This window comes from Aethina tumida, chromosome 5 (genome assembly GCF_024364675.1).
Source record: "Aethina tumida isolate Nest 87 chromosome 5, icAetTumi1.1, whole genome shotgun sequence".
In the NCBI taxonomy this organism is placed as follows: domain Eukaryota; kingdom Metazoa; phylum Arthropoda; class Insecta; order Coleoptera; family Nitidulidae; genus Aethina; species Aethina tumida.
In genome coordinates, this window is record NC_065439.1 from 4712923 (window position 1) to 4785011 (window position 72089).

Here is a 72089-nt window from a genome sequence, read left to right on the forward strand (position 1 = left end):
TCTTTTGATAAAATACATATCATTGCTTCGTACAACTCGAGTCTCCTGTGGGCATTATGTATCGTATGCTCCGTTCTTGGGGAGGTGGGTTACCGAATGGAGTCCGGGGTTGTCCACCATCTGAGAGAGTGGCTTGGCCAATTGCCGGTGTAGTGGCATCTCTGAGCGTAAACAACGATTTTGAATGTAGAATGACCCTCTCATATGGTCGTAGCATTTCTGGGGGCATTTTGTTTCCAATATGAATTAGATAATGGGATTTGTAAACTAAGTTAGCAGAAACTGTTGTTGAATGGCCCGTTCTGTAATGTAGTGTGTTCGGGAAAAACTTAGGCAAAAAACCCGTTGAAGTATTTTGAGGGAGATTTCGTGTTGTTCGGATAGTGGTTTGTGATTTAGTGGGTGTTTTTACGTTTTAAGTAAAAAGTTTTGAGTGTGCGGCAGACATTATGGTGGGAGTTTATGAAAAACTGGGAGTTAATAGCACCGTTTCCTGTGGGACTCCTGCCGAAATGTTTTGTGTTTCGGATAATTCCCCGCTGATTTTCACCTTCACCTGAGTAGTATCCTTTTGCTACACCTGTACCTAGGTTTGCGTCATTGCTTCTGCCGCGTCCGGCAATTGTTTGATTTATTTTGGGCGGCACAAAAAACAAACAACAAAAACACTGAGTGTTCACAGGAGATGGGTCAAGTTTCTCACATCATTAGAACTAAAACTAATTTTAACGGCACACACTAAACTAAAGTAACAATTAACTGAGTCTATTTCTCTATATGTACGCTAAATCTCATTTGGTAGGATTCGAACGGTTTTATGCACTTAAAAATTGGTAATTTACACTTGAGTTATCGGATACACGTCCTGCGTGGCAGGCTGCAAGGTTTAAGTGTGTTTTAAAGTATTTGGAAGTGTGTGTTTAAGTGTTTGGAAGGCCGTGACGCTCTCCCTAAGCGCATCCACATATTTAGTACATTCAGTTAGGGCTCTTGCATGGACATGTGAATTACAAGGTTCTAGGCGGTAAACACTTGGTAAAAATACACATAGGTTGAGTTTATTATGAGTACTACATTACAAACTATGAACTATTTTAAAAACAAACTAGACTGCATTAAGCAGCGTTACAAGTCTACGCTTTACTGGTAGGTTCGTGCTAATTCAATATAGAAGTGCAACACATACATAAAAGACAAGGAGGGTATTGTTTATTGATTCGGTAATTCCTCCCTCCTTAAAACGATGTTCAAGGAATGAAAAGCGTGGGCATCTGGATTTTTCTTCCCTCGGTGTGGTATATCGTTGACACATGAAAACTCAGGTACATAACACTTTACAAAGTTTACACAACCTATAATGGCACACTGCAACCACGTAACAATCGTCCAAATCTTGATGGGTCGGTAGAAATCTAATGTTTCTATGTAATCGAATTTTTCAGATAATGCAGGTAGTTCTTTGGTTTTTGTTTTAAAATAATCAGCATGACACCTTCATGGGGAGTACTTTCGACCTATTTATTTGAAGTTGCAACAATTCATGGTTCCTAGTAAATAATTTTCTTCGATTGGGACAACTTCATTTGGCGTGGAAATATAACAGTTCTTTAGTAACGTCATTAAGTAAGTTTCTTAGACCAGTTGGGTAGATTTTTGTTGGTTACATTGTAGTTTTATTGACGATTCTTGGGGAAACACTCCTATCCATTTATCGATCGTTTGTATTTGGTAAATAATGTTTTCCGAAATTTTATGATTAATTAATTTGCAATATTGGTTCGTGGATCTCATGGTTCGTATCCAGATTTCACAATTATTTTCTAGTTCAGGGAACTGTTTTATGTGGGCGTTTTTGCAGAAGTATCTTTCTTTTAAAATTTCACGTTGAGGATCGTATGGGAAGTACAAATTTGAAAACAGAATTTTATTGGAAGTTGGTAGAATTGTGGAGAACATTAGCGAACTGGAATTAATTTTACGAACGGGTATTGTTTAGTAAAATATAATTTCAATCACGTGAGCGACTGGTATGAAAAGAATAAAAGTAATGCGATTATTGTAAATGTAGGATAACTTTCTCTAATTGATAAATATTATCCAAACTTAGCGAAATAGGTAATTGTTGTGAAGTCAAATCGAATTTAGATATTTCTGTAAGTATTTTTGGGTGATAATGCTGAAATTTAATTTTTGGATTTTCGAAAAAGTTATGAACTCTTCTATTTCGTGAAATTTTTGAAATATCGTTATGTAGATATTAATTAGTTGCAAAATAACATATCTAATTATGATGTAACCGTATTCTTCGTTTTGTATTTCAATACATTTACGTATAATCAATAATTTTAATTCTAGTTTATTCTGATGATGAGTAATTTGATTTATGTTATTATTGAAATTGTTTATGAGAGTTTTCGAGATACTATGAGATTTTAGGATTTCATTTTGAAGTTTAATTTGGTTATCGTTTACTTGTTTAATCATATTTTCAAAATGTTCTCCATCGCTAGCAACTAAATTACCGGAAATGGCTTTGAAAACAGAACCTGGGGCATTGACTAATCCTCGTTTTGATCTATTATTGTAAATATTGTCTAACTGCATGTAAACTGTAACTGTAACTGTAAACTGTAACTGTAAACTGTAACTGTAAACTGTAACTGTAAACTGTAACTGTAAACTGTAACTGTAAACTGTAACTGTAAACTGTAACTGTAAACTGTAACTGTAAACTGTAACTGTAAACTGTAACTGTAAACTGTAAACTGTAACTGTAACTGTAAACTGTAACTGTAAACTGTAAACTGTAACTGTAAACTGTAACTGCAAATTGTAACTGTAATTGGAAACTGTAACAGTAAACGGTAACGGTATACTGTAACTGTAAACTGTGACTGCAAACGGTAACTGTAAAGTGTAACTGTAAACTATAACTTCAATTTATAACAACACAAACTGTAACTGCAAACTGTAATTGCAAACTGTAACTGTAAACTGTAACTGTAAACTGTAACTGTAAACTGTAACTGTAAACTGTAACTGTAAACTGTAACTGCAAACTGTAACTGTAAATTGTAACTCAAAACTGTAACTTAAACTGTAATTGTAAACTTTAACTGTCGACGGCAACTGCAAATTGTAACAGTAAGCTGTAAACTGTAATTGTAACTGTAACTGCATACTGTAAATGTAAATTGTAACTGCAATATTTCAAATAATTACTGTTTAATAGAGATGGGAATACCGGTTCCACAAAAATCGCCCGCTCCAAGCGACCGCTCCACAAAAATACCGCGACAAAATAACGTTATTCTGTGGAGCGTTATTTTTATAACTATACCATCTCCGAGTTCGACAGCATGTCGCGAATCGCGATGCGTTGTCGCGACAATGCGATCCGCGACGTTAAACGTTGTTCCGTTCCTTGGTATCTCAACGATACCGAATGATTTGTTTCATAATTTTTTATATAAAATATATTAAACCAAAGATCTAATCTAAAACTGCGTTTAGATAAGGGCATGTACAGATTTTAAAAAAATCCCTTCTCGAGACGTAATTAATGAATGGTCTCTAAGAGGGTGAGATTTATTTGTATAATATAAACCACACTTGAAAAGATTTTGGGTCTAGGTATTTTTAAGACGTAATTTTTAATTTAGTTGACTTGACTTCGATCATCTTACCACTGTGTTTAAGAAACAACTAGTGCCCCAAATTATTCACAGTGTTTTACGTTTTTTATTTTGCAAACCAACTTTAAAAAAAATCGAAGAAAATCAATTTAAGGTAAGTAAATTTAATTTTTGTTTCTTTTTTGAATTTATCTTTATAATATATTTTATTTTTATCTTTTCTATTTTGTTTTTGTGTTTGTTGTGTTTTTATATGCATATATTAAAAATATTTTCTTTATATTTAAAATAGATTTTAGTAGTTAGTTAGTAGTTATTAAGTTAAATGTATAATTTTAAAAGATTTTTGAACGACAACAAAATAAAAATAATTGATTCAATATTTCAAATATTTACTTTTTAATATAGAAGTATAGTTATTTAAATTTATTATTTTTATATAAAACAATCAGTATTTTTCAATAAGAAGATATTTTTATGTGTAATTTTGTTCTTGAAATATAAAATTAAACATAGAATATGTAATTCATTAAATTAAAATAAAAACAATTGATTTGAATTGGAAAAAAATATTTTCTTAATTTAGTTTGTGAAAGATTTATTAGTGTTTTTTTTTAAATAATACTATTATATTAATTTAATAAAATACCTATATATGTATTATACATAAATTTACGTTTTTGTTTTAGATGCAATGTCTCGTAAAGAATCTGTTAAATACTCAATGATTTGGAACTTTTTTGAAGTAAAACTCAACTCGGATAAAATTGCCATATGCAATATTTGTAAAACGAATTTGAGTTATAAGTCAACATCAAACAACTTAAAAAAACATATGGATAGGAAACATCCGTTAGTAAAATTACATGCGTCTGTAGTGACAAAATCATCCAAAACATCAAGTCAGGAAAGTGAATCCATTGACATTGACCAAAATACTGACAATGTTCCACTGCCAATAGTTGATTGTCTGCCATCTAATTCGGAAATGACTAAAAGTGCGAGTGAATCAAATACTGTAATGGCCAAAACAAAACAAGCATCAGTTAATACATTTTTAATAAAAAAAGTTGGAGTAAATGTACAAAAGAAAATTGATGATAAGCTCATGCTACTTTTTACCCGTGATTTTCAGCCATTTTCGGTGGTAGAAGATTATGGATTTCAATTGTTTGTACAGGCACTTAATCCATCATACCGATTACCTACTAGAAAAACAATAAGGAATAGTTTACTTCCGGCTAAATATGAAGAAGTGTACAATAAAACGAAAGAAGCAATGTGTAATGTAAATAAAGTTACTCTTACTACTGATTGTTGGACATCATCTACAACAGATAATTTTTTGGGAGTCACTGCACATTTTTTAAACGATAACTTAGAAATTAAACATGCAGTACTAGGATGCCAAAATGCCAAAATTATTAAAAATATTATTGAAGAATGGCATTTAAATAATAAAATTTTAATTATTATTTCAGATAATGCTCCAAATATTAAGAGAGCAATAAAAGAAGAACTTCAATTAAAGCATTTTGGTTGTCATGCTCACACCTTGAACCTTATTGCTCAGAATTCTTTAAAATGTGCTTCCAAAGTTTTGGAAAAAATTAAGGGGATTGTAGCGTTTTTTAAAAGAAGTTCGTCTGCCACAACAATATTTTTTAAACAACAAAAACAACTAAATATTGAACCAGCGAAAAAACTCATTCAAGACGTAAATACCAGATGGAATTCAACATATTATATGATAGAAAGATTTGTAGAACTTGAAAATCCTATTCGTACCACTGTAGCTCTTATAAAACAAGATCTACCTATCGTGTCTGGAAACGAGTGGGAATTCTTACAAGAATTAGTAGTAATTCTTAAACCACTAGAGGATGTTACTAGAACCATGAGTGGTGAAAATTATCTAACTCGATCATCTGTGATAATTTTTACTAATGGATTATTAGATGTTTATCTAGAATTACGTAGTAGAAATTATTGTAGTATGTCAAAATCTGTGATAGTCTCTATTTTGGACGGGATAAAATCTAGATTAGGTGACGTAGAAAATCAGAAATCGTTGTTAATAACTACATTTTTGGATCCAAGGTTTAAAAATATAGCATTTTCGTCAGATAATGTTGGAGAGAGAGCAAAAAATGCTGTTATGTCACTAATAACAGACAATATTAAGGAAACAGTTACTGTTTTAGAAGAAAAAAGTAGAATAGCTTTGCAAACTAACACAGACAGACTCCAAACTGAAACATCAATTTGGAGTCTGTCTTCCGTCCCTTGTGAGAGATTATTTTCAAAATCAGGACTAATATTATCGGATCGGCGAACTAGACTTAGTAATAACAAAGTAAAATCAATATTGTTCCTAAATTATAATCAAAACTTATAAATTCACATTAGTTTTTGTTATGTATTTTATTATTTTTTTAAATAAATTTATTTGTTAAGTCATTGAGTTTTTTTATATCGGCAAATAAAATAATTTACAAAAAATGTTCTTTTTTTCATAACATGAACCATGATTATTATTCAATAATTTTTATTAGAATTTATTACTTTATGAATGTATTTTTATATCGCGAAGTATGAAACGGAACGGTTTGGAACGCGAATCGCGATACTGTAACGATAACGAACTAAAACTGTCGCGATTTGACTACGCTCGTTCGCGACAGCGATTTAGGCAGTCGCCTCGTTCCTCAGTAACTAGTTATTTCGTCGCTAGGAGCGCGACTAAACCGTTCCACAAAAATACCGCTCCAAAATCGCGGTATTAAAATACCGACACATCTCTACTGTTTAATATATGAAGTATAGTTATTTAGATTTAATATTTTTTATATAAAACAATCAGTATATTTCAATTAGAAAATATTTTTATGTGTAATTTTGTTCTTGAAAATATATAAAATTAAACACAGAATATGTAATTCTTTAAATTAAAATAAAAACAATTGATTTGAATTGGAAAAAAATATTTTCTCAATTTAGTTTGTGAAAGATTTATTAGTTTTTTTATTAAATAATACGATTATATTAATTTAATAAAGTACATATATGTATAATACATAAATTTACGTTTTTTTAGATACAATGTGTCGTAAAGAATTCGTTAAATACTCAAAAATTTGGAGCTTTAAACTGTAATTGTGAACTGAAACTGTAACTGTGAACTGAAACTGTAACTGTAACTGTAAACTGTAACTGTAACTATAAACTGTAAACTGTAAACTGTAGCTGTAAACTGTAAACTGTAACTGTAACTATAAACTGTAAACTGTAACTGTAAACTGTAGCTGTAAACTGTAACTGCGCTTTAAGAGGTACCCGAGAACTAGACCTAAAGAATAAAAGTTACAATGAATGAACAAGCTAAACAGTAAGCTGTCTGCTAAACTGTAAACTGTAACTGTAACTGTAAACTGTAACTATAAACTGTAACTGTAAACTGTAACTGTAAACGTAACTATAAACTGTATACTGTAACTGTAAACTGTAACTGTAAACTGTAGTTGTAAACTGTAACTGTAAACTGTAACTGTAAACTGTAACTGTAAACTGAAACTGTAAACTGTAACTGCGCTTTAAGAGGTAGCCGAAAACTAGACCTAAAGAATAAAAGTTACAATGAATGAACAAGCTAAACAGTAAGCTGTCTGCTAAACTGTAAACTGTAACTGTAAACTGTAACTGTAAACTGTAACTGTAAACTGTAACTGTAAACTGTAACTGTAAACTGTAACTGTAAACTGTAACTGTAAACTGTAACTGTAAACTGTAACTGTAAACTGTAACTGTAAACTGTAACTGTAAACTGTAACTGTAAACTGTAAACTGTAACTGTAAACTGTAAACTGTAACTGTAAACTGTAGTTGTAAACTGTAACTGTAAACTGTAACTGCGCTTTAAGAGGTACCCGAAAACTAGACCTAAAGAATAAAAGTTACAATGAATGAACAAGCTAAACAGTAAGCTGTCTGCTAAACTAGAGATACCATCAGTAAACCCTGGTACACCTCACAAAGCTCATTTGCCCAAATACGAAGATGATCTGAGAAGTTTTCGACATAACAATGAAACAACAATTTATTTCTTAAGTTTTTTATTTATTTTTTATTTCTCTAACCCATTCAAATAGTAATCGGCGATTTTTTCTGCAAAATAATTGTTCACAAAGGTAATCACCTCCTCATTTGACGAAATTCTCTGTCCTGCGAGCGCAGTTTTTGGGGGAACAAAAATAAGTCGCTTGAGGCTAGATCTGTTGAGTAAGGTGGATGGTCAAGCAGTTAAAACCGTAATTCGTGGATTACTGCGTGATGATTTTCTTTTTCTGCAAATGTGGCCGTTTTTCCGCAATTTCTGCCTTCAGCTTGTTAATTAATAATACGTAGTATGCTCCTATCCTCATTTTTGAAGATGAATTAAGATAACTCCATGACTATCACAAAAAACAGTGACCATCACTTTTCCATCCGAAAAAACAGTTTTTGCTTTTTTTAGAGCCGGTTCCCCCTTTTCAGTGCACTGTTTTGACTTTGACTTTTTGTATTGTTGTTTCGGGTGTATAATGGTGTATCCAAGTTTCATCTACAGTAATTAATCTGTACCAAAACTCGGATTTAACTACGCCAACAGAGCGTTGAAAATGCTTACTCGAACAAGTTTTTGCTCTAACGTAAGCAAACACAGCACCCAATGCACGGGCGGCTTAAATCTTAATTTAATATGTGACTAACACGTTCTTTGGACATTTTCATTACCTCTGCTATCTCTCTCACTTTAATTCGGCGGTCGTTTAACACTATTTGATAAATTTTGACTGAAACTTTGGTGAGTAACTGTCAAAAGATGCACAACTACGTCACTAGCCTTTATTGTTGAGTGCCGCCTCCTTGAGGTCGGAAACTTTTCAGACCACCCTAGCAAAAAGCTAAAAACTGAATACACTATTTATTAATATTAATATTGTTTTATATATTAATGTGATATAATTAATTTTATATGACAAAATTTTAATTAATATAATATCAATATAATATAATAATGTATCAAGAAAACGTTTACATGGAACTGGATTTTATAGCTACAGCACATTACCAGCTGTTTCATTTTGCATCCATTTCTCGTCAAAAGTGTGATTCTTCTCTTATGCAACGTATCGACTTTTCGAGCCAATTTCGGCAGTGACAAATATGGTACGCGTGCAGCAACTGAACAACCTCGAACCAGAATGAGCAGGATTACACAAAACTGCGTTGGTAGACTTTTTCTGTGATGAAACAAACCGACATTGGCTAACTTAATATTTATTCAAAATAAATAAAATAAATTTTATCAGTAGGTTTAGATGGAGATCGTGGTTATTCAGGAAATTCCAAACGGTGTTATGTTTACAGGGTTTCAACTAAATATTAAAATTTATAAAATCCTAAATGAGAATATGCCAATGATTAATTACATATTATTAAAAAGGCATGTGAACATGTAGATGTGTTATGTTCTCATACAAATAATAATGATAATTAATAATAATAAAATTAATAGTTATAATACTAATAGTAAAAATAAAAATAATATACTCATCGATCGATATAAGTAATCATACATTTTTTAAAGTGCATCTGTTACTACGTACGCAGAAATCCTAATACTGATGATTGAGCAATCTTCTTGAAGCCCCCACAAAATGGCGGTTGCACAGTATAGGTTGTTATTTGCACAGTTACTTGTTTACTTTTAGGTTTTTTTAGTGGTTTTGATAAACCGCCCATGAACCGAAATAATTCTTATAAAAACGGTTATCATAAATAAAGAATTTCCACACAATTGGTTGATAAAAATGTAACCCAATATTCAGTTTATTGGTTTATATTTTGTAACATTTCAAAATTCAAGGCTTTTGTTGAATTAATTAAAAATCAATGTAATCGGGTTGTCAAAGTACTTCGTTCGGATAATGGAACTGAGTACGTGAACAAAATGTTTAACAATTATTTAACAGAAAAAGGTATCATACATTAACGAACGGCGCCTTTTACTCCGGAACGGAATGGGCGAGCCGAAAGAAACCATCGAACCATCTCGGAACTAGCTGCTTCTATGTTGCACGCTCGCAACTTGTCAAAAAGTTTGTGGGCAGAGGCAGTCAATATGGCCGTCTATGTAGTGAATCGAACTGCTACCAGTCAAGCACCGAAATCAACACCGTATGAGTTGTGGACTGGCAAAAAGATAGATCTCATGCACATGAGAGTGTTTGGATCAGTAGCTTACGAACATATTCCAGTTCAAAAACGCGTGAAGTTTGATGCAAAAGCCAAAAAGCGAGTGTTTGTTAGATTTGAAGGAGATAGTAAAAATTACTGATTGTTTGATGTTCAGACCAGAAAAATAACAGTTTCGGCAAATCTTATCTTTGATGAAGCTGTAAACTTCGACAAGGAAAAGAAACCCAATTGGCCAGCCATAATTTACAAGAACCATGAAAATGAAGAGAATCCGATTGAAGCTAAGCATGATGAACAATCCGAAGATAAAGGAGAACCTCAAGTGGAGCCAATACGATCTAACTACAATCTACGAGGTCGGTTAAATATACGCTTACCAAATCGTTAAGAGTTAGCGGCAAACATGGTCGATGTATTTGAAATGCATGAACCAATAACTTTTGAAGAAGCTATGAGTGCATCTGATGCTGATAAATGGAAGATAGCTATAAAAGAAGAGCTAGCGTCACTTCAAAAAAATGATACTTGGCAGGTGGTAAAACCTGTAAGTGGCCAAAAACTAATTAAAAGTAAATGGGCTTTCAAATACAAACTCAACCCTGAAGGAAAAGTTCAAAGACATAAGGCACGCTTAGCAGCAAAAGGCTATTCGCAAAAGCCAGGCATTGATTACAACGAGACGTATGCTCCAGTGGTTCGATACGAATCAGTACGAACAATGTTAGCTGTAGCTGCAGCCAAAGACTTCGAGATTGTTCAGTTTGATGTAAAAACTGCCTTTCTGTATGGTCAACTCAACGAGGAATTGTTTATGGAACTGCCAGAAGGTGTGTCGGAAACTGATCGAATAGTAAAGCTAAACAAATCTCTATACGGTCTAAAGCAGTCTCCACGTCAGTGGAATAAACGATTTAATGATTTTCTGAAAAAGTATTCGTTTAAACCTGGTTTAGCCGACAGATGTATTTACCATGGTGAAATTCTCGAAAAGGAAGTTTTGTTAGCTCTATACGTAGATGATGGGTTGCTAATGTCTCAGTCGAAGGAAGCAATTAATGATGTAATCAATTGTATGAAGAATCACAATTGCTGATAATAGTTGCTTTGTTGGAATGGAAATTCGACGCAATCGCAAGAATCATGAAATATTTATTTCACAAGCTATTTGAAGCGTTTGGCTATGAAGTTTGGTTTAGTTGATTCAAAACCTATTGGTATGCCTTTAGAACCAAATACTTATTTAGATAAATCAATGAAACCCTTGACTACAATTGAAAAGGAAGTAATGATGAATGTGCCATATATCGTGAAGCGGTTTTTGAGACCAGATATGGCGTACTCAGTAAACTTAGTAAGTCGATCTCTTGTAAATCCAGGAATTCAACATTGGAAAGCCGTAAAACGAATAATAAGATATGTGAACAATGCAGCTAGCTACGGAATATTATATGGTAGTAATAATGCATCACTAAATTTAATGGGTTACAGCGATTCTGATTATGCTGGTGATAAAGATACTCGTCGATCAACAAGTGGTTTCTTGTTTAAGATTTATAATGGACCAGTGTCTTGGATGAGCCAACGTCAATCTGTTATGGCGTTAAGTACAACTGAAGCAGAATATATTGCTGCAAGCAACGCTACCAAAGAAGCTGTATGGCTCAATCGCTTATTGGTAAGCATTGGTGTAAATAATAGTTGTCCTGTAGTGTTAAAAATGGACAATCAGGGTTCAATTAAACTCGTGAAGAACCCAGAATGTCATAAGCGAACGAAGCATATTGACGTTCGCTACCATTATGTTCGTGATTGCTATGAGGATGGAAAAATTGAAATAGAATATGTACCTTCAAATAAACAACTAGCTGATTTATTAACCAAAGGACTACCAAAAGAGCAATTTACCCGATTGCGTTTGGAAATTGGAGTGAGCGCCATGTATACAGATCGCTCAACTGGTGGGTGGAAGTGTTGAATAACTTAATTATTTTTTTTTTTTGAGTTTCGCGCTCTGCGTTGGTGTTTTTGTTTTTGTTAAGTTGTAACTATAAAAATGGCATGTAAAGATAGAACTGTCAGTTTTTTTAAGTTTGAAGTATTGTAACGGGTACGTAGGTAAATTTTACTCGAATGATAGTACCTGAAGTCTTTTTGAAAGACTCGTTACATCAGGTTAAAGGGAGCGATTTTATCCTATATTTATTTTGCACATGTCTGACTATACATTTTTATAATAGTTTTAATTATAGTGTCACTAACCTTTGTTATTGTTGTACTTCTTGGTGAGCTGGGAACTGTGTAAAATGATATACACACACAAACTCGCGTTCGCGTACCGAGCCCGGATAATGCAAATATACTTACTTGTCTTACTGTTTATGTACTTATAGAAAATAGCAATAAAACTCGAATTAACAAAAATAAACTATCTATTTATAAACAACAAATATAACAAGGAAAATAAAGAGAAAGGAAAGAACAAATAAAAGTTTAATTGTAAATGAATAAATTTCGTAAATCGAAATTTGGCAAAAAGGCTGTTTGATTTGAATTTAAACCTTAACACGAGAAATAAACAGTAGGACTTACGTAAGTATGCACCACACAAAGAAAAACACAAAACAATCACAAGTAATTACTGTGCGTGAACGGACAGAAAATACTGTAATGAAAGTTTCGAATAAAATCTACTGAAACTACTGAAACTTAAGGTTTTATAATTTCAGAATTAAGTGGGGTGAGAAAAGGGTGGTACCGAAGTACTGAAATCTCCCCCACAGAGATTTTATTCCAACCAATAGGGTTGTTTGTTAAAAACATACTTTTCAGTCCTAAACAACATTGTTGCCAAATTGATCGACATGTTTCCCTGTCATGTCCCTATTCTAACTTTCATGTACTTGATCTAAAAATCCTTATGCAATTCATAATTCAATACAATACATTATTTCAATATAACTACAATTTTGATGTTGCTTGCATAAGGAAAAACCATTGTACTTACAAACATTTTTCAATCTTTTAAAAATCAATTCATTAACTTAAATAAGACAAAAAAATAAAAGAACAAAGTTACAATTCTCTAAAATTTCATGTTGGGGTAAATTATTACATTTTCCTTTAATTAATTTAATTTAATTACGGAATAAGTTCTATATTAAAATATCACTATAAGTTCTATATTAAAATATCACTATTTAAACTTCGAACCCACTGTGCGACCATACTCTGACACTAGATAAGGGTTCGAAAAGAACACATGTGTTAAAAAAGTCAACGAACGTTTAGATTAAGATAAGTAATTTTTAAAATAAATTTTGTATTTTATGACTATTTTACGATAACCAAATGTAAGATTAGTTTTAAGAAAACCCATAAAAATATGAAAAAATTCGTGAGAATCTAAACAAAGTGGTGATCTAAAAATTCTCCCACGAAGTCATTTATTAACGGTTTTCTTGCTCTTATTACATTATGTCTTACAATAAATTCTAATTATATAATATAACATTATCACCTTGCAAAAACGATTCGAAAATAAGCGGTTAATTATTCACACGTGAAGGCGATTTTCGATCAACACTTACAAAATTACAAAAAATTTGCGCTATCTGAACCAACTGATAAATGAGACATGGTAATCATTTATATTGTTACACAATCTTTTGAGTGTTAAAACAAAATTCCTAGCATGGAAAATTTTAAAACATCGTTGTGAGATTCTTGAAAAATTAAAGTAGTACCTCCCAATCCAGTGATAAGCAAAAAGAACACCTTCGACATGAACACAACGATAAAGTGTTATTGTTGTAAAGGGGCTCAACCATTTATAAATGCAAGAATTAGAATCGACATTATTCAACAGAATGTTCAAGAGCTGATGCTCAAGCTATTGCAACATCAACAGAAAATGCAAGTGTTACAGCATCAAGATTTGCAGGTTCACAGATACTTCTATCAACTGCAATTGTTGAAATTACTGACATACAGGGTGTTCCCCACAAATGTCGAGCTCTACTTGACAGTGGATCACAAAGTAATTTCATTAGTACGGAATGTCTTAAAAAAATTAAGATTACTAATTAATCCAACTAGTTTCACAGTCATGGGAGTTGGTGACAAAATCGCGAATATTAACATTAAGTCATATTATAATGATTATAAAAAGGTTCTTCCGTGTCTGGTTTTGGGTACAATTACGAGTAATTTGCCATCAGTGTCATTTGATTTGAATAAATTTAAATTTCAGAATGTTCAATTAGCCGTTCCCACTTTCTTTAAGAGCAATCCAATTGATCTATTATTGGGTGCAAACGTTTTTTGGGACATATCACGTAACAAACAGATACGATTGGGATCAGATATGCCAATTTTGTCTAAAACTGCGTTTGGATGGGTGGCTGTTGGAAATGTCAAAGTTAAACACAACGAAGCAGGCTTTAGAACATTTTTATAAGTTAAAAGACTGTTAAAATCACCGGCTTTGCATAAAGAATATATTCAATTTATGGAAGAATATATTTCATTAAATCACATGTCAAGAGGTGTATGTGCAAGTAAACTTGTTAATTTCGATCCTTGGTTTAAAGGACATATTTTTTTACTTAATGACGATCTTCAGTCACATTTGATAAATATTGACGAATTGCATAACAATTGTGAGCTTGAAGTGCGCAAGGTAATGTTACCAATATTAAATGTTTTGAATTCATTGAAAGATTTTCTAATTATTCCAATTTACAAAGAGTTACATCGTATTATTTGCGATTCATATTCACACCAGAGATATCAACACCCAAATGGAAGCGGACGACGAAACTAGCGAATAGAGAGTATGGCGACAGAAAATAATACAACATCTTAACCATACCTTGCATAATAAACAATGACAAAATATCCGCAATCGTGGACACAGGAGCAGAAAGGAACGTGGTATCGGCAGGAGTAGTCAAAAGATTCGACAGTAGCAGAAAAGGTATTGTTGGTAGCAGGCGGTAAGAGAATCCCAGTTTTATGAAAAGCGGAAGTCAAGATGCAAATTGAGGGAAAAAAATTACCTGTGTAGCCAACGTAATTGTAAATCTGCTATACCCGCTTCTTTTAGGAATGGAGTTCCTGGTAGAAAACGATGTCGCCGGCAACCTGAAGCAAGGTACAATAAACATAGGAACACTAGGCTTAACTATGAATATAGGAGCACAGAAAAAAGAGACCGTCGAAGAAGACAATACGCAAATGAGAAAACTGGATACAAAATGCACAACAAAGAAAGAATCAAATAAACAAAATACAGACCGTTATAATATTAGAGTAACGGTCAAGGAAGATATGTACTTGGAGGCTGGCAAGACGAAATGCATTAAACTAAACTTGGAGGACAGAAGAAGGGTAAATATGAAAAAATACAACTTCCAGGAAAATGATACATTTTTCACAAAGAAAATATAAGATTTACCACCGTCGAGGCGACTATTAGATGCGCGTGGTGTGCGTAGGTCATCAGCGAAAAAATCCTGAAAGGAATGACAGTGGGATTCTTACATACAAGAGTAAAAATAGAACCCGAGGTGGGCGCAGTACTGCTGCTGACCACAACTTGGATCGTTTGAAGGAAGGAGACTTCAGACACAGGTTAATGGACTTACTGGCAGCATACATTGATGTGTTTTCCAAAGCCACTAAACACATGAGAATGATAAATTTAACGAAGCATCGAATAGAAGTAGAAAACTTGGAGCTCCTAAAAAGTCGCCCATATAGAGTATCCCCAAATGAGAGACAGATCATAGACGAACAAATTAAGGAGATGTTGGATCACAATATTATCCGACAGTGCCATTCACCTCCCAGTAGTATTAGTAAGGAAGAGGGACGGATGTTCGTAACATTAGTTTATAAATGAAAGAGCGACTAAGATTAGGTTACACAGGTGGCAAATCCCCTGCTGAGTTATACCTGGGTAGACAAATTCGAATCAAATTAGATGTCATAAAGCCAATCAAACACCACTCAAATGAGTCAAGCACATTACATGTACGAAACTTAAGCGTGGGAGACGACGTTCACGTCAAAATCTATGAAGGAAACCACGTAGTATGGAAATTTGGCAAAATCATCAGTAAACTTGGGAAATTACATTACCAAGTATTATTGGACAACGGCTATTCTAGATTGACATATTAATCAAATGTGAACAAGGTTGGTTAAACGCAAGGTTACATTTGCCGATGAAACAATTCCGGACAATGACAAGGAAAAGAATCAACAATTTGCTCCAGACTTACAATTGCCTTAGTACATTCATTGAAATTCATCAGCCAGCTCAAAATGAAAGGAACGAAATTGTACAAGAAGCAGACAGAGGAAATCTAGACGAAGAAGGTCGTGAAGAAGTTCCAAATCAAGAAATGAGAAGATCGAACCGTGAAAGACAGCTACCAAGTTATTTACAGCAATATTTTTTAAAATAGCGTGGGAGAATGTGATGATTTCAAATTCAAATGTTTTATATTTAAAACGTTGGCACGCCTGAACGTTGCTAATGTCAGAGATTATGAGGTTATGATAAAAATGAGTTTTAATGATCTACGCCTTTACATTATGTGAAAAGAGTTTTTAAGTTTTAAATCCATTTTATTTCACACAATTCTCGGCCATCGAAATACAACAGAAAGTATTATAAAAAAAGATCGTATACACAACATAAACACGATAAATCCAGAATTCAAAAACATCGGTTATATCACATTCTTATACCAGGGAAATGGTAAATGCTTTTAACAACAGAACTTTAGACCGAACGTCATATATCATTCGGATTTCTTTTAAGTCGTGCTAGACTAAATTTATCAGATGTTACGATAAAAGGTAAGTATTAATTACTTATTATCTACAAAAACTCAAACATTTGATACATTAATCAGTTTTTTCATTCATCATTTTGCAGTTTTATAACTTACTAAAACTAAGAAATTCTTAGAAAATGTTTGAAATAATAATAAAAGAACGATATTAAAGAATCGTTTGTCTGTCATTTCACTATAAATTACTAAAACATTTTAGGCTCTTGTGAATGTGGTACCAAAAGTGCTTGCTTTATTCAAAATTTTGAGAAAGAAATTGTGGTGGGGGTTTGTACACTGGAAGTACCACCCATCAAAGGCAAATGTTCAAAACGATCCTGCAGAAATCCAGAGCGGCATATATATGGAAAACGTATGATTGAAACATCCACTGCACCATCTGTTTTCCGTAAAAATCTTGCAAATAGTGTAATGTACTTTGATGGAAAAGTACCACCACACATATATAGCGAAACAGTTATTAAACAAATTAAAGTAGAATTTGTAAATGAATCATATATTCAAGACCAATAACTGCTTTGCCGATAATACCACATACAAAAATCCAATCCATTATATTGGAGCTCATCCATTTTATGTGAATTACATTTCAGTACAGCAACTTCACATTTATTTTAATTATTATAAGGATGAGAATTGGCCGAAAATTGTAATTGATGGTTCTGGACAAGTATGCCAAAATGTTCGATTTGCTGATGGTTCTCGCTCAGGTATTACATTAGCTTATTTAAAATTCTAAATGATTGTCACATTTATTATTATAAAGTTATTCATTTTCATGTGAACATTTGAAATTTGCAGGTCACATATTTTTTTATAAAATAGTTATAAATTGGAATGGTGATACTATTTCTGTGTGCCAAATGGCTTCCGAAAAACATACCGTTTTTCACGTTGCAACCTGCTTGAAGCACTGGATAATGCTAGGAGCTCCGCCACTCAAAGAAGTCGTCCCTGATGACAATTACAGAATATGCCAATGCGTGCTTCACCCAAAAACACATTTTTTTGTTATATACGCACAGACGTAGCACATTTTCTCTATAAATATTGCATATATTTAAAACATCACCTGCCACTTATAAAAAATCTTTATAATAGCGATTGGTCAAATATTATTGTCGGAATCTTTAAATAAGGCAAAATCACTGTTAAAATCAGTTTTTATACTCTGCTGTATTTGAGTATTATTACAAACACAATATCGTTATTTGTTCTGCCTTTCTATTTTTTTTTTTGTTCCACCGAGTATTGAAGCTTTTGTACATTTTTAGTAGAATTATCGCAGAAGTTAGTTCAAATAAAAAGTTCGTTAAATTCAATGACCATTGGCTCAAAGAAGTAGGATATTGCATTAAGAAAGATACAAATAACAACTATTTTTATTGTTGTAAAGTTTGAAACAAGTCATATAATGTGGTGAATTTGTCTACCATTATTTCTCTCGATTGTAGCTTAAAGGCGGTAGTCGTATTAGTAGGGTTTGCAACCACATTGAGCAATCCATGCGTCATTTCACATTTGTATTTAGTATGTTTTGTGGTTTGAAGCTGTTCGGTTGTTCAAATTTTACTTACAATAAATTCTGAAATCCTTCAATATGGTTTCACGCGAAAATGAAGATATTTATGCAGACGATTTGTCTGACGTTGATTGCGATGAAAGAGAGTTTGTATTGATAATAATGTTAGTGATATTGACTATAATGATAGTGATAGTTCTATACGACCTATGAGAAGGACCCGAGTTTTTCCACTACCAATTAGCGATGATGAAAATGAAAATGATTATGAAAAAGAAATTATACATCAATGGACTGAAGTCGACATTCCACCTACCATAGAACTGTGAGAATAATGAAAAAGAAAGAATAGAAAGAGAAACCACAAATTTAAACACTGCTTGGCAACATGAAAATCCAGATAGCCTAATCGGAAAACTTGATAGAAACACCCAAAAATATGGAGATACTACAGATCCGTCAAATATAACGCAAAATACTGAAGAAACAGTTATTGTTTTCCATAAAAAGAAAGAAGAGATTGGAAAAATCAGAAATAAAATGTTAGATTTATCTTTGGTAAAATATCCCGCTGATCATACTGGTGATAACGAAGTGCTAAAAATTCCTGATGTAGACATTGCCAAAACCGATGATAGAAACATAATAGCTATTATAATTTCTCAGGAGACAGGGGGAATGTGTAAGTTAGGCACTAACTAGGATTGTAAATCAACTTTACTCTAGGAATAAGTTCACTGTCTGCAATGAAACATTTTTTACACTTGATATTGTTCCTCAAAACGAAGTTTCCATCCGAGAATGTACAAAAAATCGTTAAACTGTGATACCAAATACTCATATTGATCTGTGTTGTTTTTTTTTTATTTTGTGTGATGGCTAGTGAGCTTTTAATCTATAAGTTATGCTTAAGTTACATTGAAATAAAAATTTATAATCTTCACCTATACTTGTTTTATTACTTTATCCAAGTCCTCCAAGATAGTGTATAAAATATCTGGTTAATGTGATTAATTCTATGTCATTTATCACTTTGACTAAATTGAGTAGATATTATACTTAACGACTGGATAGTATACATAAATCCGGATTTATTACTTTGGCTTTTCATATACACCAAGAAGAGGGATTTCACTAGACGATTTTTTTTCAATATCTCCTCACTGTCTTCTGATAATGCCTCTGTGATGACTGGAAGCAAAAATTCATTTTTTAAACGACTTAGTAAGGCTTGTCCCAATGCAACTAAATTTTCTTGCCCTTCTCATCTAATTGTAAAAACTGCTTGTAAACAAATGCCACCGTGGATTCATGAACTGTTATCCTTTCCGAGGGCTCATTGGAGCGCTGATGTACAATGCCATCGGGGCACGCCCCTAGATTACCTATGCAGTGGTAATGTTGAGCCAATTTAACAATTATTATGGCGAAGCCCACTGGCAGTTCGCCAAAAGGATTTTGAAGTATTTAAAGGACCCAATAAACCGATTGGTTTATATGAAAGACTGCGAAGAAGGAATCCTCGGATATGCCGACGCTGACTGGGGAAGCTGTTCCTTCGATAGAAAGTCCTACTCCTGACATGTCTTTTCGTTATGTGGGGCTGCAATATCTTGGGCTTCACGTAAACAGAGAATCGTGGCTCCTTCCTCTACCGAAGCCGAATATGTAAGCCTTTCAGGCGCAGTTGCAGACAGGCTATTCATTTGGCAAATTTTGTAAAGGAACTTGGAATCGACGTGTTGTCGAATATTACAGTTTTCAATGACAATCAATCCGCTGGAAAACTGGTCGAAAATCCCGTTTTTCACTCTCGAACCAAACATGTGGACATTAAGCATCATTTTATTCGACAAGCGATAATAGCTTATGCGATTAACATTAAATTTCTACCGACAAAAGAAATGACAGTTGACACTTACAAAACCGTTATCAGGGTTAAAATTAGAAAATACTGTCCGTGGCTTAGGACTAAAGGATCGTTAGATTTTGTTTATAAAGATTGTGTTAAATTTAGGGGTGTTAGATATTTCCAAATTGTCACTAAATCTTTATATATTATTTCTAAGTTGGTATCACCTGGACTCGTTGGACTCAACGTTGCCGCTGTGAATTTTTATATTTGAATTCCATATTTTATTTCTAACTTGTGTTCGTGTCTATCCTTTTGTGTAGTATTATCTTCGTGTTTATTAATTTGATTTTGATTAATTTAATGTTAGTTTGATTTATAGATAATTTTTATTGTGTTTGATTTGGTATTATATTAAATTTGTTGGTAAGTAAAAAATTAATTTAATTGTATATTATATTATTAATCTTATTTCAACTATTCCAGATTGTGCTATATTTTTAGTTTAGTATTTTTAGGTATTCATATTTTTATTTTAATTATAATATCAGCTATGAATAATAATAATTTTGAAACAAAATTGTTTAGTTTTTTTAAGGATTTGAATAATAATGGCGCCAGCAGAAATTGTTGACGAAGTCCTCACTATTAAGGATATTAAAATTGAAGATCATAGATTAAGAGATTTCCCCGAATCAAAAAAAGAAATGATGGAGTGGTTGGCTAGAAGAGGTATAATAAAAAACTAGTTCACTTGCGATATGTGTGACATTCCTGTGTCTCTTAATAAATATTCAGGTGGAATAGACGGGTTTCGGTGGAAATGCCGATTGAAACTGGATTTTTTTTACTGAATCTTATTGTAAATTATTAATAATTGTTATTTAGGCATGGCTCTTTTTTTGCTAATAGCAAACTTAGTTTGCTGCAATCGATGATTATCATTTATTGTTGGAGCAAAGAAATGCCACAGAAAGGCTCACCTTGGATCAAATTCCACCCACACGACAGTGGACTGGTGTTCGTTTTGTCGGGAAATTTGTGAGGTGGACCTCATAAACAATCCGGATGTTATTGGGGGTTTTGATGAGGAAACACTCGAGCCCAAAACGGTGGAGATTGATGAATCTAAGTTTTTCCACAGCAAATATAATAGAGGTCGGTGGACTGAGGGAAAATTGGTATTTGGAGGAATTGAAAGAGGGACAGGGAAATGCTTCCTTGTTGAAGTTCCAGATAGGACAACTACAACCTTCCATGAAGTGATTCAGAGGTTTGAATGTATTTCTGATTAGGGCTTTCTAAATAGCTTAAAATTGATGAATGTATGCTCATTTCCAAATAAATCGCAGACTTTCCATTGAACTTTCTCGATTTATAAGGAAAATTGCACTGTAGTTACTATTTTTAGACAAAACAAAACAATTTATGGTAAGTGATGTTTTAAACAAATAGGAGGATAGAACAGAAGGATGACAGGTACCACGTTAATAGTATTAAGATATTAAGAATTATGTTTCATTATTTTGCAGAATACCTTTTGAGTTCTTTTTATATATAGTTTCCTTTTTAAAATTAAAAGTATCATGATTTAATAGGTATATTTTACCCGGATCCCATATAATATCAGATGGGTGGAGAGCATACAATGGGGTAGATACAATTAGGGATGGGATCTACATTCATGATATAATCATTCATGAGAGAAATTTTGTGGATCCTGATGATGCCACCATCCATACTCAAAACATCGAAAATATGTGGATGAGGGCAAAAAGAAAGTTGTGAGAGAACAATGCATGACTAGTACAATTATTATTTTTCAGGATGCCAAAGCCTCTCTGTATTTATTGAAATTTATTTTAAATTATTTTAACATACACAATACATAGTCATCAGAAACAAGGATTCACTTACTGTATAGTTTAACAGAAACGTTGCTGGTCTCAGTCCAACGAAGTTTCCTTAAACCTGATTTATTAAGACATATCGACTGTATAAGATAACCAAAACTCGATATTTTGACTAATCATTTAGAAAATATCAATTGTGGCGAAGAATATAATTAAATATTATATTATTTAATATAATTTTTGTGGTTCATTGTTCAAGAGCGGGACAACGGAGATGAACGCAACTCTCAGGTTTTGCCAGCACACTCCTTGCAGACCTGGGAGAACGCCAGAACTAATTATTGTACAAATGTAAGAAGATGACACCCCGGCTCCCTAAAACGTCAGCTTCTGTACAAATTCAAAAGCGTAACGCACATCGTAAAGCTTGATAGCAAATATGCAGCATAAATGGCGGACATCATCGTCACACCGCTACCTGAATATAAGTACAATAAATTAAAAACTCATCTTATCAAACGCTTGTCACAGGATCAGAAAATACAATTACTGGAACATGAAGAAATGGGTGTAGCAACAACAAGTACCGCTATGGAAGCAGATTTTAATACTATTAAGACTCTCTGAATACTGCTCTAATAGGAATAATGGGATATGTGATCCTTGTGTGTTTGTAAAGACCAAAGTATGAAACTAAAGATGATAGTATTCCACATCAGAGATTTATTGGTTCTCTAATGTATTTTGCAATATCAACCCGTCCTAATGTGTGCAAACTGAGTCAGTATAAGAAATGTTACGGGGAAGTGCATTGGGCTGCTTGAAAGAGAGTCATGAGATGCATTGTTGGGACAATGGAGCAAGGTCTTGTGTGTAAGAGAAGTGAAAATCTAACTGTTAAGTGTTTTGTGGATGCTTCTCACAATTGTGATAATAAGGATTTTCTCATACAGAATATGTAGCAATGTTGGGAACTTGTCATGTCTTTGCATGGCAGTTTCCATGAAACGAACGAAATGAAGTTTATGTCCAGAAGAATTTCAAAATATAATGTATATCGAAGGGAAACGACTGAGAAATGAATACAATTTAGAAAATGACGGCAATCTTCATTTGTCAGAAACAATTCAGAAATATCAATTTATTAGGTAAGTTTCAAAGAACTGAAGAAGTCCATCCAGACTGAGCAACAAGAACGTAGCAAGCGTTATAACTAACGACAATGTTTGTTTTCATGAAACAAATTGCCTAAATATATGTTCAATGAACGTCATTTAGGAAGTGGCGACATACCTGCAGTGAACATCAATAGTTTAATATCAATTCATTTGCCAATTTTGAAATATGAAGGAAATGCTATAACTGTTTGAATAAACTGAAACCAAAAATCATTGCACGTATATTAATGCACCCAGTAATAACATACTCCAATGTTTGTGGAGCAGCAAGTTATAAACCTTAAATTGATACTGTTGCAAATTTTACGATTTATGATTTAAAAAACAAAACTTACATATACATATTGAAATCATAACGATCCTAGTGGAAAATATTGTACAAATTTAAACATAAGAATAACGTTCTAAAATATACAAATGTTAAGTTACTGTCTGTCTCAAGAAATTACAATAGTAACTTACATGTATACTAAACAAGTAATTATTAGAAAATGACAACATAAACCATATTTTTACTGAATGCCTGTTTGTTCGGGTTTATAGGTCGACGTTCAATGGAATTATTATATTATCGAAGCTCAAGAACTCAGAAGTAGTAAGTTACATCTTATTTATGTTGATTCATCTATTGTATTTCACTCAATTTGAATAAATACCATCTTCCATATTCTCTGACTGACAACTTCTTATCTGCTTAGCATGTTTTTAAAAAATGGTGTCCAAATTTAATAAAGTTTTATAATTTCTTCTTTTCCGTTCAGATGATTTTATTTCTGTGTTTGTAGATCTCAATTGCTACCCTAACCATTCTAGTATGATATCCACTTGTTGAGGCAATAAGTAAGTGTATGCAAACTTTTTATGGTGTGTTATTGTACAAAAATTCTTCAGTTAACTGAAGATAAGACTGTCATGTCACACCACACCTGAAACAAACCAAATAATAATTAAATAATATATTGTATTGAAAAATCAAATTATCCAAATCCAGTCAATATTTCACATTTGTTTATTGTGGGAGATGTTTTGGTCCTCACTGAATATTTTGTTTAATAATTTTGTCTCTTTTGGAATTTGGTGTCATTAACTGTCTTTTAGTTTCTAGTATAATCATTTAATTTTCCAGTTTAATTTTAAACTACCAAACTTATTGAAAACTTTTAGAAAATTTTTTATGGGTTTTCACTCATCTTATACGTAGAAATCACAAAATAATAGTAAAATAATTTAAATTATTTTAATTTGATTCTCGTGATTTACACGTGACTACTATTAGATTTTATTAGTTTTATAGAATTTCCCAGAATATGTGGTTAATCTTCTGGATTCAGATACATAACTAACTTTTGAAGTACTAAGTGAATTAGAATAATTATTTTGTGTGTTCATAACCAAGTATGTCTTCTTAAAATGGCAACTTAAATTACTTTCAACTTATTTAGTTTGCCATGGACGAATTAGTTCTAACACATTAATGCTATTTTTTACACCCTGTATGATAAAGACACAACAATTAAGTTATTAATATTGAAATATATATGAATTAATTAAAATATATTAGTCAAAAATTATTAAAAAATATCTAGACTACCTGGTACTTAATGAAAATAACAAATATTCATGAAAGCATGCTTAAAGTAACATAAAAGACCAATTTTAATTTATTTTTATATATTTTTCAATAAAGAAAAGAATTAAATCACTAAATTGTCTTGAAAAGTATGGTACTACTTTTTAGATATAATTTATATATGTCAAAAATAAATATGAAATAATATAACACCCAGTTCACAGCAATAAATTGATATAAATTGTTTATAGTAGTTACACACTGCATAAACTAAGACAATAACCTCTCGAAGTACTCACAAAAATTATTATGGATCTAGTGTAATGTTGGCACTAAACACAAGTTTAATACATTGCACCTCAAGAGCAGATTAATGAGAATTATTGATTGAATACAATATTTCACTTTTATTTCATATAGTCTATTTTGATGGTTATTGTAAGCTACATCTCAATCAATAACTCCACATGTTGTAAGATGAATTTATACTGACCTAATATTTTAATTTCAGACTCATTTGAATACGGATAAACACAATTGGAGAGGTTCTAAGGAATCCTAAATGTAAGCATCAGCTTATTTTGTCAATTATTGCCACCTAAAATATAATAAGAATAAAATAGATCAAATCTATTTCAAAAATCAAAAAACAGAGATGTAATGTTGAATATAATTTGATTTTTTTTATTTTTAAATTAAGAGATTTTTATTAAACTAAAATAATTTAGTAATTTTCTCTTTAGCCTGAAACACCAAGAATATTTAAATGTAATATTTAAATTAGAAGTTTTTTTTAAAAATCATTCACATTTTGCAATTTTATTAAACAAACGTAGTAACAATCCCCATTTTTATATTTCAATAAATGTTTAAGTGTTTTAAATCTTACTACAGTATACAAAAACGTTTATTTGCTTTAATAGAGTAAATTTTTATAAACATTTTTTGAAAATTTAAATGGTTTGGAATAAACAAAATAACAATGTTACAATATAGACTTTACACTAAATCTTAAACTAATATCTTTTTTGCAAGTCTAATTATACAAGATATATATCTAATCATTTGAAACATTGCCATTTTTCATCTAGAAACGAAAAAGGAAGTGTACGGTTAATATTTTGTATAAACAAATAAAATTAGTCATTTGTAATATCATGATTCAACTAATTGTAAGAACTAAAACAAAATATTTGTAAAACCTTTCTGATAATGATGTAATATAGTTCTTTTTCATATATAAGAGTAAACAAATATTTAAAAACTATAACCAATTTGGAAAAGTATATTTATTTAAGATTTTATTTTAACTAGTTCACTTATAATAAGTAGGAAATAAATTTTACCACTCAGTTCACGGCAATACATTCTTATAGCTTGTTGAGACACATACATGTTATCGTACAACACCAATATATCATATCATAGTGTAAGAATAGATTAATGTGAATTATTAAGTATTATACTTTGAAATAGTTTTATATAACTTACTTCAAATATCCTGTGAAGTTACTCATCAAATATTTTGGCTCCTGTCTCATTTGAATATTGAAAAACAATTACATTGATTGGTCCTAGGTTTCTCAGATATTGACATCTAAAACATAAAAATTAGCAATATAAGAGGAATAAATCTATTTGACAACCCTAAAAATAAAAATGTAAGTAAATCAATTTGATTTTTTAGTTATATTTGTGATGTTTTACACAGCATGTAATAAATAAATCACAATATGGAAAAGTAAATAATAATTAACCAACCTTTAAATCAATCTACAAAAATTATCTTGTTACAAATTTGTAAATCATACAGTAAATTAATTTTAGATTTTACCAACCTGGATAATGAAGTACATGTTATCAATTATTAAATGACCAATGGCCAGCATTTTTATTTACTGGCCATGGATCAAAAAATTTATCTGTACGTATATTACACATTTCACGAATCTTCCAAAGGCTGAACGTATTTCATCTGGTGTCACAATTAAACTATTTTTACCAAGTAGTTACTTATTGATTTTTGTTACACTGAACTGGTCTGTCGTCTACCCTTTATTTATTCAGAAGAATATTGCACACAATCTTGCCATATTTAGTAAACATTTTCTTGTTTGACTACACATTTTACACAGTGCAGTGTTGTCGCTTTGTAACGGTGAAAATATTCAAATTGTTCATTGTAAAAGTTTTCTGTTCTTGTGACTGAGTTACTCTTAAAATAGTGTATTAACTTTTTTTTATTTTTTTTTTTAAGTAAGTACATTGTTTCTTCTAATTTAATGATTACTTCTCATTCATTAAAATATTTTACATTACAGGTTATATTTCCGTGGTGTTTCTAAAAAGAATGTATAATTCTTATTCTTTTGGTAATTACATTCTTAATTTATTGGTATTTTCATTTTTAAAACATATATATTTTTATTTTTTTGGTAAGATAATATTTAATTTATTGCTAGTCATTTTTTAAGTTATTTTACTTACATTACATTACATTTTTATTATTACCATTATTTTTTGGTATGTACAATCTTAATTAATTTCATAGATAATCGTATTGTATTTAATTTAAACATGTATTTTTATTCTTTTTTAACTTATTTCCAATTTATTAGTTATTCCCCTTTATAAATTTACCTAATTATTAAATATTCTCTAAATTAATTTAATAGTGAAATTTTAATTAAATATTAAACTATCAAGGAAATGTAGAGTAAATAAAAAATTAATTAATAAAGTAAAAGTGGCCAAATTTTATCTTTTCTAGAATGCAACCACCTAAATGGCAAAAGTTATACATGAAAAACAAAATAAGTTGCATATAGTTTTTTTTTAACATTTTTCTCTACATATTTTATTAAAACTGAAATCTGGCAACTAGGCGGTATAAAATTTAAAGACATGATTTCAAATCAAATTGACGAATGCGCTTATAGTAGCGGATTCTGAAATATTAGCAAGTTTTAGATATTTAAATAATATCAGTTATCACAAATTACTCTCAAGACATCTTTTTTGTATCGAATGTCGTCATAATTGGCAATGTACAATATTTTCCTCTCACAATATAGGTTACTATATAAATTATACAAAATTGCAAAATTTAAGTAATTTTTAAACTTTGTAGAATGATTAAAATTATATTGTTAACAATATTATTGTCCATTCAGTTTGCAACCACCAATACTTCGATGTCATACGGTGGCGTGCTCATCAGGTAAGATATAAAATGGCGTTATTCATAATAAATCATGTGTATAAACTAAGATGTTTTTGATGACAACAATATTATTATATTAAATAACAATACTGAATATTTAATTATAGCGTCGATGAAAGAAACGAAGAAACTTTCTACTAGTTGTAAGTAAGAACAAATGAGGAATTAAAGTGGCATGAATTTTTATGAAGAAAGAAAATGAAAAAAATCAGAAACGTAAATATAGTCAGTCTCACATTTACTGTAAACTAATTTTGCTTTGTATGATACTGATTGAATGTTTTTATAAGTATAATTAGTATAATCACAACTGTTCAGTTTTGTGTTGTAAAATTATAAATTTTCATTAATATGTACATAAGTAAATGATGTCCATATAGTCTATCTATATCTAACTAATATATAAAATTATTTTAATAAATTTAATAACATCAATTTTTTGTTTTCAGCATTTTACCAAGAACCTAAAAAGCTCCCCATCAAGTTGAAAGGACAAATGAAAAACTATACTGGCATGTCATTTTATGAAGAAATTATTGAAATGAATCAGAAATATAAATATATAAGGTCAGTCTCACATTTACTATGAACAAATTTTGCATAGTATCATACCGATTGTGTGTTTTTAAAAGCACAATTACAATTGTTCAGTTTTGTATTGTAAAAATATAAATTTTCATTAATTTATTGTTAAGTAAATGTTGGATATCTATATAAAATTTAAATTATCTTTATTATCTTATTGTATTAATTATTTTACAAATTTGAACTGTTCAAAAATGTTGTGTATGTGTTTAATATAAGTACATATGCAATTATTTTTGGTTATTTAAATATGATCAGTTATCACAAGTTACCTCCAAGGTGTTTTTTTTGTTTTAAATGTTGTCATTATTGGTATCGGTCTACAAAATTTTATGCTCACCTTCCATTGTATTGTAAAAATATAAATTTTCATTAATATGTGGATAAGCAAATACTGAGCATATAGTCTAATAAATTTTAAATTTAATCTTGTATTAAAAGATATCTTACAAACTTTAACTAATCAAAATTGTTACATATGTGTTTAGTATAAATATGTATGCTGGACAATTATTTTTGGCTATTTACTTCCAAGATATCTTTTCTGTTTTAAATGTTGTCAAAATTGGTATCAATCTACAATATTTGTCACTCACAATAAGTTAGAATATAAATTATATTATATTTTTAACTTAACTATTATATAAAATTATTTTAATAAATTGAATAATGTTTTCAGCATTTAACCAAAAAACTAAAAAGCTTTTCTCCAAGTTGCAACTTCTTAAGGACAAATAAAAAATTAAACTGGCATGTTATTTTATGAAGAAAGGAAATGAAATGAATCAGAAATGTAAATATAAAAGATCAGTCCCACATTTACTATAAACTAATTTTGATTAGTATCATGCTGGTTGTGTGTTTTTAAAAGTACAATTACAACCATTCAGTTTTGTATTGTAAAAATATATATTTTCTTTAATATATGGATAATATATTATTATTGTTATTATTGTATTTAAGTTTATCTTACAAATTTTAACTGTTAAAAATTGTTGTGCAAGTGTTTAATTTAAATATGTATGATGGGCAATTATATTTGGCTATTTAAATATGATCAGTTATCACCAAGGTGTTTTTTCCGTTTTAAATATCACAATTGGTATCAATCTACAGGAACTAATTCCAACAAATGACGGCCAATAAACCCGAATAACAACCTCTAAAATATACAATATTTTCCTATCACAATAATTTAGTGTATGAGTTATGTTATTCTATATTTTTTAATTTAAATGTAACTTGAAATTTTAACAAGAGAGAAAATTAAATGAATTAGAAACACAAATATAAAAGGTCAGTTTCACATTTACTATTAACTTATTTTGTCTATTATTATACTGATCGTATGTTTTAAGAAGCGTAATTACAACCGTCCAGATTTGTATTGTAGAAATAAATTTGGATTAATAAATGAATAATATATGCATATAAAGATATTGAACATATAACCAAACAATTTTAAAATTTTATCTTGCCATAATTTATCTATTATATAAATAATTAATATTAATTTTTTCTTTTAGCATTGACTAAGAAGTTAAAAAGCTTTCCATCAAGTTGTAATATCCAAGGACAAATGAAATGAATCAGAAACGCAACTCCAAAAGGTCAGATTTTGCTCATTATTTTGCTGATTGTGTGTTTTTAAAAATACAGTTTAACTGATTATTTTTAATTTTTAAGCCTAATATTTAATTTCCAGATTAATTAGAGGAGACTTTGTTCCGGGGGTCAAGTTTTTTAAAAGGTTAATTGCCACAAACCACATTTTGATATCCTTTTCTACAGACTACACTCAAAAAAATATATGTCCAACTTTTTTATTTCAAACGGAATAATTGAAGTAAAAAATTTTTTAAAAAGTTCTTTCAGCTTAAAATTCTCAAATTACTCAATACAATTTTCAAATTCCTTCAATAGTATATATCCACTTGTGTACATGTTAAATTGTCTCAACTAAGGTTTATAACCTGCTGCTTTTTGAACATTGGAGTTGATGAATTGAGACTTATAACAAGTATCTAAAGGTTGAATTTAGTTTAAAATATAATTGTTAAAGGTTATCTGTTACAGTTGTTATGGTTTATTTATCTTTTATGACAACAACGATTCAGGAGGTCCTTTTTAATATGTTTTTGGTTTAACATACGACACCCATTATTCCCTTTTACGTAGTTATTTTACCTCTTTTTTTATCCTATTTACTATGTTTATTACTGACTTCGAAACTTCCTCTTTTCGATTTCGCTTCGGAAACGTTAATGCTGGGGTGATAGATTAGATTGTTGTTTGAGTATAGAGTTGTTAATTCCTCATGGAGTAATAATGTATGACCTATTATTCTAGCGTAAAAGTTCTTGCTTAATTATAGCAATCCATTTCAATGATTCCCTACCCGATCGCACATAATTAATTTTTGTTTCGTTCTTTGCTAAACAAAGTGTAATTGCTTTTGCTTTTCCTGCTACAGCATAGTCCCATTTGTTGTCTCCTTCGGTCCGAATAATTGTTGTATTTTTGGTTTAATACCAGCCAACCAAAAAAGTTCGTGTGGTTTTGAAGCTTAAGAAATAACACAAAAAATGGGTTAAACATAGATTTATTCTGAAAAATAATCATCCTCAGAAAATATTACACGTTCCCATCTAGACACAAGATCATGTATCCCATTTTTGTAAAAATCTTGATTTTGGGAATTTAAGAAGTGTTTCTTTCACCTCGTTTTCCAAATTATCTCTATTTTCAAATCGCCGATTTCGCATGTGGTTATCCAAGGCCAAAAACAGGTGGTAAGGGGCAAGGTCTGGTGAGTACACAAGCTGAGGTAGAACTTCCCATTGTAATCGCGCTATAATTTCCTAGGTGATTCTTCCTGTGTGTGGTCTTCCTGGTGAAAAAGCTAAGGATGTTTCTTTGGCATTTTTATTATATTAAGTTCTTAAGCTCGACATTGCCTATCAATATATTAGCAACTAGTGAAACAGGATATCTTAATTCTATAGTATATTTGTCCTTTTTGTAGTGTTCGTCACCACCTTTATTGTAATTATTACCAACTGTTGATCTAAGATTCATAAGACTACTTTCCCTAGTTATTCATGTAACAATACATGACTCAGATATGCCTCATTCACTAGGTAATCCCTTTCATCAACTTTAATTGATATTTGGTAATTACCTATCTGGCTCAGGACTGGCATATTGATCATTGATTTTAGATGTCACTATATGAAGAATTTACTCCGGATTTACTTTTTTCTTAATAATTAAACTGGTTGCTTTCGATAAACTTGGAATTTTTATTCTCTCTCTTTGCTATTTTACACTACAAGTTGATCTGGCAATGGACACAGCTTTGCCACTGCCCTTTTGATGTCTCCTGACACTGTTTTGACGGTGACGACTCGAGTTATTCCGTCCTTTCCTTGATGAAGTTGTATTACTCGGCCTAGCTTCCAGTTCAGTGGCGGTAAATTATCGTCCTTTCCTAAGACTACCTGTCCAATTAAGATGGATTTACTGCTCCTTTTCCACTTCGCTCGCTGTTGCAACTCGGAGATATATTCCTTGTTCCAACGTTGCCAAAAGTGTCCTCATTTGCTCAATGTGATGATATTACCTCAGGCGATTTTTGAACTTTAGTAATTCGGACTGGCGACTGTGACAAGTTCTCTTTCTATGAGAAAATGGGATGGAGTGATAGAAGAAAGGTCATTTGGATCTCAGGATTGGGGAAATAGAGGTCGGAAGTTTAGCACTGTTTCGATTTTAACTAAAAATGTATAAAACTGTTCAAACATCAAGAGTGTGTTGCCGACTATTCTTTTTAGGTGAAATTTCGTAGATTTTAACCCTGCCTCCCTGAGTCACCCAATGTGAGAAGAGTTTGGCGCAATGAAATCTCACTTTATGCCTTGATTTGCTGTTCCTCAACCTGACTTCCCTTAGATCTTATGAATTTGCCTAACTCTAAAACTTGCGAATTTGACCCGTTATCAGAGAATACTTCAGAAAGTTTTCCTCTTCGTGATATAAATCTATTAAAACACGCTAGAAATGACTCAGTTGTCAAGCTTGATACCAATTCTAAATGTATGGCTTTGGTGCTAAAACCAATACCTTACATCCTCGTCCTTGCCGATCTTTCAAAAGTACTATTGGCTACAAAATTGCATTTGTTTTAAAACGAAAAAAAAGTATAACATATAACTGTTATTATTGCTATTACATAAATTTTGATTTCAGTACAATATTTACTGATGAAAAATATAACAAAATATAATATTTTCGAATAATCAAAATAATAAATAAATATTAAAAATAATAATTTATTAAAAACAATTTTAATACTTGGTGTGACCACCATTGGCACTTATTGCAGTTATTCAAAAAAATAAATAAAAATAAATTCTGTCCCATATAATCTTCTTGTATTTATCTTACGGAAAAAGTTCTCCGGAAATTTCGATATATTCACACCCTGTTCCTTAAAAAAACAATACGTGTACGAATTTCATTATTTATATTGCGCCGCATATTGTCACATTGTATCGAACGTAATGAATGACGCGCTTGTTATACGAGACGGTCAAATCATAAAAGAGGGAGTCCACAGAACACCCAAGAAGTACCAACCTCTTACTAAAAATGAGAAACAACAATGGACGATAAATTGATTTGTAGTGTTTAAATTATTCAATAGTTATCGCCTTTATAGTTTTCTGTATTTGACATTTGACAAAAATGGTGGGGAATAGTTTCAAATTCAAATTAATTGGTATATTATAGAGTGAATTGTGAGAAATACAACAAGCTATGGAATTAAAACATTTTTATTGCAAATTATTTATTGTACATTGTCTTCTGTATACTACATATTATATATAACAAAAATAAATAAATAAATACAAATACAACACAATAAATTTCGTCAACAACAATAACAAACAACATAAAAATAAATAATTCGAATTAGAATTCAAATTAGACAATAAACTTTCAAAAACATTAACATTAAGATCTCTGGAAGTGGAAGGAATAGATTGACTAGAATTCAAATTAGATAATGAATCGCCCTCTTCTCATTCGGTTTGAACTCTGAGAGCTGCGGGACCGCTCTCTGCAGATTCCTCGAGAAGAGACGACCCAGTGGGTTCACTATTGCTGCGAAGTTGAGCTGGCCCAGCAGCGACGTTCCTCTTGGCCAGTTCCATCCGTTCCTCGCTAAGATCCAGTCGATGACGCCTAGATTACTGACCTTGCCCTCCGGCAAGATTTTCAAGTCCTTTTCGGTGTCCCAGATGATTCCCAAGAACTCCAGATTTCTTGTCGGGTGGTCACTGATTTCTTCAGATTCATTACCCAACCCAAATACCGAAGGCAATTTATTATTCGCTCTACGTCATCCCGCAGGATCTGAGGATCCTGGTGCACAATGAGAAAATCGTCCAAATATACTAAAACTCTTATTCCCCACTGCCGAAAAAGATTTGCCAACCAGTTGCTGATTCTTGCGAATGCCAGAGGAGCCGTAGCCAGGCCAAACGCGAGGCATGTCATATTGTAGATTTGACCTTTGTACACTAGACATAGGTATCTCCAGTGACGCATGGCAATCGGCACGTGGAAGTAAGCCTGAGAAATGTCTAACTTCACCATATAGTCGCATCATTTGAGGAACCGAGGAACCTGTCGTTGATTGACCAGGCGAAATTTGTGTGGCTTACTGACCCCTCCGACTTTGGGACTAGAAACATGGGCGAAATGAACCCTTTTGACCACTTTGCCTTTTTTAACACTCCCGCTTTCAATAACTTCTCTATCTCCCGAGACATTTGCCGGGACTCTGGTCCCAAACCTTCTTATATTTTTCTTTGAAAACGGCACTGTAATTGGTTTCTTTACGAAGGGAATCTTATAGCCTTGTAACATCCCCAAGATGTAATTCGGAGCCCCCATTTGCTGCCACTGGTTGACAAAGCTTTTCAACTGACCTCGGCGAAACGGATAGTCACAACCTCTTGGACCTGTCGCGATTTCTTCTGCTCGAGCTGGAACTTGAAGTCGGTTTCCTGGAATTCCTGGCGTTGGTGCTAGTGCCTGGTCTTCGAAATGAAGACGAATTAGATGATCTGCTTGAACCGCTCCTTTGGTCTCGAGACTGGATCGAGCTACTTGAGACACGACTTGGCTGGGGCCTGGAGTTGCGAAAACCTCCCCCTCTAGCAGCTTTTGAGGGAAAGTTCTGAGACTTTTGGTATGAGTAAAAGACTTTTTGAAAGCCATCTCGTTGATAAAAAAAACTTTGACAGGGCTTCCTCATCGAACAGGTGAGACTCAGAAGGAGGAATTTCAGCTAGCTTCACCGCAAGATGACTATCCTTGGGCTTAAATGACTTCCTCCTCAAGTCAATCAGTTCTGCCTGTCCCGCACAAGTATAATGGAGCAGATCGGCTGAGATCCCCTGAAGGCTGAGTCGCCCAAAAAGTTGTAATAAGTAATTAGTTTTTTCGTTAATTCTTTTTTATGCTCATCACAGCCAACAAAAATTGAGATATTTCTTTTAGATACGTCATCTAATATCTCAAACATTGTATCAATATTCACTGTCTTTGTGCCAACTACCATTAGTACGATTTCTTCTAAACTCGTGATTAAATTAAATAATTGATCGCTTGGATAAATTAAAGCGCCTTTATCCATGTATCGAATAAATTTGTCACGAGCCTTAAATCCATTTGACTGTAAAGATTCCGAGCTCTCAAAACATTTGGCGAATCGACTCACTTTACGGGCCACCTATCCCCGCAATCTACGAAATTACAGAGTCGCTCGTTTGAGTAATATCATAATCGTGTTCATATCTTGGATCCACTGAGTTTAAAGAAACTCCTTTTTTAATATCACTTTCATTATCACTATTGTCACAATTGTTGTTATTGCTATTACAATGAGTATTATTATTATCATCACCACCATAGTCGCTCTCATCATCATTATTTTTATTATTACCATTACCATTATGAGAACCTGGATAATCAGCATTAACATTTGTCTCTGTATCACTGGTATTTTCAGATGTATTTTCAATAATATTATACAATCCAGTTTCTTACTCCAGTTTTCTTTATTAATATTACTCGCTTCAAACGATTCTCTAGTCTTCATTAGGGATCCTAATAATTCTCCCGCTGTCACATTGGATCCTTTGGGAGGAGTTGCCAATGAATAAGAACACAGTAAACGAAAAACTTGTGAGAATAAAATTGGCTCGGGGTGATCATTAGACCCGCATGCACTTCTTGCGATCCCAAAAAATTTCTGAAATCATATAATTGTGTTATTGACTGATCAAATAATTCACAATTACTGTGAATAACACATAATTCCGTACAAATTACTTTCAAATAATTAGCAAAGTATTGATGAAAAAAAATTTTAACTCACTTCCATATCTTGAGTTAATCTTGATGTCATCAGTACTCATAATTACATTCATTATGTAAGAAGTTCATAATTTCCAAAGTTAATCCCAAAGTTATTTTTAATCCAGTCAATGTACTAGCTGTAATTGCTAAATAGAAGGTTTTTAAGTTTTCTATGTCAACTGAATCACCATTTTTTTCCCACTTTCCCCTACATTTCCACTTGCCTTTCGGCCACTGAGGCAACCATGAACAGCACAACACCTTCCCATTTTTTATTAAGACTATTTTTAAAGAATTAAATTAATATTTTATACTTACTTTTATAATTTTAATAATTTCAACATTTGCGAGCCAGCGCGTATTTACGTGTGATAATAACATCGGTACGTCCTGAACATTTGCGCAGACAGTGGCAGAAAAGAGAACTATGATCTGGGTTTAATATTGTATACCACGAATACTGCGGAAGAGCCTATACCGTTCGGACTTCTTATATCTATACTTCGTGATTATAAACAACATATCAATTTTAGAAAATGTGAGAAAACTTCGGGGACATTCGGCTGTTTCCATTCGGTCTTATTCAATTGCCCCCCATGAGGGAGTCTTCCCCTCATGGGGGGCCTCACCACGAATATGATTGCAATTCTGTAGCCGATAGTACGTGTCCCGCATAATCAACGCCAGTGTTATAAAAAGGTGGTGTTCGTTCAACTCTTTGTGTGAGTAAATTTCCCATGAGTGGAAAATTAATCTTTGATTTTCCTTGAATCATTGTATGCATGAACAGACTACTTGTTTCGATAAATTTCTCCCTCCAATCACCCAAAAATGGTCGCGCACGCATGCTAACAATGTCTGAAAACCTACATATATCAATCTTTTGTGTTATGTATCAAAAATTATTTGAGTCAAAGGGTATTTTGTGCACAACAAAATAGGATGCATTTTATTGTATGGTAATTGCGTGTTTAGTAAACATCCGCCCAGTCGTGTGAGTTCATGTTTATCTAAGAACGATGTTAGTCCCAACAGTTTGTTATTCAAGTTGTTGCGTTGGTCATTTTTCAATAGGTTTAGGTCTTATGTAAAACTGTTTTCTTGGGCTATGTTTAACAAACAAATTTCTGCCTTGTTTAGTTCGTCTACGCTTAATGAGCCGTCTAATCAGGATTTTTTGTTCAAAGAGTTAAATTGAAATCTTAAAATATATGCTACTACTCGATTTAAATGGTTTAAAAGTTTGAAAATTTGTTAAAAGGAAAGGTTTTTTCAGTTATATTTGGATAAGCTTGAATCGTTTTTCGTATTTTGGGAAAGTTGCTTTCATATACTTTCGTTTGAGGCCAAGAATCCTTTTCACTATGCAGCCAGGTTGGCCCTTTCCACCACAATTGATTTTTTATTAGTTAGGTAATGTTTAAGATTTTTTGTAGTTGAACTACTAGATTTCCCACAAAGGTCTATAAAGTGTTCGGTGACATACGAAGCCAACCCAACACAATTGTTGAGTCCGTCCATGAAATTACTTCATCTACAGTGGTTTTCAGTGCTGTTTGAACTTTCTGAATTAGTTTATCTAAAACTAAAATGCCGCACGATTCTAATCGAGGTATGGTTACTAATTTTAATGGAGCAACCTTTGATTTTGCGGTTAATAAAATTATGTCAATGACTCCTTTCGAATCTTCTACTCTTACGTAAACTGCAGCCCCAAATGCCCCGTCATCAGCATCACAAAACCCATGGAGTTGGACGTTTTTCCTGTTATGATGCATGACACCTCTATATATTCGCAAGTCATTTAAATGTAAAAGCTCTTATCTGAAAGTTAACCATTTTGTTTGTAAATGCATCGCTAAGGATTCATCCCAAGTTAATTTTTCAAGCCATAGCTTTTGCATGAACATTTTTGTTATTATTGTAACTCAACAATGCCCCAGGACGGATCCACCTTGTCGTGGTCTTGGGGCTCAGTACCGCTCCATAAGCCAGTGGTAGTGGGGAGCTAATGGATCCAACACCTGCAAGTCCAATCCATCCCCAGGAAGATCTCCGATCTTCCTCAGATTGGACTTGTTCTTCTCGAACCAGTTGACAGTGGGCTGGCGTCTACGTCAGCTTTAGTCTTCTGGTTCAGCTCACCCACATACGTTTACACGTATGCGTTATCCATCTGGGTTGTGATCTTTAGGATCGGTACCCGGGGGGGGGTTTTCTGTCTCTGACTTTCCCCTAATAAAAAAAAAAAACTCAACAATGTTTTCTGCTAATATCTCACGTATATAATAGCAAAGATTAGATGCTAAATAGAAAAAAAGTGCCTATTATATTTACCCTTTTAGTAGTGGAGAGAGCGTGTATGAATTTTCTAAAATGTAAAAAAAGTAATGAAAAATAAATCTTCGAGCGTGTCAGAATTTGATAGTGCATATAACCTATGAACTTTTGTCCACAAGGAGATATTAATCTGCCAAGTAGCTCGTGCGGGATAGCTGTATAACGTAGTAGAAGTTTGGGAAAAAAATTTTTTTCTTGGGCATGTCAGTTATAAAAATTTTTTGTTTTTTTTTCAAAATGTCAGTATTTGTAATTTTAACGGTAAATAACTTTTGACTGGATAATGGAAGCTCATTTCTGAGAAATTTATGTTGAGCTGATGACCTCATCACCTTTAATTTGGCTCACAATACTTGTACTATATAATGATTTATGGTAATTTTGTAAGCCGTTGAAAAATTTAAAAAAAATGAAAATTTTAACTGAAAATGAATAAAATAGAATAGGAACTTTGGAATTAGATCAGATATTTTATTTTTCAATAATTATCTTTATAATCAATCAAAATCTTTTAAATTTAGTCAATAAAATAAAAACTTCTTAGAAATAGTGAAATTTTCATCATATTTCGAATGTGGCCGAATGGAATTTATTAGAAAAATATAAATAAAAAGAATTTTATAGTTATTTTTTTTATTTATTTAATATAAAAAGACTGATATTCAATCTTCTTCGTCTGACGACTCCTCTTCGTACTGGGCGTTCAAATCAGATGAATCATTTTCATCAAAATTTTGCGTATCTGTAACAAGAAATAATAATATTTAATAATAATCTTTTATTTATTTCCTGACATTAGTACAGCAATAAAAAAATACCTGAATCTGGAGTTTCTCCTAAAATATCCGGTGAAATAACAATGTCCTCATAGACGTCTGGAAGCTGATTCCCTATAAACCAATTCATCTCCAACTTTCCTTCAACATTTTTCCATCCGAAATCTGTTGGTGACATGTCACTTATAATTCGAAACTGTGCATTTCGCCACAAACAAACAATGTATTTTGTTCTCAATAAATGTTGCCGTAGCTCTGATTGGCATGGAGGCAAGTTACAAGCATCGTAATTACGTACATTTAGAGAGAATGATTGGGCGATGTCTGCAACTTTATAAGTCTTATTAAAAATTTCATTTCTAGCTAGGTTAACAACTGCTATTTTTTTCAAACCATATAAATGGCCATTGTATGGACAACTCAGCAAAAAGAGCAGAAACGTTGATATATCGCCGAGCATTACCTACTCCGAGATCGATCCATATTTTTATTGATGCTTGCAAACGCTCCATATTACTCAACATAATTACAGCAATATCAGTATCAGAAGTTCTAATAATAACTGTCGAATCTTCTTTAAGTTGACAAGTAAAAATGACAATTTTTGTATCCGCTTCTTCGTGGTCTTGACAAGACAAATCGTAATCAACCTTTTTCGTCACTTCATTATTGGTAGTAGTATATACATAACATAAGTCATGATTGAGGTATATTGTTTTGTCACCGATAATCGTAGCCATCTCGCGATCAGCCCAATGTTCTATCAAAAATTTCACAAAAGCTTCTTTGAATTTTATATTTCTGAGCTCTTTCGCAAAATCAGCGGTTCTTGTTTGTTGTGGGCCTGAGATATGAACATCTTTATCGTTTGTATAACCTCGAAGAGTATGTTCACAATCTTTGATTGAAGGTGTGAAATCGATCGAAGATAATAGCCACGTGACTTGCTGAGTTACTGACAAGACTTTTAAGAATTTTCTTAGACAAATCTCCAAAACTGTGCGGCCCTTGCTTCAAAGTAGTTAAGAAGAAAAATCCATCTACCACAAAATAATCTAACTGATGTGGTGGTTTCTTTTTGTTTAAACTTGCAAAAGTCATAACAGGATTTTTTTTAAAGCTTTATGAAACCTATTTGAATCCATGTTGCATTCTGTGATAAATTTATCTCGTAGAGAGCATTTGATAAAGTAATCGCAATTTCTGGAGTGACAGCTTTTCCAGTCGAAATATTATATAACTGATCTTTATCAAATGAATTGCAGAATGGATTGGTTTGATTAAAATTTGCAAAAAAGCTTCCATCAGCGTACGATTCATTCGATCTGGCTTTAAATTAGAGGCAATATCTTCATGACTATTGTTTAAGCCAGCACAAGTTAAGATATGATGATGCGATATGATTCGAGTTCGAGCACCGTGATTTCTCGCCCATGGTTGTCGAGCAGAGATTGAACTAGTTAAATTTGTGATTCCAGTGAGCCTGCGTGCTACGTCTCCATTAATTGTCTGTTCCAATGTTAAATCTACCGGAATTCGAGAGAAAGGTTTTACTGTTCTTCGAATACCAATTTGCAATTGCCTTCTCAATATGAAAAGCTCCCATATGAATGAAGACATTATCGAATTGTGGTGACTCTTGAGTTTGTATACAGTAGCTTATTCTTGCTATAGCTAAATCATAAGTGACCTGGATGTATGGAGCTTGACATTCGTGCGCTATTTTTTGGCTCAACTGAATAGTAAAACTGTAGAATGATTTGTCGGTGTGTCATTTATTGGAGTGAGATAAGGAACTTTTTGAACCGATGAATTATCAAGAACAATTTTACTGTGATAATCAACCCACATTGGAACATTAGATATTTTACTCATATGTGACATCATCCACGCAACATCTAATTGTTTTATCGGAATATTGAGGTGATTCCATGTAGAAACTTTCAACGCTCGTTTTCTAGATTTACGTCTTGATACTGTAGTTGATATAGATTTTTCCTTAGAGGTAGATCCTTCAGTGAGCGTAGATTTTTCTGTGGGTGTAGATTTTCCATTCGATGTCGAAGACTCTTCATTAGCTAGACATTCATCAGTGTAATTATTAATCCGGCTTGAAGTTGCATTTTCTACTTCATCAGCAATTGGAGTTATCGCATTTTCATCCTGAACAATATCTTGAAAAATGATTCCTACTGTGTCGTGAAGAGTGTCTTTTCCATTCAAGGTTTCCATGAAACGACCAATTGTCGAACGCTACTCCAGTATTTAAATCTGGACGACGTAAAATATCTTCGGGACATACAAAATTACTATTGGCTGTAGAGAAAGCTAATGCTGTTGCTAACTCTTCCAAAATAGTGTAAGAGCACCAATGTCCATATCTTGATAGTAAATTAATAATTTTCTTTCAGTTACAGAGACTCTTTGCTGCCAGACCAAAATTTATGTGCTTCGAAGTCGTAACTTTGTGACTACAAGCAGCCTATACTAGATCTTGACCGAGGGAAAACTTTGTAAGCTCATAATTTTCTTCTTTTCTCTCACGTTTCTTTCGTGATAAGTGAGAAACATCACCCAAAATAAATGATTCTAAAAAACAAGTGAGAAGTTCTAGAATATAATCACGCTCACCTCGAATTAAATCTTCTGCGGTACAATCATCGGGAAATGTTGTCTTTACAGAATCAATAACTTCTTCTCGGAGTCGTAATGCAACAGAGCGAACTGTTTCTTTCAAAGTCATAGTTTTAAATAAATCTTTGTATGTCATGAAATTAGCGGAAAATGGGGCAAGAAATTTTTTTTTCTCTGCATATATAATTTTTATTTTTTTATCAAAAGTTTCCATTAATTTTTTCTCCAAATGACGGTCAGAAGTAATGGTAATTGAATCAGACGATAACTATTAGATTGTTCGATTAATAATTGAAGATATTCTTTCTTAATATGATCAAAGAAGAAACATTTGTCGTAATTGTCAACTTCATAAAATTAAATTAACTAAAACTCTACATTACTCCTCCTCTAGTAGCGGAGCCATGAAATGAAATAAAACATTTAAATATTCAAATACACCAAAATATGAAATGTTGAAATATTTCTTCTTCATAATCTAAATCTCACTTTTCTCGTAGATTTATGTGGATCATTGGTGTTTATTTGGTTTGCAGCATAGTTATGTTCCGTGGATATAATGTCCTCTTTAAGTAAATAAGCGGGTTTAAGCCGATCTTTTGAAATATTGCACTTCTTCGATTTAATATCCAGTGTATAGTATTTCTCTTGTCTTTTTAATACTTGGAATGGTCCATCAAAAGGTTGTTCTAATGGCTTCCGGACAGTATCTCTTCTAACAAAGACGTGTGTACAATTTTCTAAATCTTGTGGAACAAAAATTTTTGTTTGAGCATGTTCCGTTTGCATTGGACTTAACATACTCATTTTTTCTTTAAGTTTTGTGACAAAGGTTGCAGGATCTGCTGTGGTAAATGTTGGATTTAAAAATTCTCCTGGTAGCGTTATTGTTGCTCCATAAACTAGTTCTGCTGGTAGTCCTTTCGTATTAGGGCTCTCAAACCTAATAAAATGGTGGGCAAAACTTCTGTCCATTTTTGAGTATTGTGGCACTTAATAGAATTTTTTAGCGTTCTATGCCATCTTTCTATCTTACCGTTTGTTTGTGGATGATATGGACTTGTTCTAACTCTTTTCGATCCAATTAGACAAGATAAGGCTTGAAATAGCTGACTTTCAAATTGCCTACCTTGATCTGTTATGATCTTTGAAGGGCAACCAAATCTGCTGATCCGGCCTGCATAAAATTTTTCAGCTACAGTTTCTGCAGTCATATCAACCATGGGAATTGCCTCGGTCCAACAAGTATATCTGTCTATGCATGTGAGACAATAACTGTAACCGTTTGATGATGGTAAAGGTCCAATTATATCAATATTAATTTCTTGAAAACGTTCTTTAGGTAATTCAATTTTGGTGAAAGGTGTAATTGTGTGTCTGTGTATTTTAGATTTCTGACACTGGATAAATGCTTTTGTCCATGATTTAATATCTATCTTCATTTTGGGCCAGATATAACGATCTGTAATCAACTTTATTGTTGCTCGTATCCCTGGATGAGATAGTTTATGAAGTTTTTCAAAAACTTTCTTTCTAAAACTTTGTGGTACAAATGGCCTGATTTTATTTTCTTCTGAAATATCACAATAAACTTCTATAGAGTTTGGATATACTATTTTTTTCAGTTTAAGTCCTGTTGAATCTGAATCTAGAAGTCTTTGTAATTCTTGATCTAGAGTTTGGTGATGACTGAATTCCTCTAATTGTACAGTATTTGTTAAATCTATTGAATTAATTCTGCTTAACGTATCAGCAACTATGTTTGATTTTCCTTTTATGTGTATTATTTCTGTACTGAATTGTCCTATAAAATCAAGTTGACGTGCCTGTCTAGGTGATGCTTTGTCCATTTTTTGTTGAAAAGCATATGTTAAAGGTTTATGATCTGTGTATATCGTGAAATTTCGACCTTCAAGCATGTGACGAAATTGTTTGATTGCAGCGAAAATAGCTAGCAGTTCACGATCGTAAGTACTATATTTGGCTTCAGCAGTTGAAAGTTTGCGAGAAAAGAAACTTAACGGTTTCCAAACGCCTTCTTCATATTGTTCAATTACGGCTCCTATGGCATAGTCAGATGCGTCAGTAGTTAAGGAAACTGCAGCGTTAGTCTTTGGATGTACTAACTGCATAGCATTGGTTAGTTCTTGTTTAACTTTCTCAAATGCTTCAACTGTTTCATCTGTCCAATTTACCTTTGTTTTGTCGTTTTTAGGACTGTTTTTCAGGTAATCATTTAAGATTGCTTGTGTTTTTGCTGTATTTGGCATAAATCTCCTGTAGAAATTTATGACGCCAAGAAATCTACGCAATTCATTTTTTGTGCTTGGTTTCTTGAAGTTTCTGATTATCGCTACTTTCTCTGGTAATGGAGAGGTTCCTTGTTTACTTATTTCATAGCCAAGAAATTGCACTTTTTCTTCTCCAAAGCAGCATTTTGCCGGATTTATCTGTAATCCGTTTTCTGTTAATCTTTTAAAGAGTGTATGTAGGTGTGTTTTATGTTCTTCAATACTGTTTGAAGCTATCAAAATATCATCGATATATGGAAAACAGAAAGGTAAATCTCTTAGAATATTGTTAATATACCTCTGGAAAGTCTGAGCAGCGTTGCTTAGTCCGAATGGCATTTTTAGAAATTCAAATAATCCAAATGGAGTAACTACAGCGGTTTTTGGAATTGATTCTTTTTGTTTGAGCATGTTCCGTTTGCATTGGACTTAACATACTCATTTTTTCTTTAAGTTTTGTGACAAAGGTTGCAGGATCTGCTGTGGTAAATGTTGGATTTAAAAATTCTCCTGGTAGCGTTATTGTTGCTCCATAAACTAGTTCTGCTGGTAGTCCTTTCGTATTAGGGCTCTCAAACCTAATAAAATGGTGGGCAAAACTTCTGTCCATTTTTGAGTATTGTGGCACTTAATAGAATTTTTTAGCGTTCTATGCCATCTTTCTATCTTACCGTTTGTTTGTGGATGATATGGACTTGTTCTAACTCTTTTCGATCCAATTAGACAAGATAAGGCTTGAAATAGCTGACTTTCAAATTGCCTACCTTGATCTGTTATGATCTTTGAAGGGCAACCAAATCTGCTGATCCGGCCTGCATAAAATTTTTCAGCTACAGTTTCTGCAGTCATATCAACCATGGGAATTGCCTCGGTCCAACAAGTATATCTGTCTATGCATGTGAGACAATAACTGTAACCGTTTGATGATGGTAAAGGTCCAATTATATCAATATTAATTTCTTGAAAACGTTCTTTAGGTAATTCAATTTTGGTGAAAGGTGTAATTGTGTGTCTGTGTATTTTAGATTTCTGACACTGGATAAATGCTTTTGTCCATGATTTAATATCTATCTTCATTTTGGGCCAGATATAACGATCTGTAATCAACTTTATTGTTGCTCGTATCCCTGGATGAGATAGTTTATGAAGTTTTTCAAAAACTTTCTTTCTAAAACTTTGTGGTACAAATGGCCTGATTTTATTTTCTTCTGAAATATCACAATAAACTTCTATAGAGTTTGGATATACTATTTTTTTCAGTTTAAGTCCTGTTGAATCTGAATCTAGAAGTCTTTGTAATTCTTGATCTAGAGTTTGGTGATGACTGAATTCCTCTAATTGTACAGTATTTGTTAAATCTATTGAATTAATTCTGCTTAACGTATCAGCAACTATGTTTGATTTTCCTTTTATGTGTATTATTTCTGTACTGAATTGTCCTATAAAATCAAGTTGACGTGCCTGTCTAGGTGATGCTTTGTCCATTTTTTGTTGAAAAGCATATGTTAAAGGTTTATGATCTGTGTATATCGTGAAATTTCGACCTTCAAGCATGTGACGAAATTGTTTGATTGCAGCGAAAATAGCTAGCAGTTCACGATCGTAAGTACTATATTTGGCTTCAGCAGTTGAAAGTTTGCGAGAAAAGAAACTTAACGGTTTCCAAACGCCTTCTTCATATTGTTCAATTACGGCTCCTATGGCATAGTCAGATGCGTCAGTAGTTAAGGAAACTGCAGCGTTAGTCTTTGGATGTACTAACTGCATAGCATTGGTTAGTTCTTGTTTAACTTTCTCAAATGCTTCAACTGTTTCATCTGTCCAATTTACCTTTGTTTTGTCGTTTTTAGGACTGTTTTTCAGGTAATCATTTAAGATTGCTTGTGTTTTTGCTGTATTTGGCATAAATCTCCTGTAGAAATTTATGACGCCAAGAAATCTACGCAATTCATTTTTTGTGCTTGGTTTCTTGAAGTTTCTGATTATCGCTACTTTCTCTGGTAATGGAGAGGTTCCTTGTTTACTTATTTCATAGCCAAGAAATTGCACTTTTTCTTCTCCAAAGCAGCATTTTGCCGGATTTATCTGTAATCCGTTTTCTGTTAATCTTTTAAAGAGTGTATGTAGGTGTGTTTTATGTTCTTCAATACTGTTTGAAGCTATCAAAATATCATCGATATATGGAAAACAGAAAGGTAAATCTCTTAGAATATTGTTAATATACCTCTGGAAAGTCTGAGCAGCGTTGCTTAGTCCGAATGGCATTTTTAGAAATTCAAATAATCCAAATGGAGTAACTACAGCGGTTTTTGGAATTGATTCTTTTTCCATGGGAATTTGGTGATAAGCTCGTGTCAAGTCTATTGTTGAAAATATGACTGATCCATCTAACATACATGAAAAGTCATGAATATGCGGTATAGGGTAACGATCTTGTTTGGTAACTGCATTTAGACGTCTATAATCACCAACTGGTCGCCATGAACCATCTTTCTTCTTCACCATGTGAAGTGGGCTTGACCAATCACTATTAGATAAGCGACATATACCTTGTTTGACCATATATTCAAATTCCTGTTTAACTGTTTTTAATCGATCTGGTGCTAATCGTCTGCATTTTGCTTTGAGTGGTGCACCAACGGTCTCGATTTCGTGTTGTGTTCGGTTTGCTTTACTGTTTTTGCATCTGTTTGGGTTTGTGATTTCGGGGTACTCCTTAATTATATCACAAAACTTTTGCTCAGGATGCAATGTGAATATTGAAACTTGGTTAATATTGATTTGTTTTCCTTTACTGGATAGTTTTGTTGTGCGGTCAATTAATTGGCTTCTACGGATATCGACTAATAAGTCATAACTGTGTAAGAAGTCTGATCCTAAAATTGGTTTATCGACATCTGCTATGCAGAAATTCCAAGCAAAATCTCTGCGTAAGCCTAGACTCACTGTAAGTCTTTTATAACCATAAGTTTTTATTGTAGTACCGTTTGCGGCATACAAAACTAACGTTGTTGGTGGCGTGCGACAGTGACTCTTAGGTAGAATAGATATATCTGAACCAGAATCTATTAAAAACTTTTGTTTGGTTGTGGGATCTAATACTACAAGTCTGCGACTAATATTCGCCACGCCGTCCGTCGCGTTAACGGACGTGGACTTTAGTTTTCCGTGTCTGGATTTTTATAACTGCATGGTGCAACGCAATGTTTTGCTTTATCTTGATATTTTTCATGGTACCAGCATAATTTACTATCCCTTTTTCTACTTCTAGAACGTGAACGTGGTCTATTGTCCAGTTGTATTTTTATTTTCTGTACTTCTTTTATGAGGTTTTGAAGGATTTCTTCAGTGGTGCTGTTTGTTGTGCCTGTTTGCTTTTGTACAGCATATGTACTAGGTCTTTCAATATCTACAATTTTATCAGCCATTATGGATAATTTTTCCATAGTATCGTCACTTGTCGTTAGTATTGATTGCACATGAATGGGTAATCTTTAGAGCCACAGCGTTTTAACAAGGTCGTGAGGTACAGCCGTTCCGGCTAAACTTTTCATTTGTGTTAAAAGTTCGGATGGTTTTCTTTCCCCTAACTCGATATCGGACAACAACTTTTTTATCTTCTTTTCTTGAGATTCGCTAAAAACAGATATTAGTTTTTCTTTTATATTTGTATATTTCTCACTGGGTGGTGGGTTGATAACTTCGTCAGTGATTTGTTGCAATATGTCTGTATCTATGGCGCTCAATACGTGATGATATTTAGTCGAGTCTGTTGTTATTCCAGCCAATGCGAATTGTGACTCTATTTGTAAGAACCATATTCTTGGATCTTTCTTCCAAAAATGTGGAGTTTTAATGCTGACTCGTTCAACTCGTGCTTCCGTTGTGGTAGCTGGGGTATCCCTTTGTTCGTTCTGCATGGTCCACGTGTTTGTACCAATGTTAATGTACGCTTCTTGATAATTTGCGTGTTGGATGGGGTCACCAATTTGTCGTGATTGTCAACTTCATAAAATTAAATTAACTAAAACTCTACACATTCATTTTTTTTGACAACATACTCCTCCAATATTTCACAAAGTATAATATAAGTTACATTTGATGCTCTCCGTCTTTTAACAAAATCACAATCTTCTCCTTTAGAAATATCCCGTAAATATTGATCTTTGCAACATTTATGGTAAGGAATGCTAGAATCATCAAAATAAGAACTAATTTTTTCTAGCATATCTATGTCATTATGTTCAGTTGCTGCACTTTTTAGAACATCAACTGTTGTGTTTCTACTAACAACCAAAAGAATTTCACGGCCTTTATGCCGTTTGCGTGTTTTTTCGCAAATAAAACATGTCTACTGTGTCAAATTTTCTTCATTTGAATCCTCAAAATGACTTGCTTCGGCAATATCCTGCAGTATATCTGGCCTGAAATTATTATTACAATAAAAAATCCATAATTAATATCGTAAAACTAAAATTACTTTAATTATTAAAATTATAAAAAATAAATAAATTTGATTATTCATCCTCCAACTCACGGATGTGACCCTTAAGTTTTGATTTCTTGATGGGCCGAGCAGGCACTTCCGACGAGAAGCCACGCGTTGTAGAGTCCTGGGCAGGCGGAGAACACCCCCCCAACTTTCGCGATCGATTATTACCGCTAGACTTCATGGCGGTACTGCACAAACACTGAACACAACACTACAATTTAAAACAAGTTTTGCGCTAGTTGCTACCCCCAAACACAACACGAATGTTGGGGTTAATTATTGAGGTTATGTCAATTTTGCAACGATGTCTCGTTGCGATAAATAGTATTTACTATTTGTATTTTAATAAAGGCGAGTATGTGCTGATCGCACAAGACCTTCCATTATGTCCCGGTTTTATCGCTGCCGAAACTTGTTACACAATTACGTTTGTTTGCCCGTCACACACACACACTTCTCTTTACTCGATCGGTAAAAAAAAAACCTCAATACATCGACTCGTCTGTGGAGGGGAACCGCATGCTAAACGCAGAAAACCAAATGATCCCCTCCAGTCAGTCCGGCCCGCCCACATAATTGCATGTATATCTTTCTTTTTTGTTTACAAAGAGGTATTGATGTTCCTTCTCAATACGCGAGTAGATACGTTCATAATTTTTTCCATTGTATAATGTCGCACATCAATGTGTTTTATCCTTTTAATACATATTATATTCTTGGAAATATTTATTGCAGTCTGATTATCGTTGTATAACGTTACACAAATTGTAGCACCAATTAACTCGACACTCAACAAATTTCGCAAGAAAACAGCTTCCTTTGAAGCATGTGAGATCGCCATATATTCTGCTTCTGTAACCGAAAGCGCGACATCTTTTGTTTACAACTTGCCAATGATATTGCACAATTACTCAATTTAAAAACGTAACCTGTTCTGTCACATTTGTTATAGCCCCTTTCAAGTATCTGAGAATTCGCTTTGCATATCTTCAATGAGTCTTATTGTACGAATTATTAAATTGACTTAGAAAACTCACGCTATAGGAAATGGCCGGCCTTATCATTATAGCTAAATACATCAAGCTACCAACCAATCTTTGGTAAGGTATCTGATCAACGATTTCATTTCCCTGGCTTTCTAGTGTCAATTTAACCTCCATAGGCCTTTTTACAATTTTTGCTTCCAGCATATTAAATTTCTTTAACAGATTTACTACATAATTTCTCTAACTCAGTGTAATTGACTTTTCTTCCTTGTTATAATCAATTACCATTCACAAACATTCTTTAATTCCTCCCAAATCTTTAACATTAAAATTTTTATTTAATTTCTTTTTCAAAGTTTCTGCATCATCATTTGAAAAAATGAAAAAGTCATCTACATACAAAGAAATTATAGTAATCAGTTTTTCATTTCGTTTTATATACAGTGCGAAAAATGCTCTGGATGTTGTAAGTGATGGATGCACTACAAAGAGAGTAAAATGTTACAAGTTAGTAGTTTGGTGTTAACTTGTGGGGTGAACACCTAGTTGTAATATCTGCTGGAGTAAATAATAGGTGTACGAATACGGGCGATACACAACAGAAATGCACTTGAGTTTTGTTAGGTTTATTAATTACTGTGGATTGAAAGGGATTGAAGCTGATTCAGATGGAAGAGTGCGGACGAGAGTTGAGGCAGTGATTGCGGCGGAATGAGAGCGAGAAATTTGGATCAGAACAAAGTATATTTTTTATTTTAGTATAAAAATGTTACATTTATTATCGATTAAATTTACTGAAAGTTTACGAGATATCCGTTGGTGCTTGTTTGATTTGTTTTTTATTTATATGGTATATTTTTGGAATTTTATTATCTTGTTTATTTATTTTAAAAATATTCTTTCTTTTTGATGAACTAAATAGATTATGTTAAGTTCGGTTAGATATTTCTTTTTTTTTGAAAACATTCTATTTTTAATAAACTTCCTGAAAAAAGATTAGGCATACAGTGGAAAAATTTTTTTTCACAAAAATTTCAAGGGAAAACCTTAAAAATAAGTATTTTTCAAATTTAAAATGAATTTTTCTCTAAAAATTTTTGATTTTTTTCAATTTACCAACACAGAGTTCTCATTACGAATAAAAATAGAACATTTCAAAAAATATAAGAAATGAAAATGTGGGTTTTTAATGAAATTTTGAAAAAAATAGGCATATAATATAGAAAAATTTTTTCATAAAATAAATAAAAATATAAAATAAAACACTCTAATTAAAAACATATTATTGTGTCCTAAGACAAACTAAAATTGAACTAAAAAAATTTCCGCTTCTATATTTATTCCGTCACACAAATTCATGTAGGTGGGAAACAAATAAGGCTTCTGACGTTCCAAATTGGCGCCGCAACTTTCTTTTTGACCTCATCCACATGTTTTCAATGTTTTGTGTATGAATGGTGGCATCATCAGGATCCACAAAATTTCTCTCATGAATAATTCTATCATGAGTGTAGATCCCATCCTTAATTGTATCTACCCCATCGTATGCCCTCCATCCATCTGATATTATATGGGATCCGAGTAAAATATACCTATTAAATCATGACACTTTTAATTTTAAAAAGAAAACTATAAATAAAAATAACTCAAAAGGTATTCTGTAAGATAATAATAAAATAAACTCAAAAGGTATGTAAAATAATAATAAAACATAATTGATAAAATCTTAATACTATTAACGTGTTACCTGTCATCCTCCTGGCTTGGCATATATTTGTTTAAAATATCACTTACCATAAATTGTTTTTTGTCTAAAAATAGTAACTACAGTGCAATTTTCCTTATAAATCGAGAAATTTCCATGGAAAATCTGCGATTTATTTGGAAATGAGCATATTCATCAATTATAAGCTATTACAAAGCCCTAATCAGAAATACATTCAAACCTCTGAATCATTTCGTGGAGGGTTGCAGTTGTCCTATCAGGAACTTCAACAAGGAAGCATTTCCCTGTTCCCCTTTCAATTCCTCCAAATACCCACTTTCCCTCAGTCCACCGACCTCTATTATATTTGCGGTGGGAAAACTTGGACTCATCAATCTCCACCGTTTTGGGCTCGAGAGTTTCCTCATCAAAACCCCCAATAACGTTCGGATTGTTTATGAGGTCCACCTCACAAATTTCCCGCCAAAACGAACACCAGTCCACTATTGTGTGGGTGGAATTTGATCCAAGGTGTGCCTCCCTCTCAATGTCTTCGTGTGGCATTTCTATGCTCCAACAATAAATGATGATCATTGATTGTAGCAAACTAAGTTTGCTGTTAGCAAAAAATGAGCCATGCCTAAATAAAAATTATTAATAATTTACAATAAGATTCAGTAAAAAAAGAACCAGTTTAACCTTATCGATTTTCGGGTGGTACATAATCGGCATTTCCACCGAAAACCGTCTATTCCACCTGAATATTTGTTTAGAGACATAGGAATGTCACACACATCGCAAGTGAAATGGTTTTTTATTAAGCCTCTTCTGGCCAACCACTCCATCATCTCTTTTTTTGATTCGGGGAAATCTCTTAAACAATGATTTTCAATTTTAATTTCCTCAATAGTGAGGACTTCGTCAACAATTTCTGTTGGCGCCATTATATTCAAATCCTTAAAAAAACTAAACAATTTCGTTTCAAAATTATTATTATTCATAGCTAATATTATAATTAAAATAAAAATATGAATACCTAAAAATACTAAACTAAAGCTATAGCACAATCTGAAATAGTTGAAATAAGATTAATAATATAATATATATTTAAATTAATTTTTTACTTACTAACAAATTTAATATAATACCAAATCAAACACAATAAAAATTGTCTATAAATCAAACTAACACAAATTAATAAACACGAAGATAACACTACACAAAAGGATAAACACGAACACAGGTTAGAAATGAAATATTGAATGAAAATATAAAAATTCACAGCGGCAACGTTGAGTCCAATTTCGAGGTTCCAGAATTGCCAACTTAATCTTAGGCCGCTACAATGCAGTTTTACCATGAAAGGAAACTTCCTTGCCCTTCTCATACATGCAATTTAATTGTAAGTAAAAACTGCTTGTAAACAAAGACCACCATGGATTCATGAAGTAGTAACGTTTCTAATTAAATTTGTGCGTGATAGTCCGAAACGGGAGGCAGAATTTGAGTTTTTTTGGTAAGTTTGCAAAGGCTCGAATGCAAATTAAGGAAAAATAATAGTAGTTAAATATAATAGTGGTTAACTCAACATCAAGCTATTGAACGTTTGTTGTTGTGTTGGCCGACCATAGTGGCTTATTTATCTGATATGACAAACAAAAACACAAATTACAAATAACGTTGGGTTATATTATATAATTAGAGCAATTTATTGTACGACATACTTCGGCCATATTGACTGCCTCTGCCCACAAACTTTTTGACAAGTTGCGAGCGTGCAACATAGAAGCAGCTAGTTCCGAAATGGTTCGAAGGTCTCTTTCAGCTCGCCCATTCTGTTCCGGAGTAAAAGGCGCCGTTCGTCCATGTATGATACCTTTTTCTGTTAAATAATTGTTAAAGATTTTGTTCATGTACTCAGTTCCATTATCCGAACGAAGTACTTTGACAACCCGATTAAATTGATTTTTAATTAATTCAACAAAAGTATTGAATTTCTCTAGCACTTCGCTCTTATGCTTTAGCACATACAGGTATATAAAACCTGTGGTATCATCCTTAAATGTAACGTAGAATCTTGCGCCACCAATGGATTCAGTTGCTATCGGACCAACCACATCAGAATGTATTATTTCACCCGGTCTATATGTACGTTTTTCGGATGATTTGAAGGATCGCCTCTTGGACTTTCCATAGATACAGGCTTCACACACAAATTCACCTTTCTGAGGTAATTTGATGTCTTTCAATAATCCAAGCTTGACTGTCTATCTCATCGCAGTCAAACTAATATGGCCAAGTCGCTCGTGCCATAACTTAAAGTCGTCTTCTACAAAATTTGCTTCGATGGTTATTGGTACTCGAGCAAGCATTCGATAAGTGTTATTTGAGTGACGTATTGCATTTGCAACCACATTGCCATTAAGACTAAAAAACATTTTATCGCCTTGGACCATGGTGGAAATACCCAAAGTAGAAGCTGCACCTATGCTAAATAAATTTTTACTCAATCCAGGAATAAACTTTACATTTGTAAGCGTGGCCTTGTTCCATTTACCATTTAAATATGCTTCAATTGGAACAGTACCTTCTCCTTTACCTTCAATCATTGACTTATCTGGTAAATTCATTGCTTGCGATACTAATTTAAATTTAGTAAACCATTCACGATGGGATGTCATGTGGAATGAAGCGCCACTATCCGTCAACCAAGCGTCATCGGAGTTTGAGGACAAAATAACATTCTCTTCAACATTAAACGTTAGACCATCAGAGTTGGAATGATGATCATAGTGCTTCTTCTTTGAACGGCACTCACGAGCAAAGTGTCCAAAATTTTGACATTTATAAAACTTCACATTTCTCTTCTGTCTTTCACCATTAGCAATCTTCTTTTCTTCTTTACCAACTGACTTTTTACTCACAACCAAAGCTTCTAGAGGTTTTTTATTCGCCTTAGCCCCAATTTGCGCCTCACGCTGCAATAGTTTCATTTTTAAGTGAGTCACACGCTATAAGCGAAGTTGTATGTCTTACTAAATGTCGCAGTGGAAGCGTACTGGGCCCATAACCTGTTATATTATATAATTAGAGCAATTTATTGTAAGACATACTTCAAACTTAAAAAAACTGACTGTTATCATTACATGTCATTTTTATAGTTACAACTTAACAAAAACAAAAACACCAACACAGAGCGCGAAACTCAAAAAAAAAAAAAATAATTAAGTTATTCAACATGTTGACTCTAGAGTAAAACAAAATTCTGAGAGAACTTTGCAAGACTGGTTTACAATTATTATTTCTCATGATACTAAAGCCTATCTACACTTTTTGAAATTTATTTTAAATTATTTTAATATGCACAATGTCTTTTTTCAGTCATCGGAAACAAGGATTCATTTACAGTACAGTTTCACAGAAATGTTGCTTGTCTCAATCCGGAGACGTTTCCTCAAACCTGGTTTATTAAGACATTTCGACTGTATAAGACAAATAAAACTCGATGTTTTGACCAATCATTTAGAAATTATCGATTGTGGTGAAGAATGTAACAACATCGTCAATAATTTGCTTGTTGGTTCTGAAGAACGACGAAAATTAGGAAAAGAGATTCAGTCGAATTGTTTGAAGTTTTACATTTCAGCTGCTACAGCGATTTCGTCACATCTAGACACACTATGCGACAATGATGACTTTTTGGTAAAATTAAAAATTTTTGATCCTGAGAAAACTATCGATAACGTTTCTAACGATAATTTTAATACGGTGTTAGCTATTACTAAAATATTGAATGTAGACATCGACAGAGAAGAGTTATATAAAGAATGTTATTGTGTTTATATTAATTGATGTATTTGTAATATGAATATTCCGAATACTAAATTATATGTAATGTAATAAGAAAGTTTTATTATTAAATTAAAGATCATGTATGAGTTAGTTTTAATTCTAGTATTAAGGTACCTATTAATGTTATTTTGTTTTACTGCTACTATATATAATTTCTGCGTTTTCTTAAATATATCTGAACGAACGTTATCAAATTAATTAATTTGTTCTTTACATGAATAAATTGTAAAGCACTTAAATTTTACTTAAGATATAAAATTATAATTAAACTGTGTGTAATCAGTTTTGTTTACGATTTCGTCATGAAAGTAAATCAATTTTTGTTAACGCGTAATTGATAAATATAAATTAACGAACGTTTAATGGATATTATTTTCTTAAAACAAAATTTTTATTAAGAATAATTCAAAACAATTCTTTCAGACTTTAAAACTAAGTCTGATTAATAGAAAAACGACGGTTAATTTCGCGAATTATATATATATATATAGTTGTCAATGAATAATGTAACAGTTGTATGTATTGGGTTATTAATCTGCGATAGACTTCTAAATGATAATTTATCAAAAGGTTTAAATCTTAATATAACGTTAACATTTATAAAGTCATAACAGTTGGAAACTTACTTGTAGTACATTAATGTTTATTATTTGCTTGATGTAGTTATATATAACGAACATGTTAATGAAGAATTTATATAAATTAAAACATGTTTGGGTGGGATTGAAAGTAAAAAGTATTAATGTAATAATATTACTTAAAATTTGTAAGCAACAACAATTAATATGGTAATTAACAACTAATTGTTAATCAAACCTATTATTAGTAATTTAATTTAATAAACTAAATAAATCATAAGAAAATAAATCTAAAACTATTAGACTAAGTTCTCGTAATATCACCTTGGTAGATAATCTGAAATATAAAGATAATTTAACATTGAATAGTTCTTTTTCATTTTACCTTATATTGGAATAAAATTACCAATAATAATAATAATCTGAAGCATTTATTGTCATCTGCACAACAATCACAGCTTTGTAAAATAAAGGCTATAATATGAATTATAATATATTATATATTTAAATATACATATTATCTCTATTATATGGAGCTGAAATACTTATTCAAGACATTTTACTAAATTTTTTTATATAATTAATTACCTTATTGATACAGATCTTGTTCCGTAATTATACACAAATTTAGCTTTTACTTAATCCCATACCAAATTTGAACAATATGTCTAATTAATTTCAATTCCCTCCAATTAAATGTCTTTTGTCACTGTACGAAGATGGATGGAGGAGAACCGGCACTAAAATACATATTCAACTTAAATTTTTCAACAATATATTTTTTTAATTTTAATTACCTTAAGTTAGGTTAGATTAGGTTAGGTTAGGTTAGATTACGTTAGGTTAGGTTAGGTTAGATTACATTAGGTTAGGTTAGGTTAGGTTAGTTTAGGTTAGATTTTGTTGTACAAACTGACTAGAAAATGACCCAAGTTTGACAATTAATATCTTTGTTATTAAAGAATATTACGACTTCAATCCACACCCAAAATGTGAAATAGATTGATTCCGAAGTTTTTGTGAATTATTCCAACTCGTCGACGGCTTTTGTATAGTGAATTTAACACAGGGAGACGCTGCTTTTAAAGTTTAAAATTTTATTGATTACGATCACGTTACATATGAAGAGACATGTGTGTTAATATTTATTAATTGAGATTGAATTTTTTCATGATAATAAAAATATTCAAAATAATTTTATATATTACTAAGCTTTAACGATAAAATCCATAAAATATAGAATTACTTTTGAAATGTGTTTTTGTCCATATTTCAAAAGGTTAAACTGCTCCGATTTTCCGTTAAAAACGAAGAACATAATCCAAAAGGTTCACTTTTATGGATAAATTTAAAACAAGAAACAAATATCAGTTAACTTTTTAATTTAATGTATCTTGAGTGTACGATAATATTAGTCATATATTTTATTTTTATACCGTATCAAAAATGATGAACGTGTCTACTCGCATATTGAGACGGAACATCAATACCCCTTTGTAAACAAAAAGGAAAGATATACATGCAATTATGTGGGCGGGCCGAACTGACTGGAGGGGATCATTTGGTTTTGCTGCGTTTAGCATGCGGTTCGTCTCCGCAGACGAGTCGGTGTCTTTGAACACATTGTTTAATTATTTTTAGTTTTTTTTTACTTATGCATTTATTTATTTAATTTAATTTTTGGGATACATTTTTATTTTGAAAAAAGTAGTTTATTTTTAGAATACTTATTTTTGTTTTTGATATACCCTCAAAAAATATTTCATTTTATAGATTGAAAATTATACAAAGTTACGGAATTTAAATGGAGCATCCGAAGAACTCGAACTACATCCTTACGCATACGGAGAGTTACTAAATGCATTCGCAAAGATTAATTTACATTTTGCGCCGGCGCGCACCAGCAGGGCTCATTGTCTCTGAGAGTAGGGATTTTTACTACCGGGCAAAACTTTACTCTCTTTGTCGTGCATCCATCTCTTACAAAATCCAGACACGAAGAGCATTTTTCGTACTGTATACGTTTGTGGTGTCACATATATTTACAAGTCCGTGTGTACATTCATTTTTGTTTTTGATATACCCAACCTACGCATATGGAGAGTTACTAAATGCATTCGCAAAGATTAATTTATATTGTGGACCAGCGCGCACTGGTACGGCGCATTGTCTCTGAGAGTGGGGACTCCTACTATCGGGCAAAATTTTACTCTCTTTGTCGTACATCCATCTCTTACAACATCCAGACACGGAGAGCATTTTTCGCACTGTATATAACACATAAACAAAATAACAGAGAAAAATTCACGAGGTATTACTTACAATAATAAATAAAATTATTGAACGTAATTGTGACTTAAAATTACTTGGTTACGTTAGTTATTAATATCATATTTGTTTTAAAATTTTTTTATAAAATTTCACACTTTGTACCTAATGTTTCAAAAATCCAAATCCGTCGCGCCGCTGTACACAGAAAGTCATCGCGCGGCCAGCTTTCGGATGCCTTCGCATTTATTCGTCAAAAGTCGAGACTTAAGCGAATGATATGGACCCATCACATTTCACTTAAATTTGGACACATAAAATTACACGCAGGTTACATGCACTGATATGTATAACTCATCAACATTTTTTTTTAAATTAATAATAGATTTTAAACCGGCTTTCGTATTTGTATATCGTATTTATTATATTTGTTTATATGATAAAATGTGATTGGTTTACAACTAATGGGTATACAAATACGAAAGCCGGTTTAAAATCTATTATTAATTTAAAAAAAAAATGTTGATGAGTTATACATATCAGTGCATGTAACCTGCGTGTAATTTTATGTGTCCAAATTTAAGTGAAATGTGATAACAAAACAGATGGAATTTTTCTGTTCAGGTAGAGTACTTGACTTAGAAATTTTAGTCCAGTTTTGATGGTTGAAGAAACATCAGTTTCAAGCAGAGAAACAAATTAGTCTTATTTTAGTCATCAGACAAAGTGTAATTTGTTATAAACTTTTAAAGCTAAGTTTTTTATTCAATTTTAGTTTTTATATTGCTGTATTATTGTTTCGTATGTGTTATATATATTTGTTAATTCAAATTAATTAATTAATTTTTACTTGTATCTGTCACAATTTTGATATTATTTCATATTTTTGTGTCCTTGGTTTTCCATTGGAAGCGTCTGGATGGATTTGTATTCCATGTTCATTGTTTGTTGTTGGTTTTCCTCCCCGTGAATTTATGAATAAAGATTGATTTATTTTAAGAATGTATTATGTTCATTTCAAATCGACTTTAGTATAGTTCGTTTTTTTTTTTATTAAATACATATAGTTTTTTTTGTTCATATTATTGGTTGACCTAAAATATTAATATTCTTGAATTATTTCTATTATTTTTTCGTGTTGTTACATAGCATGTCTTTGAGCTATTTTGTATTATGTAGTTAAATTAACCTAGACTTTATAAAATTGGAAAATCAAGTGACACATAAATTTAATATGAAATTTAAAATCAAAGAAGCATGTACGATTATATATTATAGTATATTATAGTATACAATAATAAAATAAAAGCAGTATTAATTTTAGAAAATGGCAAAAACGCGTAGATTTGCTTCTTGGTCTAAGAAAAAAATCAAAAATTTACATTTACTTGAACTAAGAAACAGGAAACTGAAGAAAATAGGATCATATATTGTGGATAATCTTTTAGATTGAGATGAGAAGTATAACGAATCTACACAATTTATTTTAAATGATATTAGATCAATTCAAGATTATTAAAAAAGAACAATTTAAATAAATGAAAAAGCAATTGGCAATTTAACAACCGATATTATTATTAATAAATGCACCGGCTTACTGCATCTAATTTTGGAGATGTTAAAATTAAAATAATCTTGTGACAATATAGTTAAAAAAATTAATAATTTTTCTACAGAAGCTACGAATTACGGGAAAATTAATGATTCGGTAGCAATAAAAAATAGAATAAAAGAAAGTAAAGCCTGCTGGTTTATTTGTAGATGTTCTTCATGAATATTTATAAATTATATTGTGTATTTTTATAAATAAATTTTTATATTTTCTAGAATTATTTCTGAAGAGGAAATTGTGGAAATCAAGTGTTCTTATGAGACGATTATAATATAGAACTTATAGAATATTACTTTCAGATATAAGATCAATTAAATATTATTGGAACTAATCTATGCTATTTTATTGTATATTCAGGTCCAAAAAATAAACTTCTCGTTGAAGTAATTCATAAAGACAAATTTTTGGAATAACAAAATGCTTTCGAAATTAGAAAGATTCTATTTTAATTGTCTAGGTCAAAAGATACTATTAAATAGAAGAGAGTGAAATTTAAAATGTTTTGATCCACCTACATCAGAGAAACGCAGGAAAAGAGAACAAAAAAAAGTCAATTTAATAAAATATTAATTTTTAAAATAATTTGTTTCACTACGTTAAATTCCTATAAATTCCATTCAAATTACAAAATTTAGGCATTAGTTTACTGTAATTTTTGATATTTGCTCCAAGTCGTCGACGGCGTTTGTATAGGGAGACGCCGCTCTTAATCTTTGCGAATGCATTTAGTAACTCTCCATATGCGTAGGGATGTAGTTCGAGTTCTTCGGATGCTTTATTTAAATTAACTTTGTATAAATTTCAATCAGTAAAAAGGAATATTTTTTGAAGGTATATCAAAAACAAAAAAACGTATTCTAAAAATAAACTTCTTTTTTCAAAATAAAAATGTATACCAAAAATTAAATAAAATAAATAAATGTATAAATAAAATAAACTAAAAACAATTAAATAAGGTGTTCAAAAACGTCTCCATAGGCAGTGGTACAATACCCCAACTTATTATAAAAGTTTTCACGGACGTTTGCCAGAGTGTCAGGAGTAAAATTTTCCAATAAATTAATTGTACGGCCTCTTAATTAATTGACATTATTAGTCCTGTTCTCCCGGAAAGTGTATAATTTGAACTTCAGGTAACCCCGCAGAAAAAAATCGCAATGTGCAAGGTCCGGTGATCTAGCTGGCCAAAGAATACTTCCGCAATCACTAATGACGCGTTCGCCAAAAGTGGTACGTAAATATTCTCTAACACGAGCCGTATTGTGAGCAGGGCCACCATCCTGTTGAAACCATGCATTTTCCAGGTTTATTTCTAAACGGCGGACTGCCGGGACAATTTTGTTTTGCAGAAGATCGAGGTATTTTTGCTCAGTGGGATTACCTTCTATAAAAAAGGACCCACTATGTTGTCTTCCAAAATATCAGCCCAAACATTTAGTTTTTGGCAGCATAAAATTTTCTTAAATTTACCCTTGACCAATACCGCGTAACCATGGGATTGTGTCGCCCATGTAAAAGAAATGACGACTCATCAGTAAAAAGTACTTTACTAATAAAATTGTTGTCGCCATTTGCCTTTTCCGTTATGGTCCCACAAAATGCCAAGCGGCGGTATTTATCGGCGGCAGGTAAATTTTCAAACCCACGTTTCAATTTGTAGAACCGGTAACAATTAGATTTCAGTACATTTCGTATTTGGGCACTTGAAAGATTAAAGTCCAGTGCAACCTTACTTTTTACATTTTTATTTATATATTTAAACTATAGTAGATGACCCGGCAAACGTTGTTCTGTCATATAAATAACTTTCAAGTAATTTCTAGTGTAGACAAAAAATAGCTTACTTATTGTAAATATGTATGTATGTTAGAATGTGTATATTGTATGTATGTAAGAATGTGGTATACGCGTGAATTAATATGTATGTAAAAATGTGGTATACGCGTGAAATAAGCATGGAGGGCTGTGTACGATAAGGGAATATAAAAATAACTATAGGCAAACATTATTTTTAAGTTATTACAATTTATTCCTTAAAATTACATATCATTAGTTAAACAATTACGACAGTAACACTAACAAACAATATCAATCTCTTAATGCTATAGCGTGAACAATATTTATTGTTAGTCCATCTTCAGCTAACACAAACAAACTGGATGGTTTACCCACTCGAGAGCATGCCACGTATAATTGTCCGTGTGAAAAACATGGTGTTCTCAAATCTAAGCCACAAATAGACATCGTTTGACCTTGAGATTTGTTGATAGTCATTGCAAATGCCAATCTAATCGGAAACTGAATACGTTTGAATTGAATTGGCACATCTGTAGGTATAATAGGAATCCGTGGTATTAGTATATTTTCACCTCTGAACTTGCCATTTAAAATGCTGGCTTCGATCACGTTTTTCATTCATTTTTGAATGACTAATCGCGTACCTTTGCACAGTGCACTCAGTGTGTCTTGGATTGACTGTAAATAATCGCCCCAAGGCGTTTGATTTAAATAAATTGAGACATGCAACAACTGGTGAGCCTTGCTTGCGGGGCATCCATGTTTTTGTTTGAGTCCATGAGAAATAGCGTGGTACTTGTGAATAGAGTAATGTTCGTGCAAAGACACCAAAATCATCCGCACGATTACACAATTCAAAAAATGCAATGGGTGTAGTTTTAGGTGGATTTATTGCACGATCAATCGCTGTCTCGTCAGTGAAAAATACACGCTGACCGTTTTCAAGATGTATGAGTAATTGTACGCCTCGATCTAAAACCACTTTAAACCACTTAAAAATGGGTCACATATTTAATCATAAAAGTAGCAATAAAGCTCCTCACTGTTCAGTATACAGCAAACTTTCAACAAAATCGAACGGATTAAGAGTATCCAATCAGTTATCAACTGTAACAGAAGCTAAAATAATTGTTAATGACATTTGCCAATTTTATTTCTCAATGATATGTTAAAACTAAATCTTTTAGATGCAATAAAATCTGACAGACCAATAATTACCCCGTTTAGGAAGTGGATTTTTAACGAATTACCAAATGAACAGAATGCAATTTATGTTTAAATTAGAAAAATTGTAAACACTGGCAACATTGTGTAAGGTAGGCTCATGTGCGCGGGGAGACAGATGGTGTGAACTTGTACATAAGCATAGCATAGAAAAGAAAAATAAAAATCCTTAAAAATCAAAAGTGTTTATTGAAATCCATAAGAAAAAAGCAAACCCAGCGTATAATCTACACCAAAATTAACAGCAATCAGTAATAAGAAAGTCAAAGATACATTATTGTTACCTTTCAAACTGTCAGAAGAAGAATTGGAGCACAGAATCCAGAGTATTTTGATAATATTAAACACAGCTTTAAAAACACTATCAAAACATCCATTATTGGACTACATAAAGTTTAAAAATCATGCGCTCTTTGTTATGGATTGTTCTCGAAGAAATGAACCGTTAAAGTCGAATACTATTGATATAAAAATGAATATAGAGTCCAATGTCGGATTTCCAGACAACACAAAAGCCTATTGCATTATCATTCATGACTGCATTATCGAGCACCTTCCACTCAGTGAGATTGTGCGCAGCATGTCATGATAGGTTTGGTATATATAAAAGTGTGCGACCGTTAAGAAATCATAGCGTCGGGGTAACCCAAAAGGACCCGGAGACGCCGTCGGGAGATCCGGGAAGAGTTTTCTTTTCTGCATGAGCGTTCGAGTTCCATGGAATCCTCTAGCAGGGAGATATGGTTTAGAACGCGAAGAGCATCGCAGTTGCAGCGATGTCCGGATCTTCCCCTCGGACCTTGAAAATCCGGGAGAGGGCCACGTGGAGGCGTCGCGCCGGTTCGTACCCATATCCGCAGCAGGTCTCCAAGGTGAAGAGCCTCTAGTCGATAGAATAATGTAGGTAAGGGAAGTCGGCAAATTGGATCCGTAACTTCGGGATAAGGATTGGCTCTGAGGATCGGGGCGTGTCGGGCTTGGCGAGGAAGCGGGTCAGGGCTGACGTGCCGGGCCTGGGCGAGGTGATTTCTGCGATCGTTTGTATTGATCCGAGCTCGGTCCCGTGCCTTGGCCTCCCGCGGAACCGTCTAGCTGCGAGGCCCGGGGTGCGTTCGCAAGGGCGTCCCGGTGTCCTCTTCGGCCGCCATTCAACGGTCAGCTCAGAACTGGCACGGACTGGGGGAATCCGACTGTCTAATTAAAACAAAGCATTGCGATGGCCTCAGCGGGTGTTGACGCAATGTGATTTCTACCCAGTGCTCTGAATGTCAACGTGAAGAAATTCAAGCAAGCGCGGGTAAACGGCGGGAGTAACTATGACTCTCTTGTGGTCAGACAAGGAGTTAAGCGGCGAGAGCCATTCCGGGTGATCAGTGTTGATGGGTGTTCTATTTATTAACCCGCTCTTTTCAGAGCGATCTCTCCGGCTCAAACCACTTGAGGAGTTTGACCGCATACCCTGGCCGGTTCCGTGTTTACACAACCGAGAGTCGGTAACGTGTAGAGCCCTCTTCTCTACACGGCCAAGAGCCAGGTTTAGTGTTGACAAAACGAGAGCGTTTTTCTTTGTCTTTTGTTTTACGCTCCTCAGGATGTCTACACCATCTCGGACCCTGAGCACAAGTACCACCAGCGGGACGGCCGATAATGAAAGCCCGACCGTCCCAAACGTCGACCAGGGGTCATCGGCGCCCCCTGCCCAAAACAGCCAGGGCACGAACACTACAGGGAGGAGCAACGCAAAACTCAGCACGAGAGGGACCAAGTCTCCGATTCCTGGGACCTCTGCTCCTCCATGGACGTGTTGCAACTGCGAGCAGAGCTTCCCAACGAAAAGTCGTTTGCATTCGCACACATCATCTCGCGAGTGCGGCGACAGAGGTAAGTGCCAGTTCTGTCATAGGGCATTTACCACCTAAGCTCTGGTGAGGCAGCATGAGCGCAGAGCACATCCTGATTTATACACATCAACCGAACAAGCTTCGCGACCTCCGGCCGACAACATCGTCCTTCAACAGCTGGCCGGGATAGAGGCGCGGAGCTTAGGAGGCGTCTCCATCAAGGAGATGTCTGCAGCCACAGGTCTCACAGCCCACCATGTGAGATCGCGGAGGGAAAAGCCAATCTACAGGAGATACTTGGAGATCGCCCGGAATGAGCTGGCCGAAAAGTCCAGGGCCCGCTTCTGCGCTCCTTTTTTGTTGTCTTCTGCTTCATCGGCCCAGAAATCATCCCAGGGTCCTTCTCACCTCCGCGCTGGCGACGAATCGGTGCCTGCTGCTGCTGCCGTGCTGCCTACTACGCCATCGAGCTCAACGCCATGTGTTCCGAACGGCATAAGCCTCGAGAGCTCTGCCCCGCCACCCTGTCCCCCTGAAGGGAGGACACCAGCCCGCAAACGAGGAAGACCACCCGAGACGTCACCTTCCACATCGGCCACCCCGGCGAAGTCACAGAGGACCGCTTCTCCAGTGCCGTCCACCAGCACTGCCACCAGTCCACCGCCAGAGCCACTCCACCAGGCCCCCATCAGGAAGCGTGCCTGCTCTGAAGAGGACGACAGCGAGGAAGGCACACCTATCCTGCCGCCCGCCAAGATCCCCTCTTCTGCGGGAGCCGCCCCAACGATGGACAGCATAGGGACCCAGCCCGAACGGGAGCCGATCGTAAACTCACCGCCAAACCGACCATCCACCACCGGACCGCTGCCTGAGGCCTTCAATTCGTCCGGAGATTTTGAGATTATCCCCGAAGTCTTCGCGACCCACTTCATGGACTGCCGCAGGAAACTGGACCCCGCCGACACCATCTTGAGGCGTGTGATCAACCTTGTCCTGTTGGGCTCCAGTCAGGAACTCCTGTCAGTTATTGACACTTGGTTGGAGTCCATTAAAGACAGGCGAGGTGGTCGCCGTCCAGCGAGAACACCACAGACTGCGGCGAACTACGGGCAGCGGTTCACAGGTCGGGGACAGCGAGCCAGCGAATACAAGAAGGCCCAGGACCTTCAAGAGGAACAGGGCCCTACTTGCCGACACCATACTTAGTGGCAAGAAGATGTACGACGCTCCCGACCTGCCATCTGTCGAGAGCGTCCTGGATTTGTATGGAGGAATCTTCGAATCCGCATCGCCACCCGACGACGAGGACTTCACACCGAAGACGGCCTCGCCCACATTCACACCAATCACGGAAGAAGATGTCCAGCAGGCGTGTGCCAACTGGCGCACGTCTGCCCCAGGACCAGACGGCCTCACCATCGTAGCTGCCAAAAAGGTGCCGGACCTCCATTGGTCCATTGTTTTTTCTACCATTCTCTGCCGCAACATCCACCCCAGCTCATGGAGAGAGCAGCGGACAGTTCTCGTTCCAAAGGACGGGGACCGCCGGTTAGCTACTAACTGGAGACAAATCACCATCGGATCCGCTGCCCAGAGACTTCTCCATCGGGTTCTCCACAAGAGATTGAGGGACGCCGCTTCACTCCACCGGAAACAGCGAGGCTTCGTGGAAGTGGACGGAACACTAGCCAACACTGATCCTGGACCATTACATCGGTTCGCGGATCGGACAGGGCAAGGCGTATAACGTTGTGTCCCGGACATCCGCAAAGCTTTTGATTCCGTCTCACACAACAGTATCCACCGGGCCCTAGCGTGTATGGGCATCGACGAGGGGACACGGAGGTACATCATGGGCACTTTCGATCATTCCACCACGTCCATCAAGGTGGGATCCGTGTCCACAAGGCCCATACACATCAGGCGCGGAGTGAAGCAGGGAGACCCACTTAGTCCCATTCTCTTTAATTTTGTCGTGGATGAGCTCATGGAGGGGCTGAACCGTGACTACGCTGGGGGGACTGTTTCCAGCGATCACACCATCGCAGCTATGGCATTCGCAGACGACTTGGTTCTGATGGAGGACAGGCAGGACCGGGTACCTTTAATGTTGCACGACACCGCAACCTTCTTCCGTCATCGTGGAATGAGGCTCAATCCGGGGAAGTCAACGTCTATCTGGGCACTACCGGCACGCGGGGACAAGAAGCCTCTACCAGCCACGAGGCCCGTCTTCGCAGTGGATGGTTCGAAGATTCCCGTGGTTCAGATGCTATCCACTTTTAAATACCTGGGCCACCATTTCGGTCCCACCGGGATTCATAAGCCATCAGTTTGTAATCTGCAGCAATGGTGTGCTGCACTTCAGAGGGCCCCTCTCAAGCCCGACCAGAAGATCGCGCTGCTGAGGGATTTCATGATGCCCAAGGTTCTCTTCGGCCTGCAGAACACCCGGACTACAGGCTCCCTTCTCAAAGACGCGGATAGGACCATCAAGGCCGCGGTGAAGAGTATCCTCCATCTCCCCATCCACACCCCTGACGCTCTACTTCACGCGAGTGTTAGAGATGGGGGCTTGGGTATTATGGAACTTCGGACGTCAATCCCTCAGCAGCTACTGGGAAGGATGGAGCAACTTCTGGCCCGAACGACCGACCCCACCATCTTGGCGGTCATGCAAACTGAGAGGCTGAGGACCGTGATGGCAAGAATCCAGAAGCTGGCTGGCGACATACCATCCAACCAAAAGTGGCGCGAAGCCATCATTGATGGCCCCCTATCCACCGGGGTCGAGAGATGTTCAGACGACGGCTCCAGCAGGACGTGGGTCACCCGCCGACCCAATGGCTGGACTGGAAGGGACTTCGTCAGGGCCATCCAACTGAGGACCAACACTCTGCCTACCGTGGGGATTCCATCAAACCCTGCGGAAAGACAGAAATGCCGAGGAGGATGCAACAGGACCGAGTCGCTATCGCACGTTCTTCAGGCCTGCCCTTACGTCCATTACGAGAGGATAAAGAGGCACAACGCGGTAGTGACGAAGGTGGCTGACCATACCAGGCATGTTGGATGGCCGACCGAGGTGGAGCCGCACGTGCGTCACCGGGACGGAAGCCTCTTCAAGCCCGATCTTGTCGTCCACTTGACCGACAACGTCACCGTCGTGTCGGACGTACAAGTATCGTGGGAGAAGGGGGATAGTTTGGACATCGCGTGGGACCGGAAGAGGCTAACCTACGACAACCCCAGGTTCGTCGAGGCTGCAAAGCTGAGATGGCCTGGGAAGAAGCTCGAATTTCTGCCCATTATCATCGGGGCCCGTGGCATATGGCCACGATGCAACCAACCCACTGAAGACACTCTGAGACTTAACCAACAACTGAAGTCCGGCTGCATCAACAGCACAGTCAAATGGGGAAGTTCAATACATTCGAGCTTCATGAGGCGCATCTTCCGGTGTGGCAGGCAGTTCCGTGGGACGAGGAGGACAACGCCATCAGACCTTCCGACCCGTGGACGCATATAGTTGGAGATCGACCCGCAGTTGCAAAATAAAATTTAGTTTAGATTTTTATTTTTGTATAGTTTAGTTATATATTTATCTTGTATTTTATAAGTTTCTTTTTGTATCATTTTATTATTATGAGATATAAAACACATTGTACTTAATTAAGCAATGACATGTCATTTACAATATCTGAATAAATGATTTAAATAGCCAAATGCCTCGTCATCTAATTAGTGACGCGCATGAATGGATTAACGAGATTCCCACTGTCCCTACCCACTCCCCGTAGGGGGCCACCATGGTCAGTGCGTTCTTGGTGGTTACATGGATTGGCGGCCATGCGGGTACGCGAGCTGGCCACAGAGGGGCCTGGAGATGCACCCAACTCCTGAATCCTTAGTGTGCACACTGCATGCGAACATCAAACCAAAGATGTAAAAATAGGTACTACGGGTTGGGTATGACCAAGCCCCGGCATCCCAGGATGTTGTCTTACCCTTTGGGAAGGAATTACGTAGTGGCAGTGGTGCTCATATCGCGAGCAACGTGGCGTGTGAGTTGCGCAGGAAACAAGTCGGGTACCTTACGCGCTATGTAAGGGAGGCATCTTAGATTGTTCCGCTCCGACCGAGAGGCTGATGATTGGTGCGTGATCAAAGACGTCGGTAGCTGCCTAACGGTAGCGCGTTGATTGGGCGTTTACTCAATCATAAGTCTCTTTTGAGACCGTGTTTTTGTGTCGAGAGGCGGGTGAAGCACGTAAAATCTTTGAACTTATATAAGAAATCATCGGGCAGTACCGCTCCACAAGCCAGTGGTGGTGGGAAGCCAACGGATCTAACTGCAAGTCCAATCCTCACCCAGGAAGGTCTTGGACCTTCCTCAGATTGGACTTGTTCTTCCGGACCCAGTTGACAGGGGGCTGGCATCTTTGTCAGTCCCGTCTTCTGGTTTAATTCACCCATATATGTTAAATATACGCCCTTTTCTCCCATATGTGCAACCACATATGTCAAACATTTGGTCATGATCTCCGGATCGGTACCCGGAGAGGGGTTTTTACACTTTCCCCTCTCTGTCCCAAAAAAAAAAAAAGAAATTTAGTCTGAAACTAAATCGGTTGATTTTAGGAATATCAAAATGAGAGTTGCTGCTGTAGACATTCAAGTTTTTGACTTGATTAGAGAGAGTTGTGTGTGTTAGAAAATGTATTACGTCCCTCCCATATACTCTATGTAAAGGGTATAAGGCAACAGCAGTATTTGGAAAAGCTATTTGAAGAGGATAAGCATTGACATTAACATTGTCAAATTAAAAAAATTTTGTGCATAAAAAATACAGTGCATGCAATAACAAAAATCTCTTCCCATCAATTTAGATTTTTTTGATGATTCTAAATCATCAGTAAGTAAGCATGGTGATTTATTGCCTAACACTTTTAGAGCGATTTTTTGTGGACCCAGTGGGTGTAGTACAAACGCGGTGCTTAGTTTGATATTTAATCCCAATGGTGCTAGGTTTGAAAACGTATATGTGTATACCAAATCACTTTATCAACCAAAGTACAAACTATTGGAAAAAGTTATAAGTAAATTTGAAATGTTGGTATAGATTTTAATGAATCGTACAATTTGGCTGGATTAAGTTTTGGCAATCCATTGCTTGCAATACAGTGGTGTGTTAGACGCGGAATACTTAAGAATAGGAGTATATGTGCCAACTGCAATCTAGCCATGTCATTCATAAAAAGAAAGTGTACAGATGGATACATATGGCTTTGCAAAAGGTGTGGAAAATCATCATCAGTTAGGAGCGGATCATTTTTTTCCAACAGCAACTTATCAGTAGAAAAAATGTTAAAAATAATTTATTGTTGGGCGTTTGATATGCCACATGAAGTGATTAAACGAGAAGTGGGGCTAGGGATGGCGGCTACCCACACAATGGTAGACTGGTCTATGTTCTGTCGGGAACTCCACGAGCAACAACTGGTAGGAAATCCTGAGGTTTTAGGTGGATGGGATGAAGACGCTCAAGAGCCTAAGATAGTAGAAATCGATTAATGGAAATTTTTAATCGAAAATATCATCGTGATCGGTGGTTGTCTGGTGCATGGGTTTTAGGTGGTATTGAGCGTGGCTCTGGGCGTTGCTTCTTGGTGGAAGTTCCTGACAGAACTGCAGAAACCTTATCTGTTATAATTCAAAGGTTGGTTGGAGAGGCGTATTTAGGAAAGTAGAAGCATGTATTTGATGGATGCTAGGTAAAAAATATTTTTGAACTGTTAGAATTTAGTAGAAAGTGTGCATGTTATTTTAGAAAGTAAGAGCATGTACATGTTAGAAATAATATTTACATTTTTTCCAAAATTTTGAATTGAGTTATTTTTTTTTTTTGTTTATAAGTATAAAAGTATAACTTTATTTAATGGAATAGGTACATCTTACCAGGAACAATAATTATGTCTGATGGGTGGAGGGCATATGAAAATATCGATCAAATTGACGGAGAAATATATCATCATGAAGTGATTATTTATGAACATAATTTTGTGAATCCTGAAAATCATTTAATTCACACGCAGAACGTGGAAAATATGTGGATGAGGGCGAAAAGGAAACTCCGTCGCCAATTCGGTACCTCAGAAACCTTATTTCCATCGTACCTCCATGAGTTTATTTGGAGGAACAAATTTAAAAAATATAACTTGTTTATGAGCATACTAATGTGTATTAGGGAGCAATATTCTTTAGAATAATTTTATTTTTATTCTAATTGATTTTGTTTTTTTATTATAAAGTATATAAATATATTTTTTTGTTGTATTAATGTATTATTTTTTATAAAAAGTATTCCCTTTTGCAAATTTACCTATAAACTATTAAATATTTTCTGAATATATTTAATTAGACATTAAACTATCAAAGAGTAAATAAAAAATTAATATAGTAATTAATAAACTATGATTAAAAGAATTTTATCTTTTTTAGAATTCAACTACATAAATGACATAAGTCGTACACGAAAAACAAAATAAATTACGTAGAGATTTTTCTAATAACATTTTTCTCTAGATATTTTGTTAAAACTGAAATCTGGCAACTATGCTGTCTAAAATCTCCGAAACAGATGATTCCAAATCAAGTTGACGCATGCGCTAAAAATATTCCTTAGAATAACGGATTCTGCAACTTTACCGAAAGATTGACAAGAAGATTGATTGCAACATGTTTTGCGTCTTAACAGTGCTAAATGCGTCTTCGCTGCTACCGCCGTCGAATTTTGAGGACACAAAATTGATGCTGGAGGCGTACATAAGGCAGATAAGTATATTGAAGCAATTCGTAACGCTCCCAAGCCTTCTACATTCGAGGAACTCAAATTATTCATTGGAAAAGCAACCTACTACAGTGGTTTTATTTCGGAACAATGATATTCTCAGATTGACATAGAGGTACTAGCCAGCGTTTGAGCTATACAAAAGTTCTTTCTATATCTCTGTGTACGTCGCTTCACACTTATCACAGATCATAAGCCATTGATCCAAATCTTACATCGAGAAAAGTCACTTCCAGTGCTGTGTATCAGTCGCATGGCAAATTACGCTGACTTTCTCATTCATTTCAATTACGACGACGAGTTCAAGATGACGAAGGCCGACGCAAATGCAGACTACTGTTCTCGAACACCATTACCAACAACCTCAGATGCTATCGACAGAATTTCTGGAGAAGAAGGAAAGGAGATAGAGAAAATTGATGAATTCTACCAACTCATTCTGTGTCAAATCAATTAGCTTCCATTCCGTGCGGAGCACATAGCTAGAGTCAAGAAAGGATACTCATCTTTCGAGCATAGAGTTGTTGTGCCAACTTCACTACAACAATCAATTCTCAAGGATTTACATACTACGCACATTGGCATCGTCAAGATGAAAGGTTTGGTACGTTCTTTTGTGTATTGGCCAGGAATCGACGCCGACATCCAACGAATTGCTAAAGAGAGAGAGTGCCAAACACGCGCATCCACCAAAATTCAATCAGCACCATTGGGAGTAGCCGAAAGATCCATGGGAACGCATTCACATAGATTATGCAGGGCCAGCTGAAGGTGCAATGTTTTTAGCCGTCGTTGATGCTTACAGCAAATGAATTGAAGTAAAAACAACGAACCTTACGACTAGCACATCTACAATCAAAATTCAGGATGGATTATTTTCTAATTACGAAT

At 34.1% G+C, this 72089-nt stretch overlaps 3 protein-coding genes and 3 long non-coding RNA genes across 6 annotated transcripts in view; 2 read left to right on the forward strand and 4 right to left on the reverse strand.

Moving 5' to 3' along the window:
* The first annotated feature begins 2785 nt into the window (after positions 1–2785).
* LOC126265571 (E3 SUMO-protein ligase ZBED1) lies at positions 2786–6791 on the forward strand. The gene is made up of 3 exons (XM_049967447.1): positions 2786–3789; positions 4325–5923; positions 6733–6791. The coding sequence occupies exons 2-3, from the start codon at positions 4330–4332 to the stop codon at positions 6789–6791; spliced, it is 1653 nt and encodes a 550-aa protein (XP_049823404.1). The 5' UTR covers positions 2786–3789; positions 4325–4329.
* Positions 6792–21873: 15082 nt separating this feature from the next.
* On the reverse strand, positions 21874–26824 carry LOC109607297 (uncharacterized). The gene is made up of 4 exons (XR_002192169.2): positions 26552–26824; positions 26205–26310; positions 25207–25311; positions 21874–24069 (listed from the first exon to the last, which is right to left on the reverse strand). It is a non-coding gene; the product is annotated as an uncharacterized LOC109607297 (long non-coding RNA).
* Positions 26825–27939: 1115 nt separating this feature from the next.
* LOC109607573 (uncharacterized) lies at positions 27940–30199 on the forward strand. Its single transcript, XR_007548193.1, has 3 exons — positions 27940–28079; positions 28386–28503; positions 30048–30199. It is a non-coding gene; the product is annotated as an uncharacterized LOC109607573 (long non-coding RNA).
* An 8755-nt stretch (positions 30200–38954) lies between these two features.
* Positions 38955–39965, reverse strand: LOC126265573 (uncharacterized). Its single transcript, XM_049967450.1, has 2 exons — positions 39111–39965; positions 38955–39034 (listed from the first exon to the last, which is right to left on the reverse strand). The coding sequence occupies exons 1-2, from the start codon at positions 39526–39528 to the stop codon at positions 38955–38957; spliced, it is 498 nt and encodes a 165-aa protein (XP_049823407.1). The 5' UTR covers positions 39529–39965.
* An 11150-nt stretch (positions 39966–51115) lies between these two features.
* On the reverse strand, positions 51116–53388 carry LOC126265732 (uncharacterized). Its single transcript, XM_049968191.1, has 2 exons — positions 51876–53388; positions 51116–51816 (listed from the first exon to the last, which is right to left on the reverse strand). The coding sequence occupies exons 1-2, from the start codon at positions 52175–52177 to the stop codon at positions 51396–51398; spliced, it is 723 nt and encodes a 240-aa protein (XP_049824148.1). The 5' UTR covers positions 52178–53388; the 3' UTR covers positions 51116–51395.
* A 15392-nt stretch (positions 53389–68780) lies between these two features.
* Positions 68781–72089, reverse strand: part of LOC126265750 (uncharacterized) — a 17625-nt gene continuing 14316 nt past the window's right edge. The window contains exon 3 of the long non-coding RNA XR_007548225.1: positions 68781–68934. This is a non-coding gene — a long non-coding RNA (uncharacterized LOC126265750). The remainder of the gene's footprint in view (positions 68935–72089) is intronic.

Coding starts and splice junctions, on each gene's coding strand:
- LOC126265571 (XM_049967447.1), top strand. CDS start 4,330: ATGTCTCGTAAAGAATCTGTTAAATACTCAATGATTTGGAACTTTTTT. Junction 5,924..6,732: donor GAGTCTGTCTTCCGTCCCTT/GTGAGAGATTAT, acceptor ACGTTTTTTTAG/ATACAATGTGTCGTAAAGAA.
- LOC126265732 (XM_049968191.1), bottom strand. CDS start 52,177: ATGAATAATAATAATTTTGAAACGAAATTGTTTAGTTTTTTTAAGGAT. Junction 51,817..51,875: donor ACCACCCGAAAATCGATAAG/GTTAAACTGGTT, acceptor ATTTTTATTTAG/GCATGGCTCATTTTTTGCTA.
- LOC126265573 (XM_049967450.1), bottom strand. CDS start 39,528: ATGCTCGGCGATATATCAACGTTTCTGCTCTTTTTGCTGAGTTGTCCA. Junction 39,035..39,110: donor AGGAGAAACTCCAGATTCAG/GTATTTTTTTAT, acceptor TTCTTGTTACAG/ATACGCAAAATTTTGATGAA.